Source organism: Spinacia oleracea, chromosome 6 (assembly GCF_020520425.1).
Source record: "Spinacia oleracea cultivar Varoflay chromosome 6, BTI_SOV_V1, whole genome shotgun sequence".
NCBI lineage: Eukaryota > Viridiplantae > Streptophyta > Magnoliopsida > Caryophyllales > Amaranthaceae > Spinacia > Spinacia oleracea.
Window position 1 is genome coordinate 121689495 of NC_079492.1, and position 68827 is coordinate 121758321.

At 34.9% G+C, this 68827-nt stretch overlaps 2 protein-coding genes and 4 long non-coding RNA genes across 8 annotated transcripts; 2 read left to right on the forward strand and 4 right to left on the reverse strand.

Moving 5' to 3' along the window:
• Positions 1-4463: 4463 nt before the first annotated feature.
• LOC110791318 (uncharacterized) lies at positions 4464-6670 on the reverse strand. The gene is made up of 3 exons (XR_008923587.1): positions 6308-6670; positions 4942-5072; positions 4464-4847 (listed from the first exon to the last, which is right to left on the reverse strand). It is a non-coding gene; the product is annotated as an uncharacterized lncRNA (long non-coding RNA).
• A 3459-nt stretch (positions 6671-10129) lies between these two features.
• LOC130463552 (uncharacterized) lies at positions 10130-11323 on the reverse strand. Its single transcript, XM_056832713.1, has one exon. It carries the CDS (start codon positions 11321-11323, stop codon positions 10130-10132), a length of 1194 nt encoding a protein of 397 aa, XP_056688691.1.
• An 8417-nt stretch (positions 11324-19740) lies between these two features.
• LOC130463965 (uncharacterized) lies at positions 19741-22715 on the forward strand. The gene is made up of 3 exons (XR_008924228.1): positions 19741-20372; positions 20690-20753; positions 21485-22715. It is a non-coding gene; the product is annotated as an uncharacterized lncRNA (long non-coding RNA).
• A 2526-nt stretch (positions 22716-25241) lies between these two features.
• On the forward strand, positions 25242-27209 carry LOC130464068 (uncharacterized). The gene is made up of 3 exons (XR_008924362.1): positions 25242-25874; positions 26192-26255; positions 26987-27209. It is a non-coding gene; the product is annotated as an uncharacterized lncRNA (long non-coding RNA).
• A 12084-nt stretch (positions 27210-39293) lies between these two features.
• LOC110791326 (uncharacterized) lies at positions 39294-44649 on the reverse strand. 3 transcript variants are annotated; one of them, XR_002534065.2, is made up of 5 exons: positions 44433-44649; positions 43111-43302; positions 42106-42178; positions 41684-41722; positions 39294-39630 (listed from the first exon to the last, which is right to left on the reverse strand). It is a non-coding gene; the product is annotated as an uncharacterized lncRNA (long non-coding RNA). The 3 variants fall into 3 exon arrangements; XR_002534064.2 differs by having other exon boundaries at positions 43111-43298; positions 44433-44648; XR_002534066.2 differs by having other exon boundaries at positions 43111-43224; positions 44433-44647.
• Positions 44650-56222: 11573 nt separating this feature from the next.
• On the reverse strand, positions 56223-58121 carry LOC110791323 (GDSL esterase/lipase At1g29670-like). Its single transcript, XM_021996076.1, has 5 exons — positions 57887-58121; positions 57190-57314; positions 56874-57104; positions 56550-56784; positions 56223-56461 (listed from the first exon to the last, which is right to left on the reverse strand). Exons 1-5 carry the CDS (start codon positions 58119-58121, stop codon positions 56223-56225), a joined length of 1065 nt encoding a protein of 354 aa, XP_021851768.1.
• Between the last annotated feature and the right edge of the window lie 10706 nt (positions 58122-68827).

Consider the following 68827-nt stretch of genomic DNA (forward strand, 5'->3'; position numbering starts at 1 on the left):
TGGAGTCCGCCATCTTGAACCTATCAAGCACCTTATTGATATAAGTGCTCTGACTAAGTCCAATCATCCTTTTAGATCTATCTCTGTAAATCTTGATGCCCAATATGTACTGTGCTTCTCCTAGATCTTTCATCGAAAAACATTTCCCAAGCCAAATCTTGACAGAGTTCAACATAGGAATGTCATTTCCGATAAGTAATATGTCGTCGACATATAATACTAGGAAAGCAATTTTGCTCCCACTGACCTTCTTGTATACACAAGATTCGTCTGCGTTCTTGATGAAACCAAAGTCACTGACTGCTTCATCAAAACGTATATTCTAGCTCCTGGATGCCTGCTTCAATCCGTAGATTGACCTCTTTAGCTTGCATACCTTTTTAGCATTCTTTGGATCCTCAAAACCTTCAGGCTGTGTCATAAACACAGTTTCTGTTAAAACGCCGTTTAAGAAAGCAGTTTTGACATCCATCTGCCATATTTCGTAATCGTAATATGCAGCGATTGCTAACATTATCCGAATAGACTTTAGCATTGCAACTGGTGAAAAGGTTTCATCGTAATCCACACCGTGGACTTGCCTGTAACCTTTTGCAACCAATCTAGCTTTGAAAACTTCAAGTTTCCCATCCTTGTCCTTTTTCAGTTTGAAAACCCATTTGCTTCCAATGGCTTGGTAGCCATCTGGCAAATCGACCAAATCCCATACTTGGTTTTCAGACATGGAGTCTAATTCAGATTGCATGGCTTCTTGCCATTGCTTGGAGCTAGGGCTCGTCATAGCTTGTTTGTAAGTCGCAGGTTCATCACTTTCAAGTAATAGAACGTCATAGCTCTCGTTCGTCAAAACACCTAAGTACCTTTCCGGTTGAGATCTATATCTTTGCGATCTACGCGGGGTAACATTTCTAGTTTGACCATGATTCTCACCAGATTCTTCTAAAGATCTCTGAGTTTCATCCTGAATGTCATCTTGAGCATTCTCTAGAGTTTGTTGTTCGACTCGAATTTCTTCGAGGTCTACTTTTCTTCCACTTGTCATTTTGGAAATGTGATCTTTCTCCAAAAAGACACCATCTCGAGCAACAAACACCTTGTTCTCAGATGTATTGTAGAAGTAATACCCCTTTGTTTCCTTTGGATAGCCCACAAGGATACATTTGTCAGATTTTGGATGAAGTTTGTCTGAAATTAATCGTTTGACGTATACTTCACATCCCCAAATCTTAAGAAAAGACACATTTGGAGGCTTTCCAAACCATAATTCATATGGAGTCTTTTCGACAGCTTTAGACGGAGCTCTATTTATAGTGAGTGCAGCTGTATTTAGTGCATGTCCCCAAAATTCTAATGGAAGATTGGCCTGACCCATCATTGACCTAACCATGTCTAGCAAGGTTCTGTTCCTCCGTTCTGACACACCGTTCCATTGTGGTGTTCCAGGAGGAGTCAATTCTGATAGAATTCCACATTCTTTCAGATGGTCATCAAATTCATAGCTCAGATATTCACCGCCTCTATCAGACCGCAGTGCCTTAATCTTCTTGCCTAATTGATTCTCTACTTCACTCTGAAATTCCTTGAATTTGTCAAAAGATTCAGACTTATGCTTCATTAGGTAGACATAACCATATCTACTGAAGTCATCAGTGAAAGTGATAAAGTAGCTGAAACCACCTCTAGCATTTGTACTCATTGGTCCACATACATCTGTATGGATTAAACCCAATAGTTCATTTGCTCTTTCTCCAACTTTGGAGAAAGGTTGCTTTGTCATTTTGCCAAGTAAACATGATTCGCATTTACCATAATCCTCTAAGTCAAATGGTTCTAGAATTCCTTCCTTTTGAAGTCTTTCTAAGCGTTTCAAGTTTATATGGCCTAATCGACAATGCCATAGATAGGTGAGATCTGAATCATCCTTTTTGGCCCTTTTGGTATTTATGTTATATACTTGTTTGTCGTGATCTAATAAATAAAGTCCATTGACTAATCTAGCAGATCCATAAAACATCTCTTTAAAATAAAACGAACAACTATTGTCTTTTATTAAAAAGGAAAATCCCTTAGCATCTAAGCAAGAAACTGAAATGATGTTTTTAGTAAGACTTGGAACATGGAAACATTCTTCCAGTTCCAAAACTAGCCCGGAGGGCAACGACAAATAGTATGTTCCTACAGCTAATGCAGCAATCCGTGCTCCATTTCCCACTCGTAGGTCGACTTCACCCTTGCTTAACTTTCTACTTGTTCTTAGTCCCTGTGGATTGGAACATAAGTGTGAGCCACAACCTGTATCTAATACCCAAGAAGTTGAATTAGCAAGTATACAGTCTATAACGAAAATACCTGAAGATGGAACGACTGTTCCGTTCTTGTGATCTTCCTTTAGCTTCAAGCAATCTCTCTTCCAATGCCCCTTCTTCTTGCAGTAGAAGCATTCGGATTCAGAAGTGGGTTGACTGACCTTCCTCTTTACAGATTTGGCGCCAGTTTGCTTAGTTGGGCTGGCCTTGTTGCCACCTTTCTTAGCATTCCTCTTCTTTCCAGATTTCTTGAACTTGCCCCCACGCACCATAAGCACATCCTGCTTATCACTTTTGAGCGTCTTTTCAGCGGTCTTCAGCATACCGTGAAGCTCAGTGAGCGTTTTGTCCAGACTATTCATACTGTAGTTCAGTTTGAACTGATCATACCCGCTATGAAGAGAATGGAGGATGGTGTCTATAGCCATTTCCTGAGGAAATTGCTGATCCAGGCGACTCATATTCTCAATGAGTCCAATCATTTTGAGAACATGTGGACTTACGGGCTCGCCTTTCTTAAGCTTGGTCTCAAGAATTTGCCTATGAGTCTCGAATCTTTCGACTCGAGCCAGATCTTGGAACATGTTCTTCAACTCACTGATGATTGTGAAAGCATCTGAGTTGATGAACGTTTTCTGCAGATCCGCACTCATGGTGGCGAGCATTAGACATTTCACATCCTTGTTTGCATCAATCCAACGATTGAGGGCTGCCTGAGTGACCCCGTCGCCTGCGGCTTCGGGCATCGCCTCTTCTAGGACATACTCCTTTTCTTCCTGCATAAGAACTATTTGCAAGTTCCTTTGCCAGTCAAGGAAGTTTTTCCCGTTCAACTTCTCCTTTTCGAGAATCGATCGAATGTTGAATGAATTGTTGTTTGCCATTTTAAAAACTACAATTGAAAAGAATAAACAAATAAATAACCATTCACAGTTTCTCTTAATAAACTTAAATTCTAGCATACATGCATAATTCAATGTTTATTAAGCATTTTATTCAAGTTATGTGTTCCGGCAGGTGTGAATAAAATGATTCCAAGATCCTAAAATCATTGAAGAACTAAGCACAGTTTGTCGACTTAATCCTAAAACATCTTAGGTAAGCAAAAACCTTTTGCTAATAGTCTAGGAACTATTCTTGGTTGATAGGTACGTCTAAGAACTTATTAGGTAAACCTATCGATTTTGCCACGACATAAAAGGACTCCTTACTTATATCGTTGAGTTTCACCAAAACTAACATGTACTCACAATTATTTGTGTACCTTGCCCCTTTAGGACCAATAAGTAACACCTCGCTGAGCGAAAACTATTACTAGATTGATGTAAAGGATATCCAAGCAAATGTATATTTTGGCATGGCACCTTTTAACTCAATTTTTAAGTTTGGAACTTAAGTCTCTTACTATGTTGGTTAGATTTTAAGTGAACTAAAATCCTTAATCATGCAACATAATCAAGCTTTTGATCTCATGCATTTTAAGACATATTTAAAAGCAATAAATAACTTAAAACATGCATAAGATAAATGTGATCTAGTATGGCCCGACTTCATCTTGAAGCTTTAACTTCAAAGTCCGTCTTGAAAATCTCCGTGGGAGGCACCATTTTCTTCAAATAGGATAAGCTATAATTAAAACTAATTACAACTATTTGATGGTACGCAAACCATATTTGAATTGAAAAACAACTTTGGTACTTTAGACCAATTACATTCAAATTAATGGTACGCAGACCATATTTTCTATCCTATTTGGGCCATACTAGTCACTTCATAACCTGCAAAACAGTACATATACAATATATACCATTCACCCATTCATTATCATGAATGACCCACATAGCTGGTTAGTAAAACACATTATGCATCACGTAAACATTTGCAGCAATTAATCAAGGGCACCAATAATCTACCAATTATTCAGTCCTTATTAATTCTAATCAAGTTGTTTTAACCTTAAGGATTTGTAGACCTAAAATAACCACCAACCCTTATTTTATTTTCCTTATTTTATCTTATTCAGCAACAAGAATGACGTGTCAACCATGTACTTTTTACTAGTTCATTTTCTTCAACAGACATGAGCAATTTATTTCAGAATCAGGATAATCCAAAATGGTAGAGTTTGGTGAAATTATTAAATCAATCACTTTTACCTCATACGGAATAGATAAGAAATCCTTGCTTTCTCCAAAATCTTGCAAGAAATTTCTTGACCAATGATGTCTAGGAGGCACTTCAAAAGAGTACAAAATATGGTGTAATTGACAATAGCTAATCCAGATTAAGCCACCACAATCACACCAAAGTACCAAACCTAGGCTAAAGCTCTGTCTTCTCTGTTTAGCTGCTTGACAATCCACATTCAAGCCTCATTGCTGCCAACATCTCTGGAGAGACAACAGCTAATGAAGGTATACCAGCTCGTTTATCATGATTCTCCTTATTAGAAGCATGGCCAGTTTCCACTCCACCACCCCAACCTCTGTAAAGAATAACTTTGCTTGGCTCCTGGGATACCAAAACTCCGCCTGTTTCTTCCTGCAACAAGTTAATTGAGGAAACCACCTCAGAATTAAGCGAAAAGGATGATTAAACCAAAATAAATCAAACTTCATTGAACATCTGTACATACTTCCAATTTTAAAACCACCTCCTGAACAGAGGTCCCTTTAGCTCTCCCCTTGACATTGACAATAGCTAGAGGATATTTCTTAAAATGGTCCTTGATTGCTTTCGCAACACCAGTGACAACATTGCTCCTGCCTGCAAGATACGTAAATGGAACTTTACATGTATAAACAAAACTACAACTAGAAATAGATTACTGCAGACAAAAATATATTCAAAACGCAAGACATCATAAACTGATAATTACATATGATATTGATATGGTGAACAAATTAAAGGATGATCTGGTTGAGTGGTGTGGATGGATCAATGATCAATGCTGAATGTCAATGGCAGGTTGGTCCAGGAGTTTCATCCATTTCAACTTCAAAACCCTCAGCAGCAAGCCATTTGTCCTTGTACATATACCATTTTGCACAGAACAAGAACAATACAAAGTTAATCAAGCTTATAATTCCCAGAAGCCAGTAGAAGTTGTAAAGGTGTCCTTCGTTAAGGTTGTCTTCTAACCATGGTTTAGAATGTGCAGTTAGAGAGTTCACTAAAGAAACTATTACTGTACTAAAGAAAAACCCTAAGGAAAGTGTGCTTAAAAACAAGCCTGTGCATTCTCTTAAGAGAAAATAAAGTTGTCCTGCATATATCATTGCTTCTCCAGCACCAGTTAATATAAATTGGGGGATTAACCAGAAAACAGATATTGGTAAGATTGCATTTGGATCATATACTAATTCATGTAATTCTGCAACTTTAACCCTTTTGATCTCAATAAGAGCAGCCACCGCCATTGCAACAGTAGCAAGGAATGAACAGATATTGTGAATTCTCATAGACAAACACCGACTCAACCCCTATATAGTTCAATGTAGAACACCAATATCTTGACCAATATAGACAATTTCCAATTCTAGGAACACCAATTTTCAGTCCTCCAAACTCCACTATGCCTATGTTCTGACTCCAGAAAACAATCATTTTCAATCCACCAAACTCTATTCTACATATTCTAACTCCAGAAAATAGAATTATGAATCACACTAACAAAATTTCCATTGTGATATACAAATTCAAACCATCAAAACTCAGAAACCATAGAACAAACTAAACTACCAAGTACATTAAAACACATAACATATATTTAAAGCCTAAATCATCCAACAATGTTAATCATGTACACAATATAGCAACCCCTCAACTCTCATTAATCCATTTAAATTCAAAATTCGAAGTTTTAAGCAACAAATCATAAAATTGCTCCTCACTGTAATCTATAAGAAGCAATAATGAACAAACTAACACAAAGAAAAGCCTAGAAAACTAAACCAAATCACAAAATCAAATTACAAATAGAGAAGAGGAAGAGGACGAACCGAAGACGGTTTTGGAAGGGTTCGTCGACGGCTTCGTGCGGTGCCAATTGTGTCTGCAACTTTCGTTGAAATTTCGTCCTCAATTTGTTGATGGAGGTCGGGTTTCAATTTCTTGAGTATTTTGTAGGTGGAGGTTTTTGCTAATGGAGGCCGGGTTTCAATTGCTGGAGTATTTCGTGGGTTTTCGGTGATGGAGGTTTTTTCGCGATCGAGGGTTTAGGTTGGGGGAGAGTTTTTAATTTTTGGTAAGGACTTCTTTTTTGAGGGAGGGCTTTCTGACTTAGAATCAGTTTAGGAGTAGGAAGTTTTTTGAGGGAAATTTAGGAGTAGGACATTTTTGTAAGGTTATGATACATATGACAATTCATAAATCATGCGGAAAAACCATTTAACCAGGAATACATATTATTTACACATAATCATATAGCATAGTTTAGATGCATACTCTTTGTTGCGTGCCTTCCCTAGCTGCGCCCGAACCGAACAAGAACAAGTCTTTAGGACTCCAAGTGTCGTCCCTCCGTAGATAGTCCACAACACGTCCGGATCCGCCTTAAGATTGACCAACTAGAATCGCCCTTAAGGTACTAATAATTTCGGCACTTTTAGGCAAGGAATGTGTCTGAATTTTTCTCTCAAAAACTCACTTTGAATACTTGAAAACTTGTTATAAATTGTGAACCCAGGCCACATATTTATAGGGGTATGGAAAGAGAATTGGAATCCTATTAGGATACGAATTAATTAAATTAGAATCCTAATGAAACTCTTATTTAATTAATTTATCAACTAGAATTAGAAATTTAATCATTAAACGAATCCTGTACGTTTTAGGTTTCGTATGTGAACACAAACACCCACGCACGCACAGCAGCCCACGAGGGGCGCCATGCGCGCGCGCGCACAGCCTGAGCATCGCAGCCCACGACTGCCGCAGCCTTGGGCGCGCGCTGGGCCTGCCTTGCGGTGGGCCTGGCGCAGCCTTGGGCTGGCGTGTTGTGGCGCGCGTTTCCCTTGCTGGACGTGGGCCTGGCTTCGTGCTGGGCCTTCGTCTAGCAAGCTCGTCCGATGCTAATTCGTACGACGCGCTTCCGATTAATTTTCCGATTCCGGAATTCATTTCCGATACGAACAATATTTAACATTTCCGATTCCGGAATTAATTTCCTTTTCGAACAAATATTTAATATTTCCGTTTCCGGAATTATTTTCCGATTCCGATAATATTTCCGATTCAGACAATATTTCCGTTTCCGGCAATATTTCCGATTCCGGCAATATTTCTATTTCCAATAATATTTCCCGATATGTACCATGTTTCCGTTTCCGGCAACATCTACGACTTGGATAATATTTATATTTCCGATACGATCCATATTTCCGTTTCCGGCAATATCATCGTTTCCGGAGTATTCATTTCTTGCCTGTGACGATCTCAGCTCCCACTGAAACCAAGATCCGTCGATTCCGAATATCCATAGATGGAGTATTTAATGCCATTAAATACTTGATCCGTTTACGTACTATTTGTGTGACCCTACGGGTTCAGTCAAGAGTAAGCTGTGGATTAATATCATTAATTCCACTTGAACTGAAGCGGCCTCTAGCTAGGCATTCAGCTCACTTGATCTCACTGAATTATTAACTTGTTAATTAATACTGAACCGCATTTATTAGACTTATCATTGAATGCATACTTGGACCAAGGGCATTATTTCCTTCAATTTTTTTGAGGGAAATTTAGGGGTAGGACTTTTTTTGGGATAAAGTTTTTTCGAGGTAAATTTTTATTTTAAGTATTTTTAATATTGTTTTTTTAAAGTAGGCGCTCAATAGTCTCTTTGAGGCAGGAATATAATAAAGAAATTAATTTATATCTAACGAGTCGCCTATCAATGGAAGGCGACACATAAGGTCAACTCTATAGTGTCGCCTATAATATAAGAGGCGACACGTAAACTATATGTGTCCCCTGCAATGTACAAGGCGACACGTAAAGTATACGCGTCCCACTTTATGGGGGATGGGACTCGTAAAAGTTTACTTTTAGAGTCGCCTACTAAATACAAGGAGACACCAAAAGCTTATGTATCGCCTAATAAGTTGCAGGCGACACGTAAGCCTTTTATTTGGTTTTTTATTTTGATTTATGGAGCCTTATGAGTCGCCTGCTCTATAACAGGGGACTATAAAAGCTTATGTGTCGCCTGTTTGTTTGAGGCGACTCGAAAAGTCCGACTCCATAAGGTGTTTTTGTAGTAGTGCACCAATGCAGTTTCTCAGAACCAGTTGACATACTACCATAGGGCCTGCTTGATTGAATACTTAGGCATTTCCACCAACTGTTGTGAGGATATGTAGCTTTTCATCAAATCCTTAACCTGACAGATTGCTTTCCAGTACCAGCTATTAGACACTTTTGGTGAGTAATCCCACCAATTTTTATCTCTGATATACACTGAATGCACCCACCTAACCCAAACATTGTCTTTTTTGGTGGAAATCATCCAAACATGCTTCCCCATGGCTGCCACATTCCATAATTTGAGATTTAGAAGACCTAAACCCCCTTCTTTTTTTAGGTTTGCAAACATTCATCCAAGCCACTTTCCCTGGGCTATTAGAGTCTGCTGAACCATGCCATAGATAGTTTCTGCAAATGGCATTCACTCTCTTGTATATCCCTTTAGGCAAGATCATGATTTGGGACCAGTATGACTGCAGAGTCATCAACACAGAATTTACAAGTGTAAGCCTTCCAGCAAAAGAAATGTTCCTTGAACTCCAAGTTTTCACCCTTGCACACATTTTCTCAACAATTTTATCACATTCAGCTACTGATATTTTCTTTGAACAGATGGAAATTCCCAAGTATCTGAAAGGAAAGCATCCTCTGGCAAAACCAGTCATATCTATGATTCTCTGAATGTTTACCTCAGACATGCCAGAACAGTAAACAGATATCTTAGGTGGACTAGCTTTTAAACCAGTAGTGTTAGAAAAGAGCTGGAATCCTTGCATCATGAGATGAACAGACTTGAATTCACCTTTGCAACATAAAATTATATCATCAGCAAAGCATAGGTGATTCAGTTTAGAGACTTTGCATTTTGGGTGGAAATTGAAGTCTGGTTTTTCTGCCACCATCTTAAGAGTTCTGGACAGATACTCAATGCACAACACAAAGAGCAAGGGTGATAAGGGATCACCTTGTCTAAGGCCTCTTTTCCCCTCAAAAAAACCATGAAGAGTGCCATTAATAGACAAAGAGAATTTAGGGGATGTGACACATTGCATGATCAAATGAATAAACTGAGTGGGAAATTGAAGACTCACCAACATCTCTTCAATAAATTCCCACTCAACTGTATCATAGGCTTTTTGAAGGTCCAGTTTGATGAGGCAACCATTACCACCAGTTTTCCTTTCATATCCTTGGGCTAGGTCCTGACAAACCATAATGTTGTGAGCAATGAATCTGCTATGTACAAAAGCTCCTTGATTTTGAGAAATCAGATCAGGAAGCACCTGTCTAATTTTGTTGCAAAGAACTTTTGATATACACTTGTGCACCACATTGCAGCATGAAATTGGCCTAAATTCTTGAACACTCATGGGGCATTTCCCTTTTGGGATAAGAGTAATGCTAGTAGCATTAATCTCCTTCAAGAGTTGACCTGTATTCAGAAAGTCTAAAACAGCATCACTAACATCATTACCAATTATCTCCCAAGCTCCTTTAAAGAATGAACTCCCAAACCCATCAGGGCCAGGGGCTTTATTTGCATCAATATCCCACATGGCCTTCTTCACTTCAGTTCTTTAATAAGAGCTAAGAAGCAAGCATCTCATAGCATCATCAACCAGAGGGCCTTTATTAACCACAGTCTGTTTAACTGTAGTTCTAATGGGATTTTTGGACCCCAACAACCATTTGTAATACTCAAGAAAGGTAGCAGGAACCTTTGCAGGCTCATATATCCATTTACCATACATATCCTTGATAGAAAAGATAGAGTTATGAACCTGTCTGTGTCTGATAGCCCTGTGGAACATAGCAGTGTTGTCATCCCCACCTTTGACCCATTCTAACTTAGCCTTGTGAGAAAGGAAGTTGAGATAGGCTGCATGAGTTACCAAGTATTCCTGGTGAGCAATTTTCTCCATTGAAGCCAGATCCTCACTTGAAGGGTTAAGGTGTAAAGCAGCTTGCAGATCATTGAGATGTTTAGAAGCAGCCAACTCCCTTGCCTCAATTTCACCAAAGCCATCTTTGTTTAACCTTTTCAAAGCATTTTTCACATTTTTGAGCTTCTGAATCAGTTGGAACATTTTAGTCCCCTGGTATGCACAGCCCCAAGCAGTACTCACAATCTCCATATATTGAGGGGCTTGTTGCCACATTGAAAAGAACTTGAAAGGTTTCTTGCCCACTGCTAAGTGAGGGAACACAGCCACCACACCAGGACAATGATCAAAATACCCTTCATTTTTGAAGCAAACCTCAGTATTAGGGTACTGACAGCTCCATAGATGGTTAATCAAAACCCTATCTAACTTAGAGAAAACCCTACAATCACCCTGCTGTTTATTATTCCAGGTGTAGAAATTACCACTGGACTTAGCATCTTCTAAACCACAAGTATTGACACAGTTCTGAAAATCCTGTATTTCATTCAATCTCACATGGCTACCCACCCTTTCATCAGTATTCAGAACACAATTGAAGTCACCCATGAGGATCCAAGGACCAGTAATCCTTGCAGTAAGATCACACAAGTCATTCCATAGTACCAATCTTTCTTTTTGAGTATTATGAGCATATATAAATGAGCTCCAGAATTTAGTACCATTCTTAAGACTAATTTCACAATGAATCAGTTGACTAGAGCAGAAAATAGGGTTTACCTGAAACTCACCAGGTTTCCAAGCAAGCACAATTCTCCCACCATTATGACACATACTATTTGAAGTAAAGCACCAACCACTGAACAATTTCAGGTACAAGGCACCCATATTTTTTGCCTTGACCTTTGTTTCAAGAAGGCAAACCAGGCTGCATTTATTAGCATTCAGAAATCTTTTGACATCCTGCTGCTTAGCACACCTGTTCACCCCCCTGACATTCCAGAAAAGCATTATATCCATCAATATCAGGAGGTCTTCCACCTCCATCCATTGATCTGTTGTCCTCACCTACTACACCATCAGCCATTTTCTCCCCTGTATCTCCTGAATTATGGTCCACCAACACCTGGAAAGAGTTTGTCACCACCACAGGAGGTGTTCTCTCCTTTCTGTATTGCACTGTGCTCTTAGGTTGAACAAAGCTATCTATTGAAGTGTTCACCACCTCAACATTTGTGCCACTGCTTTTCTTTGCAACCCACTTTTTCTTCCCTTTTTTCTTCCTGCAGTCATCACTAACATGGCCTAACAGTTTACAGTGATCACACACTGTGGGTTTCCATTCATAACCAATATTGATTGTCTTTAATCTGCCATGTTCATCATGGAATTTAATGCATTCAGGGAGTTCTTGAGTGAGAGTGACCTCAACTTGATCTCGTGCAAAACGCAATTTCTCCCTTTGAACTGTGGGTTTATCTGCTTGAATAAAATTGCCTATGGAACTCACAATTTTGCTCAAACATTTAGATCCCCAGAATTTTAGGCCAAGATGCTTCAGTTGAACCCAGATTGGTACTACTTTCACCTCATCTTTGAAATCATCAATGTCCTTATGCCAAGGTTTGCAAATCACAGGTTTCTTATCAAAAGTGGGTCGAATGTCATTGATTACTTTGTCCCTATTCTCCATAGTAAAGAATCGAACAATGAAAACCCCATGTTCAATCTCCACCACCTTATCAACTCCAAGATTCTTCCAAATCCTCCTAAAGAAACCTTCAATGACAGAGAGAGGTGGGTTCGCACCTAAAACAACACAAACTATTGCAGAATTCCAGTAATCAACCTCCTCCTGGATATCCTCTAAGTCTATGCTAACAATACTATCAATATCACTAGCAGATTCTTCATGATCATGATCTTGAAAAATGGGTATGGGTGTTACCTGACGATTCAGAGAAGGTTCCTTGCCTGATTTCATCACCGACAACCAGGTTGAGAACGTTTTGTGAGCCTCCGATCGAGTCTTCAAAACAGAGAGTGAAGTTTTGGGTGAATGAATTTCACCCTCCTCTTCAGTGGAATCATTCGCCTCATCTTCAGTTTCCACCTCCATTGCTGCAACTCCAAGAATTTCATCCATAGATTTAGTTTTCTTTGCTTGAGAATCTGATACGGGACCCATCGATTTATTTTGTTTTCTTCGAGCTTTCGATTTTCCTGCCATGGCTACAGCGTAGGAACGACGCACCTACGTTGAGAAGGAAAACTTGGGCGAGAAGGAAAACTTGATATTATTGTTTATATAATATACATAGTAAGCTATTACGGAAACTCCGTAAAAGCAAAATAGAAAAATATTTTTTTTGATTTTCATGTAAAATTTTCAAAAAAATGCATTATACTCTTAACCTACAATAGTTAATAAATAAATAAACAAATTACATTGAAATGTGTTATTATACGACCATACCCAAACAAAAAATTATTTTTTATTTTTTATTTTATGTAAAACAAGTGTTAAAAAGTAGGTCCAACAAAATTACTTATAAACCCGAAAGCCTATTATATACCCAATCTAGAAAATAGGGTATTATAACTGATATGGTTATCAAATCAATACCATATCCAAATATTTGGATAGATCGAGGGTACGGGTATGGTTATGGTTATGGTTACGAATATTATTCAATTCCTAAAGAAAATGATATCTAATAATTGTCTGATAAGTTTTTTCTTATATTTTCCCAACTTAAGTATTTTTGTCGAAACGCTAAACTCTTAAAATTGCACTAATCACTACACAATCCAAACAAATAATAATTTAATTTCTCTGATTTTCCCAACAAACGTTGATAAAAATTGATTTTATTTTATTAAAAATTTCGTTTAAATAAATTATTCAGAATGGAAAAATATATTTAGTCCCATCCGTGCGTTGCACGGGACCTAGCCTAGTTGGATTATTAAAATACTCTTCATACTTATAGGATAGAGCATACATAATGACAACCTACCCAATAGAAAAAGCCCAAAGAAGCATTTTAATCAATCTAGCCCCTTAAATAAATATTAATTAAATTCTCTAGTCGTTCTCTCTCTCCCTCTTCTCCCTCTCTCAAACTCTAGCCTCCATTAGTGAATTTCGAAGGGGCTTCCATCGATTTTATCGGTGGAAAGCCCCGATCTTTTTATCTTGTTGTTCTTTTTCTAATTTTGTTTGATTTTTAGGATTTTATTTAATACTTCCTCCTTGTGCGAGGAATAGTTCTCCCTCGAAAGACAGGATTTTTCTTCTCCTTTTAGGGAGAATTTTCTTAGGTTAGAGGATTCTAAATTTCTGGTGTACGAGGGAGAATATTTGTGCGGTGTAGCAGCAGATGTCAGTTCTACATCAACAATCAAAAAAATCTAATTTAATTCGATATCAAAATTACAACATATCAAAAGACCCCCTCGTTGAAGGTTGTATCAAACAACGATGTGTTAGAGGGTATACAAGATGTTTGATGCGCGATGATCATAGTTTTGCAGAAAACGAGTTTTATTTGATCCGATTTGTTATGTATTTGATAGATTCAGATTTCTTTTGTAGATGTCGTATGACTTTTTATTAATGAATTAATTTTAATTATAAAAAATCCCTTAAATTAATTCTTATCATTTTAATCAATCTGTTTATATGATTCGGCTCTATCTAACTTTTTTTTTTTTCTTATATTCGCACGCATCACATTTATATTATATTTTTTACATGTTATTTCATGTTTAAATGTAATAACACAAATTTGTTTCTTAAATTCGCACGTATATATCCCTTTGTTTCATATAAAAATTGATACAAGAAGATATATAGACTGGGTAAATTATACTTCGTATATAACTAGGTTTTTTTTTTGTCCCGAACAATGTCCCAGGTTACTAAGTTAATAAAATTGGATTTACTTATTTTTTCCGCAATGATAACATAAAACTTATGTGTCATGTATCAGTGATACAGGCTTTATTCACTTTTAGAAACACCTTTATTTATATTTTATTTTTTTAACGGAACAATCACATGTTAAATTGGGCATTGTTTAATTATTTGTTTTTATTGGAAAAATGTCAATTCCCAATTCATGTAGGGCCAGGGGATGATTATTGTGGAACAATGAACGGTGAATGAGGATTTTCTCATTCATGTACGAGGAGAGATTGTTTGATTTTTTAACTTTTTTTTTGTTGTTGTTGCCAATGAGCCATGAATCATAAATTATTTTATAAGGAAATTCCTGAACTCATTATTATAAATGATTTTTAGGTATTTCTATAAATACAAATTATTATTTACAAGTGGTGTACAATAAATATTGTACACCGGAGTAAAAGCTAACTCAAAATGCTAAAAAGTTACCCTTATGTATGTAAAAGTTATGTCTCATAATATAGTGCCCGTTTGACCTTTTTCACGGGAATTAAGAAACTTGAAAAATAACATGATGAACTATTAATGTTATTGTACTTTAGTAGAAAAGTACACAATTTATTTTATTTTTAAACAAAAAGACAAAAAATAATAAATTATGGGACCACATTTTCATGATAGAAACATTAATGATAGGACAAAGTATTTTTTAGGTACAACCATTAAATATTAGACCATATTTTGGGACACCCAAAATGGAAAACAGGCACATCATTTTGGGACACCCAAAATGAAAAATAGTCACTATATTTTGGGACGGAGTGAGTACTTTTTAGTGATAAAAGTTTTCATTTTATTTCTTTAAAATCAATAACAATGTATAAATTAATCATTTAACACTTTAAAAAAAGTTTATCTATCAACTTTTTTATAATAATATAAAAGTTAACTAAAACTATGTTAAAGTTACAAAAAACTGGTTAAAAGTTATCTTGGTGTACAAAAAATTTTATTGTACACCTTATACGCACAAGATCTTTTGTTCTATAAAATAGTCTAAAAAATCCTTAACACCTGCAAAGTATATTAACTTTAATTCTAAAATAGAATAAAAAGCATAAATCAAATACTTAATCCAACCCGGAAAAAAAAATCAAATATAAAAAGGAACATCACAGCCAAATGAAATCTATACTACTCCCTCCGTTTCTTTTTGTTATTTATGTTTTCCTTTTTAGATGTTTCAAAATGTTCATTACATTTTTTTTTATATTATTACATAAATGCTTTAATACTCTATCAAAATTTGTGTCAAATAATTATTTTAACCAATCAAATTCATTGGGTCATTTAATCTTTCCCACTTTCCCACTTTATTATCCCCCATACATTTTTAGATCGTCATCCAATTAAGATTTTTGTTAAAAATGCACCATTCAATTTCATAAAGGAAATGAAGAGATGAGGGTACGTAATCATGTCAATTTTAGTCATAATTGAATCTCAAATGATTGGCCAACTCAAAATAAGAAAACAAAAAATGAAATCACCACATCAAAATTAAAGGCATGCATGGCATGGCACCACAACCATTACTAATAAATGGACGCAACTCTATTCTCCTTACGTTCTTCTAATATCTTTCTATTATCGCAAACGAAAAACAAATTGAAAATACAACCTTCTATTAGCTAGACCATCAATTTATTATATGTGGTATATAGATACTATATTTTCATCCACATATTTCTCGAGCGATAGGAGTACAAAGTCTTTTTTTTTATTTTTTTTATTTTTTTACAGCTGAGAGAAGAGTATATGAGCTCATGCATTATTAATTAAGGGACAAAGAGTTTATTACTACGTATAACTTTATAAGTATGGAGTACATACTTGATTTTTCAAAGGAAATGTTAGAGATAACTTTAAGGGCTTTAGTGAGATATTAAAAGTGTAACACCATACAAAACATAATCTTATAATTTATTTTTAATTAAACTTAATTACTTGAGAGTATCGGTGTAAACTAGTAATTCGAAAATGTTATACTGCTAGTTTGTTATCGTTTTTTGTTTTCAATTTTCTGTTTTTTCAGGAAACTAATTAAAAACAAAATCATGAAAACCACAAAAGGTAGTTTCTAATTTTTTTTTGTCAGTTTTCAAAATCAACATGCTTGCTTACTATAAGTATAAATATTCTTAGTTCTTGATTCAATCAAAGCAAAAATAAAAAAAACTAGTAGTGATACCGAACAAACCCTTAGTTGTACTCCGTACTAGCTATAACACAAAATTTGTCAAATAATGTATTAAACTATGGATTCTAAAACAATAATCCAAATACAACATGTTGGCGATACTTTCAACCGGTGTATCATCCACAAGGGCAACCGGCAACAAGTTCAACAAGTTCACAACCTTGCAACTAGGGTGGCACGCATTGACTTTTGTTGGCATCTTTTTTCTAATTTTCCTTAAATTGGGCATGTGTCAAATAAAGAACAATAATGTAGAATTTGAACATTACTCCCTCCGTCTCATATTTCAGTTTGACTAAAAAGTTCCCACAAAAATTGGGCTAATAGAGCAAATAATTTGAGACGGGTATAGGTCGTAAATAAAAGTACGATTTTCAATATTACCAATTACTCAATGTCATCATTCTTGACCACTTTCTTTTGATGGGTTGATCGAAAATGAGGACTCTATTAGTCAGCAAGTACGTCTCTAATGAGAAAACAAGTTAAATATCGGTCTTTCAATTTCTTAACTAGGTACTTTGATTGTGATTTTGTGCAATGTACGTAGTATAAAGTTAGGTATGGAATTCCTATACTACGTATTTCATATTTGAATCGCATAGATGATGTTGATCATACGTGGCGCGGCTAGACGGGCTACTTGTTAAATATGATCAATAGGGTTGATTGGTGGCCCCGGGGAATAAGACGGTGAAGGAAAGAAGCAGAACATAGAAGAATGAATGTCACGTGAGAACGTGAGATGTTAATGTCCCAACTGTTAAATTTCACAGAAGAATAGGTCTGAAATTCGGTTCACTTATAAGCCTAACGATTGTTCGTTGATTTCTCACGAAAATCAATTGGTAATAGTGATAGAAACTCTTCAAGTTATAAGTTGATATTTCCTCTCATTTTTCTCCAATGTAAAACTAATATGTGGATAATATTGAATTTTATATAAGTTCTCCAACACCAACTTATTTTAATTTATTTTAAACAAAATACGTTTAGATTACGTTAATATTAGGCCGAGGGGGCATGTGAATATTTTAGGGAAATATTTGTCAAACACATAACGAGCTTGAGATCCATATATAATTGAGTTTGAAGTTACAATAATTTTGACCTCCAAACAATTCATCTGTCCATATTTTATTAACAAATGAATTAAGCCACTAAGAGTACAATATATGAGAGAAATTACACGAAGAAATTTATACCTACTCTATACCTAGTATTTAAAAAGGAAAACCACAATTTATTAGATGACATGTGTCAACACATATGATTAGATGACACGTGCCATTTATTCTTTCCTCCAATTTGAATTGTTTTTATTTTATTTTTTCTTTGTTGTTTGATATATTATATAACTCTAATCGATTCTTTCACTCCATCTTCCTCATGCAACATCAATTCACCAATCTATTCATTCAACATTTTCCACTCCATCTTTTCGATTAACACTCAATATTAATACACTATTTAATTTATGTATTAATTTAACTTTTAAAATTTACCTCTATTTAATCATATATTCTATCTAAAATCACAAGCTCAATAAAATTTGAACTTGAAAAAGATAAACTAAATACAGAGTAACCACTACACAATCGCCCGTTCTTTGAACGGGCTCAAAAGCTAGTTAATTACAATAAACTAAACATCGATAATCTAACTCTTCCCTCTTATTAATTACTACCTCCTTTTCAGAAAAGTCTTTACAGTTACTATTTGCACGGACTCCAATGCAATACTTAAATTCTAACATATCCAATTTCATATGTGAAAAAATTATAAAAAGTTGATATTCTGAAAATACATAACGAGGCCAATCTAACAAGATCTTACATATAACGATTTGATGTATATAATAGTGATAATTTACGGTCCAAGTTTTCATATTTTCGGCACATATTCCAAAGCGTAAAGAACTTTCAGAAACGAAGGAAGTAGTATAAATTAATGGATTATTTGTTTATCTTCGCTAATACTCCGTATACTCTTAACACAATTATTAAGTGGATGGAATTGGTGGAGAACTCGAAATCTGTCAGCTACGATTATGTTTGGGACTTGGGAGTAAATGTAGCGTTGACATGCATAACTACACTAACTAACTTAAAACATATGCCTCAAGTCTTATATGTGACAAGCCACACCATCAACTTGATGGTGTGACGTGTTCACACTTATAAATAAGTCAAGCGCCTTTAAAACTCATCGCGTTAGTTAACGCAATATAAAAGTAACACCAGCATAAAAAATGAGTAACGTCAGTCTATACAAGAAACCTCTAACATGAAACTGCACTAAAATAAGAAAAGTAACGGCAAATTCAATATATAAGTAAGACCATCATAGAAAGTCAATTACACTAGTCTATATAAGGAACCTTTAACATGAAATTGAATAAACTGCAATAATAAAAGTAACACCAACATAGAAAATCAAGTAACACAAGTCTATACCAGGAACCTCCAACATGAAATTGAAGAACTTGCAATAAAACAACAAAAGTAACAACGAATGCAATGTATAAGTGACATCATGTAATACCCCGAATTTTTAAAACTCGATTAATTATGCTTAATTGTTTTTATTTAGCTAAAATCGTTTTAAATCCTAATTTCGAACTTTATTTTAACTAACGAAATTTTATTTCACTTGGATTTTTAATACCGATTACTCGATTCAACTTTCATATTTAAACAATTTTTATATTTACGAGCTTAAACGATCTTTTTAAATCTTAATTATTTTCGGATTTTTCATAATTTAGTAACGTTCTTATTTTATTCGAAAACGAAATTTATTTTTCGTTAACGACACTTTTATAAAAGATTATTTTGAGACTTAGTTTTAATTAAACATTTCCATTCTAATTAATTTTCTAAAAACAGAAATTGATTTTCTGAATTTTGCCTAACTTTGGGAAATGACTAAAATACCCTTAGAAGAGCCAAAATCTCATTTCACCTCTTCTCTTTGCTCTCCACGTACCAGCAAGAAGGAAACCCATCCTTCCTTCTCCCTTTTCCCTCATTTCGGTCCCAATTCATAGCAAAGACAAATTTTGCTTCCTTCTTTTCTTCAGTTACAAATTCTAACATTCCAGATTTTAATTTTAAAACATCAAAACCAAAAATAAGTGAGCAAAAGAAATTGAAAACCACCCCCCCTTGTTCTCTTCTCTGTCGAACCACCACCACCTATTGCCACCATCATTCTCAGCCACCCGCACCCGCACCAAACCTGTCACCGCCTCCGTCTCCGCCCAGAACCGACCGGAAAACACCTCTCAAATCTCCCATGTTTCCCCCTGTTTTGTGCAACCACCATAACCCCCTTTCCCTACTATTCCGCCGCCCGGAACCACCCCACCACCGGCGCCTCTCCGGCGCGGTACCACGCTGCTGCATCGACCATAACTCCGATCACATCCCCCCTTGCCTCCCTCACCTCCCTCACCTCCCGCGCCACTTTCTCCTCCTCACTCTCCCCTCCCTGCTTCCTCTCTCCGTCGTGCCCAGCCATCCAAGCCGCCGTGTCTACGGCTTCTTCTGTTGTGCCTCTGCGCCGCACCGCCGTTAACAAGCCACCACACAGCCATCGCTTTTCCCTCTCCTCTTTTTCCTCTGTTTTCGAGCCTTCCTCCCCTGCTTCTGTTCTTCGTGGCTTCGTGCCCAGTTTCACGAGAAACAAGTTCCAGTATTGGAACTTTGTTCCTTTTTACTTCTCAAGCTGCTAAGCCCAAAACTCTTAGGCCCAAATACCCTTAAGTAAGTTTTGCCATGCAATTTAAGCCCTAAATAAATTACTACTTACTTTAGCATTGTTATAATTTAAATAAATGATTTAGAAACCACTTTGATTTAAAATTTGATAAATATTTCATGTGTTGATTTATGAAAAATATTATTAATTTTTAAGTATTTTATTGATTTATGAAAATATTTCATGTATTGATTTAATGGAATTTAATAATACTTTATTTAAGTTATTTTATGAATTTATAAACTAAAAATATTTATAAAAATAATTAGTTTTAAAGTAGTTATCGTTTTAATACTAATTCAATGATTAAATACTTTGAAAGAAATCAGACTCGGAGCTCAGGACGAACGAACCAAGGAAAAAGGCCTAGCAATCATGGAATTGAGGTAACGGCTATTGCTAGTACCCGCAATTCCCTTATAAATGTATTATGAAAATATGACGTTATGATTGAATTTATGAATTAAATGTTTTGATGTGTTTTATGGATTGTGGGATAAAATATGATTTGATTGAATTGTTCTTATAATATGATTTGATTGAGTTTTCTCATAAAATGATGTTTATGCAACGCTATGAAAGAATGATATTTTATTGATCCCAGGATCAAAATGATGATTTATGATATTAAAAGAGTTATGTTATTTTCAACGGAAATGCAAGCCAAGGCTTGGTAAAATTACATACAACATGATAAATGAAAGTGAAAGACATAGTTTGTCTGGCGGTATATAAACTACCATCTTCCTATCTACCGGTCATGCATGCACCACGGACACCTGTCCACCCATGGATTACGAGCCCAGGCTCCCATGGTTTATGAGCCCAGGCTCAGGGCCTAGGCCCCATGTTACGATGAGCCCAGGCTCTTATGGGCCCAGGCCCAGTGGAGAATTCCTTCACGGTTCGTACTTGCCGACAACTAGCATGTTAATTAAAAGTTTATGAATGACGTTTTTCATTAAAAGTTTATGAATGAATTAAATATGATGTTTTATTAAATGTTTTACCCATTCTATTCCCCCTGTGTTATTAAATAAAATGAGTTGAAATGAATTTACGTTGCTAGGGTAGTCGTTACTGAGTCTTCGGCTCACCGTTTTGTTTTCCGTTTTAGGTACTGCGGGGAACGATGGACACGAGTAGTGGCGAGGAACTTCACTATTATATTATTCACCTAGTTTATGCTTAATGTTTTAATAGTTTAATTAAAGACTTTTAGTAATTTATGTACTTATATTTTGGGAATATAAAGGATTATTATATTAGATTTGAGGTTTTTATGGCTTATGTATGATGTTGCCTTGTAACTTCCAAAAGAGAATTACGGCAGGTAATGTCCCGACCAAATTAGGTTAATTCTGCTGCTAATTATGCCTTAATAAGTGATTTAGAGGTCGGGGCGTTACAGTTTGGTATTCAGAGCAAAGGTTCTGGACCATAAGTGCTAAACCTTACGGGTTTTGCGCATAGTAGAATTCAATAGGCTTGAAGCAAAGAGTTTAGTTAAAAAGAATATGTTAAAATCATGTTAAGTTAAAATGAAATGAGTGTGAGCGTAGGAACGCACGGGATAAAAGGGATTCATTTCTCCTGTTATGTATGTTTTCTTGATTGAATATGTTATGCGAAATATTGATTATCAAGGTACTAATGATGCCACGAACGAAGGTCACATCAAGCGCAACATTTACGATGACGTCGCCCACAATGATGTTTCCCATGACGATTTCTATGACGACCAATCTATAAGAGACCACAAGGAGATGATGGAACGATTAGGAACGGAAAGTACGATGTCAACTGAATTAGTCAAAGATTCTCGAAAAACGAAAGTCACTAATGCGAACGAAAATGCGTCACTATTTAAGAAGTTTTCACCTCCGAATCCACCAATCTATGATCGCAAGCCGATTCGATGAAATTTGAAGACTAGATCAATTATATGGATCAACTACTCGAGACTTTCGACATGCTCTAACGAATGGAAGCGAAGATCGTGCAAAAAAAAAAGAATACTTGTTATTGATATCAAGGAAAAGATCATTTTGTTAAAGATTGTCCTAAACTACCTCCAACGAATACCGGAACATCAACCTCGACCAATCATGAACGAAACAACAACAATGCTAAATCCATCACGCCCGTCGACATATGCAAGAGCTTACGTGATAAAAGACAAAGATGACGCCAACGCTAATATTATTTTGATTTATCTCTCTCTCGCTTTAGAATCGAACTTCCCTTGATTTTATGTTTATCGTCACATGTCATGTTATGAGTTTTCTACCCTAGATAGACTAGGCAAAGTTTAAGTATTATATTTTAAAAGAAGTTAAGTTAAGCACGGTGCGAACTCAAAGATTTTGTGGATATGAATCGTTTTGAGGAACTTTTATGGTTATAAAAATTTTAAGGATAGTATAAATGTTAAGAGTACCAAGCGAGCATAAGGTTGTATTTCATGAGTGGTTGATCACTAATTAAATTAAGATTATTCGAAGTTTAAAGTGTTAAAGTAATGAATAAAAGTTATTCTTTGGTTACCTTTCCGATGAATGTTTTGGTACGAAAGTCTAATATCTGAAAAATGATTGATATGCCTTTATTAAGGAAGCTAAGAAGTTATACATGAATGTTATGAACCCCATGAGTTATGGTAAAAACCCCGTTTGAGTTGAAGCATGAATAAGATCTTGAGGATTTTACCAAAAGAAGTTATCAAGAATTAGTTATCAAAAGATTGAATAATAGAGTATCGAAAGAGCATGAGTTTGTATTGCCTAAGTGGCGAATCAACAATTAAATTGAGGTTTAAAGTATTGAAGTTTTGATTGAAATCGATTCTTAGATTACCTTTCCGCATAACTTATAAGGATTGTTTTTATGTATTTATCTGAAAGAATGCTTGATAATCTCCATAAAGAAAGCTAAGCGAAAGAATTTAAAGTTTTGCGAAATGTTATGTGGAAAACATGATTTATGGTGAAAATATGGAATTGAGTTTGCATATAAAGCTTTGAGGAACTTACCAAAATAAGTTATCGAAAATTTGTCTGTCTATGAGGTTGATGATATCAATGAATGTTATGAAGTTCGAAAAGAATTATGAATGATTGAGGAATGCAATGGAGTTAAGGAAAGAAATCGACGAAATGACATGTCTGTAAAACCAGGTAGTCTGAGCTAAGTTTCTGGAACCTAGATTGTTTCTGATAAGGGCACGTGTGATGGCTTAGAATTATCTGCCAAAACCCAAGGTGTCGACTTAAAATACTAAGGATAAATAACGAAGTCGTATGTCTAATGATGTAGTTCCTGTCACGTGATTGGACTCAAACCCCCGCAACGAACGTGGTCAACGAAGTTGTTTGACGCATAAGAAAAGATCGGAGATCGAAATCAAAACGAATCGAATAATGAAATTCAACGACAAGATTCCTGCAACAAAGAAGCCAATAGAAAATGAAAGCGAAATATCTCTAATTATTCTCCCACGAACGATACGATGTATGAATGCCTATGTTTTCTATAAATAAGTATGTTATGGTCAACCATGCTCGTGTGTTAGATCAAATGATTATGAATGTTGTGCTTATGTTGAATATGAAAATTTTCAGTTTATGAATTATGTCTTTATGATATGATTATGTTATGCTGACATGATTGTACTGGTGATCTAATTGTTATACATGGACGCCGTCTCCGATGGAAGTTCTCCTGAGCTTAGAGTACGAGATTATTATTATAATAAATAACTTTTACAACTATTTGAGCATTGCAATTGATAGATAAATATTTATTTTCATTATATATACATATATTTTCAGAATTATAATTTTGCATTAAAAACTACTATTTTTAGTAGAAAATATTTTCAAACAGGATCTCACAAAGTTAAATGGGAGCCTAGTCTATGCTAACAAGTTTGCCCATTTTATGTTCTTTGCTCCTCGATCCTATTAAATGAAATCAAGTGGAGATACGAAAGACGATGGCGAAATGTAATTGACCTTAATGACGATTAAGGATCAATATATAATTTTGCCCCTTTTGCATTCTTTACTCTTCGATTCTAGGTCTCGAGTTGAAGCGGAGTCCTAAAAGATGATGGCGGAATGAAAGCTAGACATTGTCGGAATCGGAATGAAATTGTGAGATCTTGGTTTTAAAGTAAATATCATACTTTTAATCGAATGTTTTTGATTTTCAACAATCATTTTATACGTCTAATTTTCAAGTTTCGAGGACGAAACTTTTTCTAAGGGGGTAAGAATGTAATACCCCGAATTTTTAAAACTCGATTAATTATGCTTAATTGTTTTTATTTAGCTAAAATCGTTTTAAATCCTAATTTCGAACTTTATTTTAACTAACGAAATTTTATTTCACTTGGATTTTTAATACCGATTACTCGATTCAACTTTCATATTTAAACAATTTTTATATTTACGAGCTTAAACGATCTTTTTAAATCTTAATTATTTTCGGATTTTTCATAATTTAATAACGTTCTTATTTTATTCGAAAACGAAATTTATTTTTCGTTAACGACACTTTTATAAAAGATTATTTTGAGACTTAGTTTTAATTAAACATTTCCATTCTAATTAATTTTCTAAAAACAGAAATTGATTTTCTGAATTTTGCCTAACTTTGGGAAATGACTAAAATACCCTTAGAAGAGCCAAAATCTCATTTCACCTCTTCTCTTTGCTCTCCACGTACCAGCAAGAAGGAAACCCATCCTTCCTTCTCCCTTTTCCCTCATTTCGGTCCCAATTCATAGCAAAGACAAATTTTGCTTCCTTCTTTTCTTCAGTTACAAATTCTAACATTCCAGATTTTAATTTTAAAACATCAAAACCAAAAATAAGTGAGCAAAAGAAATTGAAAACCACCCCCCCTTGTTCTCTTCTCTGTCGAACCACCACCACCTATTGCCACCATCATTCTCAGCCACCCGCACCCGCACCAAACCTGTCACCGCCTCCGTCTCCGCCCAGAACCGACCGGAAAACACCTCTCAAATCTCCCATGTTTCCCCCTGTTTTGTGCAACCACCATAACCCCCTTTCCCTACTATTCCGCCGCCCGGAACCACCCCACCACCGGCGCCTCTCCGGCGCGGTACCACGCTGCTGCGTCGACCATAACTCCGATCACATCCCCCCTTGCCTCCCTCACCTCCCTCACCTCCCGCGCCACTTTCTCCTCCTCACTCTCCCCTCCCTGCTTCCTCTCTCCGTCGTGCCCAGCCATCCAAGCCGCCGTGTCTACGGCTTCTTCTGTTGTGCCTCTGCGCCGCACCGCCGTTAACAAGCCACCACACAGCCATCGCTTTTCCCTCTCCTCTTTTTCCTCTGTTTTCGAGCCTTCCTCCCCTGCTTCTGTTCTTCGTGGCTTCGTGCCCAGTTTCACGAGAAACAAGTTCCAGTATTGGAACTTTGTTCCTTTTTACTTCTCAAGCTGCTAAGCCCAAAACTCTTAGGCCCAAATACCCTTAAGTAAGTTTTGCCATGCAATTTAAGCCCTAAATAAATTACTACTTACTTTAGAATTGTTATAATTTAAATAAATGATTTAGAAACCACTTTGATTTAAAATTTGATAAATATTTCATGTGTTGATTTATGAAAAATATTATTAATTTTTAAGTATTTTATTGATTTATGAAAATATTTCATGTATTGATTTAATGGAATTTAATAATACTTTATTTAAGTTATTTTATGAATTTATAAACTAAAAATATTTATAAAAATAATTAGTTTTAAAGTAGTTATCGTTTTAATACTAATTCAATGATTAAATACTTTGAAAGAAATCAGACTCGGAGCTCAGGACGAACGAACCAAGGAAAAAGGCCTAGCAATCATGGAATTGAGGTAACGGCTATTGCTAGTACCCGCAATTCCCTTATAAATGTATTATGAAAATATGACGTTATGATTGAATTTATGAATTAAATGTTTTGATGTATTTTATGGATTGTGGGATAAAATATGATTTGATTGAATTGTTCTTATAATATGATTTGATTGAGTTTTCTCATAAAATGATGTTTATGCAACGCTATGAAAGAATGATATTTTATTGATCCCAGGATCAAAATGATGATTTATGATATTAAAAGAGTTATGTTATTTTCAACGGAAATGCAAGCCAAGGCTTGGTAAAATTACATACAACATGATAAATGAAAGTGAAAGACATAGTTTGTCTGGCGGTATATAAACTACCATCTTCCTATCTACCGGTCATGCATGCACCACGGACACCTGTCCACCCATGGATTACGAGCCCAGGCTCCCATGGTTTATGAGCCCAGGCTCAGGGCCTAGGCCCCATGTTACGATGAGCCCAGGCTCTTATGGGCCCAGGCCCAGTGGAGAATTCCTTCACGGTTCGTACTTGCCGACAACTAGCATGTTAATTAAAAGTTTATGAATGACGTTTTTCATTAAAAGTTTATGAATGAATTAAATATGATGTTTTATTAAATGTTTTACCCATTCTATTCCCCCTGTGTTATTAAATAAAATGAGTTGAAATGAATTTACGTTGCTAGGGTAGTCGTTACTGAGTCTTCGGCTCACCGTTTTGTTTTCCGTTTTAGGTACTGCGGGGAACGATGGACACGAGTAGTGGCGAGGAACTTCACTATTATATTATTCACCTAGTTTATGCTTAATGTTTTAATAGTTTAATTAAAGACTTTTAGTAATTTATGTACTTATATTTTGGGAATATAAAGGATTATTATATTAGATTTGAGGTTTTTATGGCTTATGTATGATGTTGCCTTGTAACTTCCAAAAGAGAATTACGGCAGGTAATGTCCCGACCAAATTAGGTTAATTCTGCTGCTAATTATGCCTTAATAAGTGATTTAGAGGTCGGGGCGTTACACATCATCATAGAAAGTCAAGTAGCACCAGTCCATACAAGGAACCTCTAACATAAAATTGAATAAGCTGCAATAAAACAAGAAAAGTACCAGCAAATAAAATGTATAACTAACACCAGCACAGAAAGTTAAGTAACAACAGTTTATACAAAGAACATCTAACATGAAACTGAAATAAAACAAGAAAAGTAACATCGAATACAATGTATAAGTAACACCATCATAGAAAGTCAAGTAACACCAGTCTATGCAAGGAACCTCTAACATGAAGTTTAAGAAACTGCAATAAAACAAAAAAAAATGTAACGAATACAACGTATAAGTAACGCCAAAATATAAAGTCAAGTAACGTCACTCTATACAAGGAACCTCTTACATGAAATTAAAGAAACTACAGTAAGACGAAAAAAAAAGTAACAGCGAATACGATATATAAGTAACATCAATATAGAAAGTCAGGTAAAACCAGTCAATAATATTCTCTATAATAATTATGCGCGTCACAACGTCAACTTGATGGTGTGACTAGTCAGGAAACACGTTGAAACATATATTGATTCAGTGAATTTCTTCTTCTTATAGAGTACGGAGTATCTACTAAAAAAAGCGGACGGCTACCGGCTAATAATCTTGTCTCCAATTTATTTTTGAAAAACTGTTGTAAGACTTGTAACTTAAAATAAGTAAAGGAAAAAGGAAATAGAAAAAGATAATAAAATTAGGAAGCCCATAATACAGTTTTACGGGTGGCTCAATGGCGAGGCGAAAGAGAGAATAATACTTCGTATCCGTTAAACGGCGCAAGCAGCCCATTTCACTGTTGTAACTATTTACAACTTTTTTTTTTTTTTTAAATGTTTTTTTTTTCTGTGAGGAAAAGGTTTTTCTATATTTTTTATTAAAGGAAAAGCCGAGCTAATATATTTATTATCGAGGGAAAAAGTGCTTCGGGAGTACATAAAAGAAAAATTCGTAGGACACTGATTTTTCCACATTTATTTTACGTTAAACAATACTAGCTTATTACTTGTAGCAAATTACTGAGTACGAGTAGTTCATACTATGTATTACTCCGCTCTTGTATTATAGATTTCCGTGATGTAAAGTATAAAATAAAGTTTTACGAAGTACGTAGTATGAAAGAGGTAGTCATATATTTGATGAACATTAGGACAAGAGAAAGAAAAGGAAGAGCGATCCAAGGCATGAGAGTGTGCACAACCTAATAAAGTTGTCTCTTTGTCGATTACAACCTCAAATTTTCAAATTTCTAAATTACAAGCTTAAACTCCACTTTAAATTACAACTCCGGATTATTTTCTTGGGAAATCAATCGAAATATCAGTTCAATGTATTAATACACAATTATAATTTGCTTTCCCCGGTTTGACTTTTTTTGTCTCACAAAAAAATTATAATTAATCAGGACTGATTAATTTTTTGTTTTTTTTTTGGGAATTATTTAATTTCTATTTAGAGTTTTTTTAGAATTTATATTTATTGGATTATTATATTAATGACATCATATTCTAATGGTTGTTCGCCGGAAAATGAATCGTAGTTAAAATTTAATTAAAGTGAAGATATTAAGGTTGTAATTTACAAATCTAAAAGTTTGAGGGTGTAAGTGGCGAATAGACGACTTCATAGGATTGTATTAATAATTTTTTCGGTTTTTTCATGAAATACCCCTGAGGTTTCACGAAATGCACCAAATACACCTGCGCGTTTCAAAATACATAATATACCCCTATTTAAACTTATTTGCACCAAATGCCCCTAGACTTAACGGAAGTCTAACTCCGTTAACATTAACTCTTGATTAATCTAGCTAATCCTAAATTAACCCTAATTAACTACTGATTAGCCTAATTAATCCTAATTAACACCTAATGAACCCTAATTAACTCAAAATCCCCTCTCTCCTCTCAATCTCACATCTCCTTTTTCTGGGTATCAAAATGGTGAACCCATCTTCATCAAACTTCATTTGCTAACTCAAATCCCAAAATATTTGAACCCAGATTTTCGAATAAATTGAAATTGTGATTTGAAGTTTGATGAAACCGTGCACCAGTATCAATTTCGTGCGGCCGCACATGAACATGGTGCTGCCCCTATTTCTGGGCTGATTTTTTTTGCGAATTTGAGGGGTTGGATTCGAAGGACGAAGAACAAAGTTGCACAGCAACATGGAACAAACAACCCCTATTTTTCTGGGCTGATTCATTTTTGCGATGGGGCTGTTCGACGGGGGGAGGGAACAAAATAGGGCAGCGAGCAGCACATAGGAGGGGGAATATGAGCTCCGATTAGGGAGGGGGATATAGCGCAGAGAAGATAGATTAGAGAGAAATTAGAAATTGGAATCGGTAGCTAGAATTTCAGTTTAGAGTTGGGGATTTTTCTTGCTTCTTCGTTCTTCTCATTTTTGATTCTTGAGTATTCTGATTTTGTTCAAAAATAGCAGCAACATCGTATGTAAAGGGACAACAGCAATTGTTAAGGTAGATTAGAGCAATTTGGAGTTCAAATTTGAGTTGGATTTTAGTTTTCTGGGATTGGAATTCAGAAACTTTCAGTTTCTTTTTCTCTCTCCCTTAGTTCTGTTCTTTATTTTCAGAATATCAGTTCTTCAATTTTGGGCTTCAAATTCAATTATTAATAGTATAATTAACTCTCTCTTTTATTATTTAATTCTCTCTTTAATTGGTTGTTTATAGTTTTTTATTAGTTTATGCTTGATTTTGTGATTTGAATTGTAATTAGGTTATTTGTTAGCTAGAGTTAATTAGAGGAAATTAGAGGTTAATACTAACGGAGTTAACAGCCGTTAGTCATTAAGGACATTTAAGGGCATTTGGTGCATTTTTTTAAAAAAAAGGAATATATTATGTATTTTGAAACGCGCAGGTGTATTTGGTGCGTTTCGTGAAACCTCAAGGGCATTTCATGAAAAAACCGTAATTTTTTTAAAAAAACTCTAAAACAAGTGATCATATTCATAGCTACGATGCGCGTTCATGCACGTGACTCGTCATAGTATTTACGCCGTTACGTTTAAACGGCTTCCCAACTTTTCAATTTTCCTTTTTCCTTTCTTCTTTATGAAAATGTAGTCTCATCTCATGTAGTAATGTATTTTGTCTACTTATAGCCGTATTTTTTATTTTGTTTTATGAAACTTACTACTTATATCTGTGATTCTGTGAAATTATATGTAGATCCTTTCTTAACATGATTTTATTGTTTAACATAGAGGAGTACAACTCCATGAAATGAGTATGACCACTGACAAGTCTCATGAGAAATTAACAACTTACTTAAAGATGTTGAGGTGGACCTTTTCAAACTCGAATTTTATTTCCGTCAACTAAAGTTTTAGGGTGGCTAATCAAGTACTGTAGTTGATCTTAATTATAGAGGCAAATGTCAGACTATGTCGTTGTGATTTTCATTCTTTAAGCCCTCCCTTTACCTTGTTGTGGTTTTCATCCTGAAGAGTCTAACTTGATTTTTCTTTTCTTATAAAAAAGAAAATATTAAAAAAAAAGGAGTGCAACTCACAATGGAATATGAAGTTATGGTTCTTTTGGTACTGGATTCGAGTACTCAAAGCTATACTAATATTCATATTATTAGCAAATACAAAGTCTAATCGGCATTATAGATGAGAAATCACAATAACTAATAATTATGCTATTAATTGATTAGCTAACAAAATTAATGATTAAATGTGCGTATTGAAAATTGTTAAAAATCAAATTAATCTCCATCAATTTGGGACGTAGAAATTACGAAAATTCAGTAGGAAGTTTCGCTTGTAAAAGTAGAATTATGGATCCAGAACCGTGAATTAAAATCACTTTTCTAACAAGTGATACAAGACTAACAACAGCCTTTCTTTATGTTCATAGGTATGGTAACAACTTTGGACCTACTTACTACTTTAATTTTCAACTTTAGTATCATTCAGTCACCGATTATACAGTAATACATAATTAATCAAGATTCCCTAGACTTAATTAACTTCAATTCCTTCAAAATAAATATTTAGATATTACTATGTACTGAACTATAATAATTGATCACTTTAATTTACATTACAATACTCAATTATGGAGTGGTTTTGATCAGACGATGTCTCAAGTTATTGCATAGATATCATAAATTAATTATGTATTTTGACAAAACAAAATCATTAGTGAATCCTAATTTCTATTTTGAACATTTTTTATATTCTATCACCATTGAGTATATATTTCTTTCAAAGATAATTAATAATATGATAAGTCATTAGTGTTTAGACTATATGACACCATGAGTGCGATTCTTGTATAAACTATAACTTTTTTACTTTTTGAAATGTACGTCATATGTGGAGGACGTGAAATGACCAAAAAACGTTGAAATAAATTCAGGAAAAATAAGAGCAACCAAAGTACAATTTATAAGTAATAGTTCAAATAAGATAAGTTTATGAAGAATAGAAGTTATCAAATTACAATTTATAAATTAAAATAATTTAAGATAATATAAGTTAAGGTAAGATAGTTTATTTTTAAAAAAAGTGAAAATCAGGTGAACATAATATATCCTTATTAACTTTATTTATTGATTTGCAATGTAGTCGATGTAGCAAAGTATATAGTAGTTTGAAAATGAAAATGTCAAAGTGGTTTAGAAATAATTATAGTGAAAACGATGGAGAATCATATATTGAGTTGAAGACAAAAGTACAGATAATAGATTATGGTTAGATTAGCAGCCTCAAAAGTCAATTCAAGTATGACCTTCTAACAATCATTAATCTCACTCATTATAAACCTACAATTTTGGTTTGGACCAATTTCATCAATTTTCTTCCATCTTTTGTCTTCTAATTCTATTTTGAAATAACTTTTTTGATTACTTGTTACAATTGATTGGCCAAGCTTTTTGCGGCTGCAAAATATTTCGATTTCTTTTCCTTTATCTGTCAATTGTTATAACGTCTTCGATTATATCCTCCCTTTGATCCGTGAATCCGTGATTTTAGGTCCATTTTGTTAGAATTTCATCCTTTGGTCAAGTACGACTGTACGAATCCATGTTATATAAACTTCGTTGGCACAAATTCTTATTTACATGGGGTGTACGATAAATATTGTACACCTAAGTTAAAGTTAACATAAAATGCTTAAAAGTTGTCTTTATATATGTAAAAGTTATCTATTTTTTAGTGACAAAATTTTTCAATTTAATAAAAAATATTTCTTCAAAATTACTACTAATGTATAAAATTAATCATTTAACCCTTTTAAATGTTTATCTATCAACTTTTTTTTTTAATAATATAAAAATTAGAGAAATCTGAGTAAAAGTTATATTGGTGTAACAATAAATGTATTGTACATCTTATGCATGCAAAACCTTTTGCTTAATTTGACCTACTACAACAATAGGCTTTGTTGTTAGAAATACGGAGTAGAATTGAATCTAGATTAGGGTAAAAAGGGCTTTATTCTAAAATTGATTAGTAGTTGGTGAATTGAATTAACACTCACCAATTTTATAATATGAAGTATGTTAATCACCCTTACGGCCTTACCCTTATTCTTTAATAAGGACATTTAATTTCCAACTTACACTACAAGAATTGTATTTTTAATGACAACCTAATTACGACGGGTCAAAAATTCCGTCATAAAAACCTTTTACGAGGGGACTAACAATCAAACAAAGACGAGAACAACCGTCGCAAATGTCTTTTACGACGGGTTAACAACGGGATTTTACATTACCCTCTTATGACGGGTTCGCGACAGGAAATCCCGTCATTAATCAACGATTATTGGCCTTTAGCGACGGAATTTCCCATCATTATTGGTACAACTAGTACTGAAGCCCGTGCGATGCACGGGTTTGTAAATTTTCGTACATTTTTGTGTTATTATACCATCGTATATAAATAGCCAAATAGGTATTTTATGAATTATACCTATAATAGAAAGTTAAAATAGGTCCCTTTTCAAATTGGAGTATAAATATATTCTTAATATTTAAAATGTTTATACATAAGTTATTCTTGTGATCTCAACAAAATCATTACATATACTTTGTATAAGTATAGAAATCGTATATTATGCATTTGTTATCGCGGTTTTAATATGTATTATTTGGAATCTAGTTTAAGTATGACTTTATTTACTTAATTACTAATATAATATTTAGTACTCTTTCTACGGTTGTAGGAGATTGGTGTGATAATATTAAATTGTATTGGTTGGATAGGTTAAGTTCACCATAATTTTTAATTTTAAAAAAAATGTTATTTAGTTTAAGTACGACTTTATTTACTGAATTACTACTACTTAATATAATATTTTAGAATACGGTTTTATTATTTGGTTATTTAGTTAAATAGGACTTACCAGCTTTGAAACCTCTTATGCATATGTTATGCGTTTAAGTAGGATATATTAATGGTATATTACGCGTATGTTGTTCTTCAACTCAAAGTTGTAATATGGTCACCCTCTCCATATATATTAATTAGCTTGAATTTGCCTATGTATTTTAAAGGCTCATACTTAATTAACCTGCTCGTATAACTTCTTAACCATAATTTTAGCCTCCCTAATTCCTCATTGTCCATGTCTGTCGGTGGTTCCGGTGATGAACCGCAATCAAAATCTACTATTAAGCAAACTTATAAAAGTTAAGGACCATTAAATTTGAAACGTAACCAAATTACAAACAACCCAATTATAATTCAATTTGCAATACCTTAATGCATTTGGAGATTGTCTGTGGCACATATTACGAAAGAGGTTTGTTGTGCTTAACTTTTAAGCTAAAACTAAAATCAAATGTTGCAAATGTGTTAGTTCTGTTTATCCATGAAATTCTTGCTTTCAAAACATAGATTGTTGAAATTGAAAGATTACACGTGGTAGATAAGGTTTAGCATAACGAAACCTTGATTATATGGAGATATATCTGCACAAAATTTATTCATTCACGAGCAACAAACAAACGATTAGGGAAAAAATCATGAAATCATACCTCGATTATTCCCTACACGATACACGTAAATTATTAAGTATGAAAAAATGAACAAAATATTCTAATACTTCGTACAACTTATTACTAATAATTAGAGAAGTCAAAACAACAAAACATATCTAATACTATAAGAACAAATAATTAATACAGCACAAAGAAAAGAAACAGCATTAGACGTATTTAAGGGGAGGGGGATTGGAATGTGGTTTTTTTTTTTAAAAAAAATTATAGATTTCATGGCATTATCTTTTTTTTTTTAAAGCACAAAAAAAAAAAAGTAGCAGTAAACGTATTTAAGGGGGAGGGGGTGATTGGGATGTGTTTTTTTTTTTTTTACAGATTTCATGGCCTTATCTTTTTTTTTTCTTTTTTTTTTTAATCTTCATGGCATTATCTTTAAAATATTTTATCTTTTACCAAGAAATTTAATTTTGATTTTTTATTTTAAAGATTAATGTCAATTATAACTACCGGATATTTTCTTTACAGGAATTTTAATATTTATCTTTTTTTTTACTTTTTTTTATTACCTTAAAATTGCATTATAATTTATTTTGTGATATGAAAATCCTACTTAGACGCTCTCATTGCTCTCCAAAAAACTCGCTTTTATTTATATATAAAAGTATGAAGCTCGTGCGATGCACGGCAAAAAACAATTGTTACTTTATAGGGGAGTATAAGTTTATAAAAAGTACAAATTCTTATTTATAATGGGTGTACAATAAATATTGTACACCGGAGTAAAAGTTATCTATTTTGTAATGATAAATTTTTTCATTTGAATAAAAATTATTTTGTCAAATCACTAATTATGAGTAAATTAATCATTTAATCCTTTAAAATGTTTATCTATCAACTTTTTAATTTTATAATATAAAAGTTACAGAAAAATAGATTAAAGTTACAAAAAACTGCATAAAAATTATCTTGGTGTACAATAAATTGTGCGCGCAAGACTTTTTGTATAAAAAGCTCTTATACTCCGTCTATGATATCACTCATTGGCCTAATTGTAATACCAAAGATAAATAAAAAATTTACTCTAATATTCTTTGAATTTCATCTACGAATGCTCGATTAGTGATCTAGTAACAGCGTAACAGTACATAAAGCAAACATTATACTTCATAGTACATCCAAAATTAGATCTAAAGTGGAGTTTTATTTTTAGATAAGAGTTACTATCTAAACGCACCTTATTAAATGTCAAAAATGTGTTTTAAAAAAAAATCCCACCTTCACTTATGGTATTTTCATTTTTCAAAACTCTTATGAAATAAAATCTTATCTTTTCTATTGTCAAATTTGGTAGAAGAGTCTTGGCAGGGCCTGTTATAATATCCAAATTTATGTAAAGAAAATAAGGAATAAAAAAAACTTTTAATATCATTAATATTAATTTTATGAAGGGTAAATTAAGAAAAAAAAAATATTAATTTACAATGTAAAATAAATTGCAAATATTAACTTGTATACTACATTGAAACGTATTTAATTAATTAAAATGAACAAATTCACCTGGAAAGAATGAAGTATATTAATTGCAATCAAAGTCTTGTCTCATTAAACTACAAATGAACACAATATTATACAATTCACATTTTATTAGACCAGATAAAAAATGACAGATACAAACAAATTATACTAAATACTCTATTATATACTTCCTCCGTTTCTGAAAGTTCTTTACACTTAGGAATATGTGTCCAAAATATGAAAACTTTGACCGTAAATTCTCACTATTATATACATCAAAACGTTACATGTAAGATCTTGTTAGATTGGTCTCGGTATGTATTTTTATAATATCAACTTTTTTTAATTTTTCCATATACGAAATTGGATATATTAGGAGTTAAATATTGCATTGGAGTCCGTGCAAATAGTAACTGTAAAGAACTTTCTGAAACGGAGGTAGTATGATTTTTCCAATAGCAAAATAAAACATAATAATCATATGGTAAACGGATATAGATGCATGCAGGATGGTTCATACTATAAATCTCTAACTTGAAGTATTGAATAGGATCACCAATTGAAAATTCAACAAAACTAAGACAAAGATGAATACTCCTAGTCTGAAACAATCAAATTAAGCCTGGGACTCCACATTGGAAGAAATCAACCCTCTTAAAAAATGCAAGCAGGAATTACCTTCAGGGCCGGGGGCAGATATGGAAGACTTCATATTCCAGAACCTTGAGAGTTACAGGCAACGAAGCTCCTTTGGGTAACCGAACTACCTCTCCTGCCATTCAAATATGAATTAAAATATACTGTAACTTTCAAGATCACTCACTATATGCAGTTTTAAAAGAAATCTCTTTTGAATGGGAATGTTCTAGCTTCATGTATTCGGGTTGTTATGCCGACTTCATCCATACACATCCCCGTCCAAGGAAAAGAAAGCGATAGGATAACAATCTCATAGATTAAGGTTATGCCCCAAATATTTTATCAGCACCAAAGGTATGTTCATGCTTTACGGTAAGACAACATATATATTTACCCGGCTTCGCAGCAGCAACATCCTCGATAGTAAACCTCATGGTGTAACTCCATGCTGGACTCGTGCCCCCGTCTTGATGCACTGGAGTCTTTTGCTAGCTTGTTTTTGGGTTCTATCTCATAAGTGAACAACCACATACGGATCCATCTTGCCTATTAGATTGGCATTCTTAAAAATAAAAAATTTGGATAAAATATATTAAATGATAAGATAAATATTGATTATAATGTGATAAACTTTAAGTACTTGAGCTTAGGTGAATTGATAACTATACACGGCAGTTTATCTTCAACATAATCATGAATACTTAATTCCTGAAGAAGCGGGAAATTGGCAATGAATCTTTCAAAGCCGTCATCGCTTGGGTACGTATATGGAGGAGGAAAGCAGGGGAGGGTTGAACGTACTTTCTATACCGTATAATCATATATATAATCATATATGTTGAACGTAAGTTTTCCTAATGAATAGGACAATATATTTGGATATGGACTCTACCAAATTCACCTTGGTTTTATCTTTTTTATTTGGATTAAATTACTTCGACTTATCATTTTCTTAATCTTTTTAATCTTTATAATTTAATTTAGATTAAATTCACCTTGATTTTATCTTTAAATTACTTCGACTTATCATTTTCTTAATCTTTTTAATCTTTATAATTTAATTTGGTGACGTGGAAATCCTACGTGGCGCTCCGAATAATCTCCAAAAAACTCCCCTTTATATATATATATTAGATTAGATTTCTTATAGTGTAATTAATTTACACGTGACTTGTGTTATCTTAACACTCCACACTATTAATTCAACGCAAGCTTCTTTAAAATTTTATACATGTCATCAGTAGATCATTAATGAATTACGTACGTACATCACCAATGCAACATAACTTTAACAAAATATATTTTAGTTTTTTACTTTTTACTTTTTAATGAATGAATCTAACCAAAAGTTTAAAATTTTACCTTAATATCTCGACTCTTATGAATCTAACAACTGTGTACGGAGTAACAAAAACAATGTTATTAAGCTTTAACAATATATATTGAAAAACTTTTTTTTTTCCTGTTTGAAAGTATATATAATTAAAGATACTAATAGCTAAAGTTGTGCATCGACAATATTTAAAAACGGATGTAATATTAAGCTAATACAGCGTATACTTCATATTGGACCAGAAGGATCTGATAACGTGGGAATTGTATATGAGGAGACATGCAAAATAAAACAGAAAGACTACCTAGTAATTGGTAGTAGATTTGAAGACCATATATCTTAATTTGGAGCAGTTTACAGGTCATTTCTCCAAAATTGATCGTTAATTACGTAGTGATAATTGCTTAACTTGGAGATCATGATTATTGTGTTATCCCTTTCATTACTTGGTTAACTCGTTAAGTTTTTTTTTCCATTTATGGTCTGATCTTATCTATTATTAATAACTTTACCATGCTGGAGTTGCATATACTTCGTATTAATTAGCAAATAATGATTTATGAGTCACCAGAAACACAAATTCTTATTTACAAGGGGTGTATAATATTTATTGTACACCGAAGTAAAAGTTAACTAAAAATGCTTAAAAGTTAAGCTTATATAGGTAAAAGTTATCTACTTTTTAGTGATTAATTTTTTCATTTTAGTAAAATTTATTTCTTTAAAATCAATAATAATGTATAAAATTAATCATTTAATCCTTTAAAATATTTATCTATCAACTTTATTTTACTAATATAAAAATTAATCAAAACTAGGTTAAAGTTATACGTAAAAGTTATATTGGTGTACAATAAATTTATTGTACACCTTGTGCACGCAATACCTTTCACACCAGAAAACTTAACTAATCTTGCAAATAGTTTGTTAGTTAGACTAGTCTAGTCATTCACACTTGATCTTACCACAATACTCATGCATATATATTTAGGAAGTACGTTACCGAATCAGGGACCGTTAGGAGAAAACGTACTCTCCCTTGCCGTGCAAATAGTTTTAGAATAAGTGGTTATTTTTGGCGAGTACTCCGTAGTTTTTAATTAGAAATGAACCACGACCTACAATCTAAATAATTAGACTTGGTACTAATTAACTATAGTTAGAACTTATAGGCCGGATATATATGTATGTGTCAGGCACTTTATGTATTGGAATATTGGATTGGTTTAAAACTAATCCTAGGCCTATGATGTGATCTAGTAATTCTCCATGATTTGAAGATTTTCATAAGGCATTACTAAACTGAGAGACATATTCGATTTTAACATCCTATAAATATCACCTCTTTCGTTCTTGCTAACTTACCTCATTTTCAAGATTTACTATGGTGCCCCAAATTGGAATATGGGCCACTTGAGGTTTAGAAACCCTCCCTCCCTCCTCATGGAACATCTTTATCAATTCACGTGCATATTTTACACTCAACTCTTAATAAAATGAATTTTGGCTATGGGGCAATAACAAAGGGACAACCATAAATCCATGATAATCTCAAAAGAGTTGAAAATGGAAGGTTGTAAATTAACAAGTACACTATTAACATGGAACTAACTAACACAGGGTCAATAGATGATGGTGACCAGAAACCAAGATCAATGATCCTTCTTTTAAATAGACAAACTACAAGGTTAAAGAAACAACAGCGTAGTCGCGAAAACCACATTGATTCAGATCTACCAGTAACTTCAATTCCAGCAGATTGGAAGTTTGTCCAATATCAACTTCCCCATTACTTCTTACTTCTTTCTGTTGCAAGTTGAGGTAGCTAATTATTTATGCACCTTCCCATAGATACCTGTACAAAAATGGCAAACAAAAGCGTATCAATATAACCCTTCAAGTTTTGGTAAAATGTAATGTTGATGGATTCTAGCACAGAAAGATACAATCTTTAGACTAAAATTCAGGTGAGAGCAAAAAATGCTTATTAACGCAGACAGCAAGCCCTGGTGCAAATGGAGAGGTTGATGTTGCCACTTGATCATTCTAGTCTCAGCCCAACTTGGTCGTTTAGTTAGCCCACCTAACAGATGATGAGATTCTCGATCGATTTGATTGAATTTGGACCATTCTAAAATGATCCACATACTTCTCTCAAGTACATCCCCGACTGTTGCCAGATTCAACATGTAACCTTTAAACAGGGACGAGGAACCAAAACGACTGCCCTTGCACTACAAGTCCACCCTACAAAAGATGTAAACATAACTGCAGTTTCCACTTTTCAGCAAATACTAGATGTTTCAGAGGTTTACAGTTTTACTCAATTAAAAACCGCCAGCCACTGAAGCTTTGATAATAACCCATTAACCCCTGATGAAATTTTATACATACTGAAAGTCTGGGACTCTATTATTAAACGGAATAAAATTTACATAGAAGCACACTTTTCATCCCTGACACTGTCTCTCTCCTTTCACCACTCAGAAAATAAAAAAGGCAGTGCTTCGACTCCACCTCAAACTAATACAAAGAGCTTCTAAGTCTTAACAGTGCAGTGGATAGATTAGAATTGACTCTCCTCTTCCTTTCAGATACCTAGGTATTCCAGTGAGTCCAAAGAAACTCAATGCTGCAGACTATGAGAAGATGATTGGGAAAATGACTGCCAGAATCAGAATTTGGTTGCCGTAGACACTTAGTTTTGAAGGCAGGTTGCACTGTTGCAGTTAGTGAACTCTGTCCTTATGAGCATTGATGTGTATTGGTCCCAAATTTTTATATTGCCCAAGGGGGTGATCTTATATTTCTAGGAAGAAGGACAACTTATTGGCAAGGAGAAGGATTGGACAGTTTATCAGGCCCCTAAATAGTGCTATCGGAAATGTGTTAAGCTACTGAATTTTTGTTTGGCTTTGTAAGATGATAAGCGGTTAACTGACCCCGGTTATAAGATTGCTAACCTACAAAACTTTGCTAGGCCCTGGTAACTACGTTATAACGGTGCAGATTTGGATGGAACGGGTTAACATTGCCTAAGCACATATTCCTTGCTTGGATGACCTTTCATGAGAAGCTCCAGTCCAGACTATGCAAAGGCTGCATGTTATACATATATGTGACTCCGAGAGATGTATAATATCTGACAAAGAGACCGAGACTCACAAGCACTTATTTTTCAGTTCTGACTTAGTACACAATGTATTCAGTCATACTACTGGTTTCTATATTCTGATGATATGGATTAGTAAATGACAAAAAAGATCTGAATATTGGAAGTATGTGACCTTAGCTGCTGTGGGCCTGTGGGAGTAACGCTTTGCAAGATTTGGAGTGTTAGAAGTAAGGCTTGGTGAGAACAAAAGGTTCATCGGTCAGATAAACAGTTTACCTTACCTGGGTAGAATATCATTTCAATAATACAAGAAGGGGCAAACGTTTGTAATGTAAGAGTTAAAATGATACCAAAGCATCAGCCACAGAATCTGAACTCATAGAGGGTCTACTTGTCAGTTCAAAGCTCAACAAGGTTCTTGTTGATGCCGGAAATTAGGTGATGCAAAGGTGCAGTATGAAAGGCCATATAATATGAAACAGAGTTGACAGTACCCACAACAGGTCCAGTAGAAGCAACATAAGAAAAAGACTTGCAACCTCTTGAATCTTCCCAGAAAACAAAAATAAGACCCGGAGGAGGGGAAGGGGGTGGTTGGGGGGAGAAAACATTGTCCATAAGGATATATGTCTTTCTCTCAAGTACGAATTAATAATAGTCTAATAAATGCGGTTCAGATTAATAATAGAGTTCATTATATCCAATGACAACATCCGTTCAAGAAGGTGTTTGGATAAAATAATCCTACATGATAACAAACACACCAAGACCAATAAAAAAAATGGATGCATACCCTTTCATTGTAGATTGAGAATGATCATTGCCAAAAGAACTGCAGAGAGATACAAAATGAATATTGTTATGACTTATGAGAGAAATTTAACTTTTTGTAATACATGATACTTCATATTAAAAAAAAATGTGTACATTTTTTGTACAAATTTCAACAATATTACACATTACTTTCTCTGTATTAGTCAGTATTCAGTATTTGACGAGTGACCCAATTTCTAACTCAATTTTTTTTTTAAACCAAAGTCCAATGTCACAGTTTATTTTCCTCATTTGTCCATTTATAAGCTAACTAAGCGCCTATGGAAAACACTAACGCACAAGATATTTAACCAAGCTTATAGAATTATACCAATAACTTCATCACCAAAGCCAAAATACACTGACTATTAAATAAATCAAGCGTGTGATAGTTCGCGTTACCTCTTCCATAATTCAGACAGTTGCCGTGACCCATTGTAGAAAATAAACCACATTAAGACAACGATTAGCGTATCTATTCAAGTTAAGGAGCTCAATATTTAAGGGTAAAATGTACATGGTTATCAGTACATGAAACCAAGAAAAAGAAATCAGCTGATGTCAAACTTACACTTGTAATAAAATCTAAGCTCTACATTGGGAATGGCCGACAAGAATTTAACTTTAATCACTTTTATCGACGTATTTAGTCATCATAAGCTAAGCAAATGCACAACACAATTTTCTTCCTAAAACGCCTCTCAATTTCTAACCATGTCCATATATTTTATAATCATATGATGCAAATTATGTACATGATCATTACTAAATTAACTATAATTACCTAAAATCTTTCTTGAAAGACATTGAAATGCCTGAATGCTATCAACATGAAGGCTTACTTCGGATAGCAAAAATAACCTCATGAATATCCAATACACGGATTAATCAACCTTTATGAATAGACTAATATCACATAAAACAGAAAAGGCCAAATGTAACCAAGCAAGATGAATCCAAACTCCTATGTGTTCAGACTTTAATCTTCAATCAAATTAAGTACATTAGGACAATAGTACATGTGTTCACTTCTAGCTTCTGAGGTTCTCCATAGCTAGATACCCTAACAGTGAAAGAAAATACCCATCCCGAAATAAAAGTACACATAGTCGCAGTGATTTGCGAATAATGACACCTAGACTAGACTAGAGCTACATTAAGGCACGGGGTGCTATTGACAAGAAGGCTACTTCAGAGCGACGTAGAAGGTGAATTTCTCACCAGAATTTGCAGTTCTTAGCAACACATGGAGGTTAAACATAATACTAAAATTCCACTACAGTTAATCCAACGTACTACACATTGATTACAAATAATAACGAAGCAATAGCACGAAACGAACAATAAAATGCATGACAAATACAAGTAAAACCATTTACGCTCAATAAAACAAAGCATCAAGGATACTGAAAAGGTAACGCTCCCACCAATCTAACATGTAAAGTCCAAAAGTGACATTGTAAAGATATATCTTGCGTTGTAACCAGTTCATGATTGCTCGAAAACCACGACCTGCAAAACCTAGAGCAGTTTCCCTTCTCAGAATCTCAGGTACTTGTTTTTGCAGCACAACAATATGCAGCTGGTTACAACAACTAGCTTCATCATAAATAATGGGAAATTTCCATTAGTACACTTTTATTAATGGCTTCCGCAAACGACATACTTAATATTAATTGATTTGCCAATAGTACAACTTAAAATAATGATTTTTCAACTACCACGATATATTACATTAAACAGCTTAACTATGGTTAATCATTAGGACTAGAAATAACAGGTTGTACTACAGGTTGTGTCGATTATTTGAATTATAGTCTTGTAGGGGAACTTAACTAGTTGGGCACCAAAAATGTTACACAAATTGATTAATACTACGTTATGTGAGAAAACATACATATTCGTAAGCTCAAGCAAACATACAAAAGCCAGGTAATGCTAGGTGAGCACACACGTTATGAACTCAGAGTCACGGATTTGAGTGTTCATGGAGACTCTGTGGGTGTTAGGAGGGTGGTGGTGGTGGTTGGGGCACATTCACCTAGGTCGATTTGGGCCTCTGGGGTGGTAGGTTTCCTTACCAAAAACGAACAACAAATAATGGATTCAAGTATCCTGATTGATGTTATTACTTGTTACAATGGCAGCAGAGTAGTTGGAAGTCAATTGTGGGGATTATTGTTCTACAATTTCTCCAATCCTCCTGGTTTTCTATTTTTCTTGAAAGAATTTAAAAAACCATATCTGTAAAACTAACCAAAAAAAATGGTAAAAGAATAGATCTTATCATTCTACAAACTGAAAAAACCGAACAACATATGCTCCCGCTAATCTAGTCTTTTCCCCCTAATCCCCTATTACTTATGACATTAGTTAACCGAAGTTGCGATATAGCCCGTCCTGGGCGCCCAAGAAAAGATGAACGGTGATCGTCAGAAAATTCAAATCATATTAAAGAGGATTATACGAATTTCAAGTAGAATTTCTCATGAACAACACGAAAACAAACCAGCAGAATATTTAACAATTTGAACCCATCATCAGAAAAATCGAAGCATATCAAAATAGTATAATATGAATTTCACAACACCAAAAATATATAAAAAAAAAAGTTAACAAAAATCCTAACAGAATACATTTAACAATTTAGAAAATTACATCTTTGAATCAATAAAAATCACAATTAAAATCAACAGAAAAATCGATACAAAATACTTGTAGATAATTACCGAGAGTAGCAGCAGCAGAGAAGAAGAAGTGGTTGGAAGAAGCGGCGCCGACTACAACTACAAGATTAGGCTCTTGAGAGGAGGAGAGTGCCTGAGCCAGGAGGAGGAGGAGGAAGTTACAGAGAATTTGAGGAGAGAGAGATTGAGAAAATTCTTCGAAAAAACTTATTCCTTTTTAATTTCTTAACAAAAATAGAGAATAAGCAGCCACCTTCCCCATTTCCAAGAGCCGTTCCGAATTAATCTCGTTGATTGGGAAAATTTCCAATTAAATGACATTTTCGTAAATAATTGATGTTTTTATTACGAAAATGCCATTAAATTTGGGTTAAAGTACACTGACATGTCATCAAATATGGGTCACATGTACGGTCATTATTGTATTTTCATAATACATCAACAACTATATAATATACAGTCAACAACTCGCAATATACAATAACCTTTTACTAATAAACAATCCACAACTATAAATATACAGTCAATCGCTTACTAATAAACATTACTGCATTTTAGTAATTCATCCGCAGTCATAAAATATACAGTTAACGATAAGTGGTATACAATCAAGTGATCAACACCGAGTAATATACAGTCAATAACTACAAATACCTAACATTATACAACCTACAGTTTTCAAGAAAAATATTTACGAAAATGCCATTTGATTGGAATTTTTTTTTCAATCACTGAGATTAACTCGGAATTTCTCCATTTCCAATTCATTTGTTTTTTTTTAAGTTCAAACACTTTTTTTTTCACTACTAAAATATGCTCGTGTAAAAGCACGGGATATATAAATGTTGCAAATAAAAAAAAAACGTATATAGTCAAATTTATTTAAATAAAAGCACGGTTATTGATTAAAACAACAAATAAATTTTTAACAAAAACACGGGATATATAGAATGTTGCAAACAAAGAAAATGTATATACAAAGTACTCAAAAAAAAAAAAAAAAGATAATAATTACAAATAAAACCTCATAAAACTATATACTCCTATTTAAATAATTCAACATTTTTGTCGTTTTGTTTCCTTAAATAGTAGAATTTTTCTTCCCATTTGACTCGCAAAACCGATGCAACTACGATATATCATCAATTTTAGCTTGAAACGTGTAGTATGAAAGTGAAGGAGTTCATCATACGCTCTTTCAAGTGGTCCTCCAAAATGATGTCTCTAAATTTCTAATTATGAATAAATGTTTCGGCTAGTATATGTTGTAATCCAAATACAATGTATTTGCAGAAATTTATGATTGTACTTACATGATTTTCAAGTTCTTTAATATCTGAAACTTTAAGATCGATGATCATCTCAGCATGTTTTCCAAACAGTGTAACATGTTTTGCACTTGTATGATCAATAATTCTTACGTTTACTCTTAATCTGTTATTATGAATATAACACAAATATTACAATGTTTGTAGTTTCTTACAAAGTTTATGTGGAAAAAAGTATAATTACCTTGGCTTACTAAAGGAGGGGTCACATTGTGAGCATAGATCGACTCTCTTTTAGTGTCCATCACATGATTCATACCAAAGAGGCTATGAAGAATCAATATCTAGTATCTTTGTTAGTACTCGAAAGTATTTCACCTGAGAGATAAGAAATATAATTATTAAAGTTCTAAACAGTAACCAATTTATTTTCTTAAAAGGATATACGTAGTAAAAGCATACATTGTTGCTTCCGTAAGAAACGAAAAACAAATTAATAATTCACTTTTAGGAGTCACTTTACTACCATGATCCCATCTTACAATAACTTAAACAAACATATGATTTGTTTATCATTTTCTCAATTAAGGAACAATCTTGTAAGCCTTCATCTTATCAATCCAAGAAACGAAAGAGTTGTTGGTGTTCCTAAACCCCAAAAAGCCATGCTCCTTGCTATTATATATAGTATCCAAATACCATTCCACAGCAAAAGCTTTATCCAAAAACCACCAAGTGACCACCTCCTCCAACTTTGTAGGCACCAAACTATTCTCCCTTATAATCTAGCTCCTCCCACACGTACCCATTCCTTCCCTTCCATCCTCTTTTGAATACTAAACCTCCCTCCATCCTCATCAAAATCCGCGACCTCCACCTGGAACTTCTCACACAACACCCCCCATGGAAGTGAAATCCCTTCATGCTTGCAAATTGCAGCATAAACACACAGACTACCCACAATATTCATCAGACTATAGGGGGAAAACCCGAATATAGACCCAGGTCGATGAACAAACCAAATTATGTATGAACCTGTTAATGTTACTCTATTTCTTCTTGTGCTAATGACTAATTCCTACCCATCTCGCATTCTCTCTCTTAACAAACCTAAACTGGAACCAAATCCTATAAATAAAAAACCCTATATAAAATTGAACCAAATTTTACCCTAATCGCTATTGTTTATTAGCAACGTTAAAGAGGCCAGTGGAACATAATAAAAAGGTTAGGACTTCATAAACCTGTTTAAAGCCTTCTCTCCGTCAAACAGAGAACACAACTGTCAAAATAACGACCATAAATTAGCGCTACATTTACAACCCGTAACCCTTCTAATCCAAACCGTTTACAAACTGTAACCCATTTAATCCCGCTATTGATCTTATATTAATCTGATCATTTTAATCTGATCCTCCTACAAACCGTAAAAATTAGTTATCTCACTTTTCCCTTAATTAAAGTTCAATACTCCGCTCTTCTAATTAAAGTACGTATTATAATTAATTTATACATTTATTTGTTTTAAAGAACACCAAGTATATAACGCTCTTCTACTACGTAGTAGTTAATTTTTGTAATGAAAAAAAATTGAACTCGGTTTTAGTTTGACAAAAAGAAAATTAGATAGAAAGCTAATTGAGTACATAAATGAATAATGTTAAACATGACTTATTAGTAGGAGGATCAGACTCATCAGCAACAACAATGGAATGGGCTATATATATCACTCTTACTTAACCATCCAGAAATTTTAAGGACGACCAAATCCTTTTCCATACAAAATTTGGCCTATACAAAACCGAAAACGAAATTTAAGAGCAGAAACATACCTCTAGTTTCAAAGAGCAGAAACAACCGCACGAATTGAAGCGACGAACAACAGTAAAAAAATCTAGTTATCATCATAAACCATCCAAAAATTTTAAGGACGACCCAATCCTTTTCCATACAAAATTTGGCCAATACAAAACCGAAAACAAAATTTAAGAGCAAACATACCTCTAGTTTCAAAGAGCAGAAACAACCGCACGAATTGAAGCGACGAACAACAGTAAAAAGTCCTAATCATTATCATAAACCATTGGAAAAGTACTAATATCAATATCACAAAAATAAATTTTAAATTCTTGAAAATGAAATTGAAGTTATACATACCTTAGTTGTGAGGGACGAGAAACAGGGTACAACAATGAAGGGAAGCGGCAGCGTAACTGGGTGAGGTTTATTTGCGGTGGTATAATTGTTGTTCATGTTCCATAAAAATAGGAGGATTAGTTTATTTTGATGGGAGGGAGTAGTTTATTTTACCGGAGGTTACTGATACGTGGGTTTTGCTTTGTGTGGTTTTTATTTTTAATAACTAAAATCCATTTAAATTTTGTACTGATTGGTTTTGGAGGGAGTCAATGAGATTGCTAGATTTGGGTTACGTTTTGGAGGTCTTACATCATCCAGGAACTTTTTTTATTATTATATAGGATTCACATGCGCTAATTAAGAAAAAATATGTTTACGCGCGTGCAATTTTGTTAGATTCATCTTAATATTAGATTAGATCCTGTGCACGTACGGGTTATGAACAGTTTTTTACAAAATATTTAACTGAATATCTCCAAACTACTGCATAATTATAAAGTATTGAATACACTTACTTAATTTATTCATCGAATGTGACCAACATATCCAGTGAATATGTTTTCCATATTAATATACGTATTTGACTAAAATATTACCAAAAAATATTTAGCAAAAATATTATTACGTAGTATCTATTATTGCCATAATTTGTAAACTAATATTTTTTTTCCATACGTAAATAGTTTTTAAAAAATGATAGAGAATGAAAATAATATAAAATAGATATTTTTTTAGGAAAATGGTTTTTGGCGGGAAAATTTTGCACTAGGAAGTGACACTTGTTATTCCTGGTGTCTGTTTTAGTATAAAGTAATTAATAGATAGATTTTTTTTCTAAATATCATTTTTTATAATTTTCATTTGTCGATATATATTATCCGAATCCTGTCTACATTATTGGTTGACTTGCAGTTTGTGACTCTCTCTACGCCAAATAAATAAATAATAAGTAATAGATATTAGTAATGTGAAATCAATTAATTTATTTTTTAAATGAAAATAGTGCAATACTTGTGAAACTTTCTTAAAAGGTAATGTTACAATATTTTGGTTTAAGATGAGTCCTCCGTATTTTTCTAAATATGGATATATTTGTTTTCCATTTAAACGAATTTAACACGTTAGTAAATTCACACTGTTGGATTAAAGCTGGAAAAGTGCACCGAAAATCTTCCGAGTTTTCAAAACCCAATCGGGTTTGGGTGCAAGTGAAAAATCGGATTTGATATGGTTTTAGTGAAATTGCACCGAAAACCGTCATAATGTATGAATAATTATGGTTGCATTCACGCCCGACCGGTTTTGAAAATATCTCTTCGATTTTGTCCGGTTTTTTATTATCTCTTTGGATTCCTTTTGTAACAACCTTTTTGTTGATATTTTAAGTGACTTAACTATTCCAAATTTCCAATTATGTTAAGTTAAGTTGTTTGATGATCCTCTTGATTAAGGAGGTTATTAAACTCTTAATAATCATACTTAAGTCTATTGATCATGGCCATTGGATTCCTTTGAATCTTGACTTCCTTCCGTTGTTTTGATTCCTCCACTAAATAATATGTAACCTCTCTTTTACTGATTTTGATGAGTGGTTCATTGTGTTTATACTCCATGTTTATGGAGATAATTAATCTCTCATTATTATGAGTCATTTTATTGCTCTCGATGGTCATTGATCTCTTTAGATCTTTGGACTTCCTTTGGTAGTTGGTTTTCCTAAAACCTTATAGCTTCCTTCACTTCTTGACTGGAGTATTATATATATGCTCTTTCATTTTGGAAAAACGAACATGAATAGGATTCACATTGTTATCTCCTTTTCCCCGGCCTCTTTTTTTGTTCTTATTTTTGGGCATAAGTTAATGTGGTGCCTTTTTGTGATGAGAGTTATGTAAACCTTAGGGAACGATTCGGTGAATACAATTGTGCACCCCAGTTGCACCGAATCTCGTTTTCATGGCAGTGGTACGGTTAGCACGGCGCAATGATTTCCTAAACACGTTCTTATTGTTATTCTAATATTTTGCCTTGAAACCCCAATATTTACGAAACACACCTTCATAATTTTGCTGAAAATTCACAACTTCATGATTTTGCAGAAGTGGGCAAAATTCACAAGCTCTTTCTTACTAGGTATGATTGTATGAATCAAAGGATCTCGGTCAAGATGGCAATTACTAATATCCCGCGAATCTCTATTATATAAGCCAGCTCCTGAGGTCATTTTAGTAACATGACTTTTCGTGTCCCCCGATAAAAAGACTAAAGTACCCTCACATATCTCTACTGCTCTTTCGTTGTTTATGCACTTGCTGAGTTGCTGAGCCTCTCTTCCCCTCCCACCTTTCTCTCTCCTCACCCATTTCTAGGGTTACCCCTCACCTTTCTCGCCGTCTCCTGCGATTTTTACCCCTCAACTTCTCACTTTTGTCTCTCCTCTAGCTATCGTTTCTAGAATTTTAGGGTTAGAGTTTCTGGGTTTCACCTCCTCGTCGTCGTCCATCGCCCCATCATCAATCGCTTCCCACCGTCGACCTTCCATTGCCTCCAATCAATATCTGCCGGAAATGGTGAGCAGCCGAGATCTTCTTTTCACTTTGAATAACTTTCTTAATTAGATATTTCAATTAATTGGTGTTGTTTGTTGATTGTTGTTTGTTGATTTTCCATTCAGGTTGAAAAATTGAGAAATAGAAAATGGGAAGGGGAAATATCTCCATTTACCCCATTTTATGGGTTTGATGATGCTTCTGCAGAAGTCGCCATTTTGATTGTTGATTCTTCTTACTCCCTCTCTTCTTCGAGTTCTATTTTTGTCTCTCCTTCTATTCAGGTAACCGTTCGTTAATTTCAATATTAACCATTTCAATAGCTGTAATTGCACCGATTTCGTTAATTTTTCGGCTACATTATCTGAATTAAATTGAGCAATTTGGTTTCATTTTCCAGTATAAGACAAGCACGTAGAAGGAGAGCAATTAACGAAATCAAATTGTATGTCAATCCACTTACCCCATTTTGAAATTGTGAATATTAAAATTGAGCATTTTGGTTTAACATGGTGAAATAAATTGCTGAATTTTCACTGTAGTTATAATTGAGCAATTTGAGAAATAATTCAAAATTGAGAAATTTGAGAAATAATTCAAAATTGGGCAATTTGAGAAATAATTCAAATTGAGCAATTTGATAACATGTTATCCTAATATTAAAACACATGTTATATACTACTAAGTTGCTCATATAAGTTTGCTAAATTGTGAATTCTGTGAACGAATGATAGTTTGATCCTTTATTTGTGCTGATTTGAGGTTAAGAAAAATTAATTAGTTTAGGATATTGTATATTTTTGAGGTGATTTTGTTGAATTAAATGGTTCAGTATTTTTTATGTGCTAAATTGATTGGTCTGAGCTTCTGATGAAGCAGATAGCTCCCTTTGACTTTGTAAACTATTATTCTGTTTGTTTTGTGGGGGGGTTTTGATGCTCAATTACGCACTCTTCAATCCCAATTTATCAACTATCATCACAATCTAAAGTACTTATCTTTCTCTGTGTGTGTCTCCCTCTCTCTCACACACACAATTATGATATCTAATGTATATATCTTTTTTAAATCTGGGTTTCAGTTACGACAAAGAAGCTGTAGAAATCAGCGCAAAGCTGCTTGAGAAACTACACTGCCTGGAACTCCAGAATTATAATCCAGAATTCTACACTGCCTGGAACTATTGGAAACTTGCTGTTGAGTATTTTCTGAGTCAACCCGGTTCCGATCCTGTCTCTATTTTGAATGAGGAACTCCGCGTTGTAAGTGTTCCATTTTACTTTTATAGAAATCAGTGTTGTTTTTCTTCTGTTTTTCCGAGCAGCAGCTGCTATGATCTACTGCTGTCTTAGCATTACTGTTGCTAGGTTGTTCTGTTTTTGCTGCAGTGTTTTGTTTTTGTTAGGGTGAGGTCTGTGCACCCTTCTTTGTTGGTTGTTGTTTCTTTCCTTGATTGGTAGCCCAAAGCTTTTGATTACAATGAAGTCCGTGCTAAGTCCAAATCCAGTTCCGTTTTATTGTGACAACAAATATTGCAAGGTTTCAGAATCCTGCCAAATTAAGGAAATTTATACTGTTGGATGAGATGTACACCCCTGTCTTCTCCAAACTGCCTAAAAATACCCCTGAGATACACTCTCAAGTGTGCATCACTCATTAGATGGGTCGGCGCTATTTTGTTCTTATGTGAATTTCGTTCTTCATTTCAAGATATCTAAGCTTTTTCCGTGCTTGAATGATGCAAAATCAATGTGTAAACTCAGAGAAGACTCATTACTCAGGCACCGTAAATGATGTTATGAAAATAAAAGGAGTTTCAGGCATCCAGAACCTACATGTATGGAGCTTGACGAACACCGATGTTGGGAAAGGGATCTGACACTTCAGGTAGGAGGGTGTCAAGAATTTGTAGTTGTTATTTGTAAAATAAGAAGTGTAGCTTAAACTCTTACAGCGTGGTTGGTAATTGTTGTCATTAATTTCAAATTTTATGTCCTCAAATAATCAAATTGACATTTCATTTTCAATTGAGAAATTGAGAATGGTGTAAGATGTTTTGGAGTTTGGAAAGGTAGACCAATTTTTCAATTGGCTATACTTGCCTGATTAGGAGTATATGTTTGGCTTTTGGTTGTTAGTTGTGTTTTAAGAAGGATTAATGGGTGGAAAGAAAGGTAAGTTCTGGGTTTTTTCTTCTTCATTGATGGGATTAGTTCCAATGTCAACTTTTGTTCAATTTATTTCACATTGTCAATTGGAGAAGGCAAGAGACTGATAAAGATTTATTTGGACGTCAAAAAAGTTAGAAAACTAGCTTGGTTTTAAGAGATTGCGAATTTGCGATAGCAGTACAACGCATTACAGTTATTCTATTAACAATGTAAATTAGGTGATTTTTAGGAGATTCTTATCTAAGATATGTGACAAAGGAAAGGGTCTGGCGCAATGTCATAAAAATGTTATTTCTTTAAGTTCACATATGGTTCTTCAAACATTACTCATATATTATGTATTTTTCCCTTTTAAAATTATTTTAAGATAAAACAAAAGAATTATGAAACTTTTGTGTTATTTGTTAATATTGATGATTTGATCTTGATTTTAAAGTATGTTTGCTTAAGGGGATCAAATTTGTTTTTTTATTCGCACGCATCGCATGCATATAAGACTAGTGGTTTAAGACTCTAAGGAGTGGTTATTTTAGGTGGTCGTATTTAATTTGTAACTAGTTTTTGGCCCGTTCCAAGAATGGGCTAAGCAAATGTTGTAGGTATTGCGCGCTAGTAACAATTATGGATTATCTTTATGTTGTAATGTTATTTTGTGTGTAATTTTATTTGGTACTCCCTCTGTAAATTTTAGGAGTTATATGTTGACCGGCACAATTATTAAGAAAGGAGAGTTGAATGTAATATAAATAATAAAGCAAATGGGAAGTAATAAACAAATAGGAAAAGGATGAAAAAAGTATATATTTTAATCAAGGTAGAGAGGGAGTTTATTGTAATAGTAAACCCATAGGAAAGTAAGATATACTCCGTATTAAATAATTTGAGAGTAAGTAGAAAAATTATCAAAAATAAAAATATAACTCCTAAATAAATACGGCCGCAAGTGGTATATTTAGTATATCGCTATTCAACGTCCTCAATCGCTAAAAACGCCCTCGTGTTTGTGGTGAAAGGAAGATTTTACCCTTTTAACGAAAATTACCCCATTCCCCCTTCACCCTTCCCATTTGTTTAAAAAAAAATTCAATCGAAATTAATATATAACAGATAAATTTTTTAAACTATAATTTTTAAACAAAAAATCTAACAATTTTATTTTTTTCAAAATTATTTTAATTATGAAATCCAGTAATTATTCATATTTTTGGCAACACTTTTTTAAATATCCAAAATTAAAAACGAAATAATAAATTAAAATTTTATTTTTATTACATTCGTTTTTACCTGTCGGGGGAAAAAAAATTCAAATTAATCCCAGTTATTATATTTGTAGGAGAGAAGTTTATAAGTTTTACCTGATCCGAATTGAAACTTAGGCAGTGTTTACCGTTTCACCACTAAATAACTTGTATAGATCAACAAACCCAACTTTTTTGCCTTCCTGCTCAAATGCATACTCCCGCATAAAAGTATGTATCAGGGCTTATCAGTTACTTTGATTATTCTAAAATACAACAACATTTTCTTACCGTAGCGCAGGCTCCCGACCTCTTTGACTCTTTCTAATGGAGATTGACAATGCTTTATGCCTTCCAAAAATTAAATTACAATACGCAGTAAAAACTAAACATCCGTAGCAAAAAAAGATTTACAGTTAAAGAATCACAAGTGATAGTGAAAATTTAGCAAACACTCCGTATTTGCTCTTCTAGCCTTCTATGTACGAACTACCAAAATCGTGGCTAGCTCACTCATCAACAGTGCACTCTTTTTTCTTTTAACTTTATTATTTTACAATGTTCAATTGTTCAGTATAGATTGTAAGAGCATCTCATTCTTACTTGATGTTGATACAAACCAAATATATTGGATTATGTTAAGATCTTACCAAAAAGCATCACATTATTGTAAGCGTCCTACATTGATAAAAAGAAGAGAAAGTTAACTGCTTATGATTTTAAGGTGGAATTCCCTTCCATCTTGTAAATTATTTCTCCCTCTTAATGATGGGTGCAACCCATGATCGAGTATCTGTGAGTTGCGATGATTTAAAAGATCTTTATAAGAACCAATTGAGGTTGGCATGAATTGTTAAGGGTCTCTTGCTCCTTAACCAAGGTCTCGGGTTCGATATTTGGGAATGGAAAAAATCTCAACTGGGAGGGATGCTGCACATTGAGGTACCCATGCAAACTCCCGCGGGAGATTAGTCCACTCGCCGAAGGCGGTGGAAACTCCTCATAGTAGAACAAAAAAGAAAAAAGGATCTTTATAAGACATACCAATAGTCCAATACTACTCTAACGCCATGATTCACCTATACTAAAATGAGATAATAGTCAATTTTAAAATCGTTTAAATATTGCGAAGTACCTCTTTCGTTCTTGCTAACGTTAGTACTCCTTATATAATAAATATACCCGAAGGTGAAGCAACGGTTTCATTCTTCTGGTCTTGGGTAAATTTAAGGTAATTTATTACCCCTTTATGAATATACGTGGTTATTTTAACTTTCAAAAAAAAAAAAAAATGTCAGATCAGAAATGGTGCAGGTTTAACTGAGTCGGATCTTGGACAGGTCGGATAAGGATTGGTACAGGTCTAACTGGGTCGGATCATGGACAGTGTGGGTTAAAACTTTAAAGGGGTTCACTCAGCTGCGCGCCATAAAATTCCATATCTCAGCTGCGCGCCTCCCATTAATTAATCAAAAAACCCCGGGAATTTCAAAATCTCTTTCTACTTGCACTGCGGCAGTCTAAAAATAATGAAAATTTCAGGTGATTTTAAAACTTGAAAATTTCAACAATTGAAAAAACAAAATGGAATCTTGCTCTCTTATATATTTCATTCTCTTCAATGCATTCTCCACTCACTCAAATCTCTCTCAACCATTGTTAAACACTTAAATCAGCTTTTCGAAGTCTGTCTTTGTTTTTTCCATTAAAGAAGTTAAAATGGCAGTAGAGGGGTTAAACCAAGATAACAAAGAGAATATCCCACCTTTCACTTCTTCAAAGAAAGTCAGTAACGTAAATCCAGTTGTTAGATTTCACAACAAGAGTATCAAATGCCGCAAGATTTCTACCAGAAAGCCTCTTCAAGACATTACCCATTTGTTCAATTCATCAGAAATTCAATCAACTTTGATTCTTTCTAGATCTGTTCTTCTTATTTCTCCCCTGTCTAATACCGTTTTCGGCCACGAATCGAATACCAGAAAGAAGAAACTTGCTCGAGTTAATGCTCATTTGAAGGATAGGCCTGTTTCAAAGTCTCTTCGGATGAATTTTAGATGATATTTTCTTATTTATTTTCACTTTTTTTTGTTGGTTATTTTGATAGGTTATGTCACATTTGATTGAGATTATACACTACTACACTAGTATATGAATTCTAAGTTTCTAACAGTATACAGATTCACATTTGCCAGCTCATAGATGCAGAATTTAATTTGCAGAATAAAGTAATTAAATTGATTTTACCAATTGCAATATAGTTCAATTTACTCTTGATTCACTTATTTATATTGATGCAAGACTGAAAAATGTATGCAGATGTCATTTTGGTAATGAAGGCTTCATTGTTATTGTTGTTATTGTATTGAGATTTGAGAGAAGTATATGCACAAGAAGTTGGTTCTAAAAGGAAATCTAAGTGTTGTATTTCCTTTTTGTCAATCAAAACATACAACTCAAACCATCTCTATGAATGATTCGTTGTTGATGAATTGAGCTGAGCTAGGGTACTTATGTCCATAGGATAAGCATCAGTGGAGTTTAGTGATTTGTAGGCTCTTCCTGCTAAAACCCTGTTAGCAGCCTCAGTGGGATGTGCTTGGTCCCAATATGCACGATCCCCTCTATCAATACATGGAATATTCAGTGGATTGCAGAACATATTTTGAAATACTCCACAACAAGGTACATTTGTTATCTTCAAACCTGCAACCAATTATATATAAGCAATTATCAGTATTTGGACTAGAAAAATCAGACCATACCAGAAACTAGAAAGATGAGTGGGAATTACCAAGGCCTTGAAGATTATCCGGGGAAACAATGTTAAAAGTGTTAATCCAAATAAATTTGGCATCGGTATGATTAGTGTTGAAAGTATCGGCTAGTGATCTTAACTTGGTGTTATACATATCCATGATATCATTAATAAAACTAGAACATATCCCTTGTATGTTTGAAAGGGGAAGACATCCAAGTGGTCCAAGTCCAAATAATATGACCTTCCTAGCTCCTAGATCATAAAGAGTCTACAACAACCACCCAAATCAAACAGATTAATTAGTCAGAACAATATATGATCGAATATATATATATTAGGAAGAGGTGGAGGGATTACGTTTAACTGGGCGGATAATTGAGTAATGAGGGTTTCAGCATAAGCTTGGGGAGTGGACAATTGAGGTACTTTGGAGAAATAGTTAAACATCCAGTCGTTGCTCCCAACATTCACAGAGTAGAGGCATTTGTTTAGATGAGTTGCAGAGTTGTTTTGGCCTAGACTTGTTGAGATTCTTGACACTATTTCTTTGTGGTTGTTCAGCTGCTCATCCATACTAATCCTATCTCCCTATACATTATACACATAACATAACATAACATACCATATTTTTAATAAACAAATATATAAGGTATTATGAGTCTTAATTAATTACCACTTGAAAACCAGTTTCAGCGAGAATTCCAGCTGAACCAGATGCATAATTTACGCCTCCAACTATTTCTTCCTCTTTTATAATTGGAAAGGCTTTGATATACCCATTTAAACCTAGATGATCACCTGTGTCAATAAATGCCAAAAACAATTATCAGTTTCATGACAGCTTAATATATATAAGGAGAAATGTTCAGCATTTTTTATGAGCTGCCAAAGGCCCATAACAAACTATGGGCCCCTCTTCTTACTGCTACTTGGGTTATCTCCCTTCAAAACAACCCTAGGGCCAACCCTGACAACTTGAAAGAATAGCGGGGCTGTCAAAAACGGACCCAATCCAACCGATTTCTGACAAAAACTGAAGTGACCCGTTTTATTTTTTCACAAATTCAATCCGCATAAGCATAATGACCCCGTACAACTACATTATCCGATTATACCCGACCCGTAACCGATCGATGACCCAATTTGACACCCCTAAAGAATAGTAGTTGTGGAGTAGTGCAGAATATTACCAAGAGTAAAAGATCCACCGTACTTTCACGTTTGTCAACCTATAACTCTGACTATATCTACCATTTTCTATTAATAAAAATCATAATAATTTGATACATTGAAAATCCATGTCGAGAAAAATCACCCAGTTATTGTTAAAAACAAAGTGAACTAACAAGTATTTAAGTGCATAAAATTACCAATGATATCAACGGTGGTCCGGCCGTTAGTGAATCTCCCTGTAGGCCCATCGGGAAAGTCAATGCCATAAGGTAAAAAATTGGCCTTGGCTAATGTTACGAGGTTATTGTTATTACCACTATCTGACAATGAATCTCCAAATATGAAGAAACAAGGTACTTGGGGTTCCCCATTAATCATATTTAGTTGCAAACTTGCAACAAATATTGCAATTATCACTACTAATAGTCCCATTGAATAATAATCCGTGTAATGTTTTGAGGTTTAAGAAAAAGCTTTTTGTAAGACAAAAGATGTATGCGTAAGAGAGTATATATATAAACCGAAATCTAACATACTCCATAGCTTATTAATGTGGTCTATAGCAAGTAATTGCTTTTAAGTTTCATCATTTTACTGAGTTTTATTTTGCATCTATTAGTTTTGACTGTGCATAAGCATTAAATCAAATGTTGGGTTTAATTCAAAGGAGTAATGGCAATCTGTAACATTCTTGTGTTCTTATAGCAAGTAATTGATTTCAAGTTGTTCTATTGGTGTTATTTAAACAGTTTGAATATCTAACCATTTTTCTTGCATTTGTTAAATATAGAGTATTGACTCTTTGTCTTTGTCTATTCATCGTTAATTATGACTATGTGCTACTACTAAATACGAAGTAGATAAATAGGATAAATGGATAATGCATTTACTTCTGGAAGTCTACTTGCCCAGCCCACCTAAAATGGCACAACTTGTCACGGTCCACCCAGCAGGCCAGCATAACCAACCCGATACACTAACCCACCCACCCTAGCTCACTTAATTCACTTGGACCGAAAGGGCAAGTAATAGGAATTTCAATTTTACAGTACACCAGGTTGTCTCTACTCTCTAGTAGGAAGACCGTTGTGCAAAAATTGCCATATAAAAACTTTTAACTTCGGGAAAATATCTAGTTTTTAAATCCAATGGTATTCCCATTTAGCATGAGAAATAGCGTTATGAGCTAACCAAGTGGCAGACTTAACGGTAAAGTTTCCATTGCTAGAAAACCCCCAACATGGTTGATCTAAAACTTCAGTGACAGGTAAGGGAATACCTTTGATAACTTGAACTACCGAATCTAGAACATGTTCATTCCAACTGCGAGCAGGAGGAATACATTGATCTACTGTAGTATCTAAGTCTTGGATAGCGGAATCATCCAAGTTTAAAAACGAGATTAAATTAGTGGAGTAACACCGGCCAATTATCTAGCAAAAAATGACATTAGATCCTGAACCAATTTTCCATCTTATACCTTGAAGAAGGAGGGGACGAATTTGAAGAATCTTTTTCCATATCCAGGAATCTTTTGCTTGAGGTTTGCATTCAAAAAAAGAATGTTTCTTCAAATATTTAACTTGAATAAGTTGAACCCACAAGTTTTTATTGTCAGAAATTATTTTCCATCCTAATTTTGCCAGAAAAGAGGAATTAACTGCATCTGTTTTATGGAGATCAAGACTACCTTGATTTGGTCGACAAATTTATCCCAAGAGATCATAGATATAAGCAGATTGTTTCCAAGAAAAGTTACGATTAATTTGATCTAATGAATTGGAGATATTCTTTGGTAGACGAGCTGTCGTCATTGCATATGAAGGTAACGCCTCTAAATTACTTTGTATTAGAACTGTTTTTCCAGCTTTGGAGACCATATTTGAACACCAATTGTTCAGCTTTAGTCAGTAAATGTTGAAAATTCTGGGAAGTGAAGGTCTTGGATGTGAAAAAAAACTCCTAAATAGCGTCTAAGAAAGGATTTTGGAGTCATGTTAAAATAACTTGCCAATTGATTTTTTCTAGCCTTAGTAACAACTTTTGAAAAGACAAGCGAGGACTTATTGAAGTTTATCATTTATCCTAACATATTGGAAAAATCATTTAAAATATCCCTAAGCTTAGCACAAGCCATTGTTTTAGCATTACAAAATAATAAACTGTCATCTGCGAAGAGCAGACATGGAATAATAGGTGCACCGAGTGATACCAATGCCAATATTTTTCTGTCGAGCATGCAGTAAGAGTTGTCGAGATAATACTTTCATACTAATAAGAAAATACACCGGGGAAAGAGGATCCCCTTGACGTAATTCTCTTGTGGGGGTAATAAGATTTGCGGCGTTATTGTTTACTGCAAGGGAATACGAGACTGTAGTAACACAATATTTAATCCAATTAATCCAAGTTTCATTGAACCCAAACGTTTGTAAAGTAGTCCAAAGAAAATCTCATTCTACTCTATCATAAGCCTTTTCCATGTCTAGCTTTAGAGCTAGCCATCCGGTCTTATTTTTGGACTTATTAAACATGTTAAGAATTTCTTGTACAATAAGTATGTTATCTTGGATTGCTCGTTCTGGTGCGCATTTTGGTAGGGATTTCTTTAAAAAAGGTTTAATTATATTGACTAAGATCTTGTCTATACCTTTGTAAATGGTTGTGCATAAACTAATTGGTCTATATTCATGTGCTCTATTTGGTGAAGGAAATATGTCCTTCACCCAAGGTGCATTAAGTCTAATACCAAGGTTCAGATTAATTGCGAACAATTAATTCAGTGAGATCAAGTGATCGGAACAGCTAGCTGGAGCAATGCTTCCGATCAGTGAGTTCTAATGAATATTAAACTCACAGCTTACTCTTGACTGGACCTACAAGGTCACACCAATGACACGTAACAGATCATCAGATTAAATGAATCGGAAATTCAATTAATAGTTTTTCGGGAATTAGTTGGAAACGTATTATACGATACGACCTTGCATCGGAATCGTATATCGTATCGCGAATATTCGTAAGCTAGGCGAAACGAATAAATCGTATCGTACGACGGCGATTCGTGGTATACGAAAGGATAAATAATATTCGGAACGATATTAAGTCGCGACTACGAAGAGCGGCCCACGAGCCGAGTGCACGAGGCACTCAAGGCCCATGGGCGCGCTGGGCATGCAAGCAAGGCCGCAACAACACGGCAGCGCTGGCCCATGGCCGAGCGAGATGCGCGTGTGTGCTCGCGGGCCGAAGCAGCGACACACCAACAGCAAGCGCGGCCCACGACCCAGCGCGCTGTGCTCGTGTGCTCTTGCGCGGGCTTATTGGTCGGCCTTGCCCTTGTGGCTTGGTCGGTTAGTAAGGTTATGTTAATAACCTTCTAACCCTTTTCCCAACACATACAATTCAGCAATACTCAAACCCTAGAGTCACAGAGAACCCTAATTCTCTCTGTGCCTCCAAAGTGAGTTTTTTCCAAAAGCAAAGTATCTTGATGGATTGTCTAAGCTACGATAATCAAGACGGATCTGATCGTGTCGGTGAACCAAGTAGAGGAATGACAAGTGGAGTTCTAAGTTCGTGTTCGTTGACAATTTGTGGAAAACACGCTTCAAACGTAAGTATGTTTAATCTGTGCTTTATACATGCTTCCTGGCTTTGGGATTGTTTCCGCATATGTTATTATGTTTAACTGTATTCCCCTACAGTGGTATCAGAGCCTTATGTATTCAAAGCATATTTTAGCATGATTTATTTGTTTTTGCATTTGTCGAAAATTTGGGATTTTTTGTTGAATTTTCGGAATTATTATGAATTATTGGATGAATTGCGTAATAAGCTGTTCCGAAATCAAAAAGATTCGTTTTTTCGATTTTTAAAACCCTAATCTGATGGGAAACGATTTTCTAAGAGCAACTCATGAGAACAGAATTGCAAAAACAGGCCTCGAAGTGTCGTTTTTTGGGCGGTTTTGTTAATTTTTTAATAAAAATTAAAAGTGTCGGACAGTAATTAAATTAAAAGGTCGACCTAAACGACTCGGAATTACTTGAAATTTTGACACAATGTTTCTGGGTATATTTTTGATTAAAGGTAAAATTTTAAGATTTTTCCGATAATTATAAACCCTAATTTTACCTTTCCCCAATTCGTAAAATTTAGAACCCTAATTGATTTTTAAATAATTTTGGTTTAATAATTCGGTTAATTGGGAAAGGAAATATAATTTCATGGGTCAGTGGCTAATTTTAAAAATTATTGGATTAAAATTTTGAATGATTTCATTAATTTTAATCGCACTTAAACCTAATTATTAAAATCTGAAATTTAAAAGAACGATTTAAAGTTTTGGGTTTTATTATTTAAAAGTTCAAATTTTTCAAGTTGATTCGTTCGTTCTTAAAAATTTGAATAATGTTAGCCTTTGATTTAATATTTTACGAAATTGGATTGTCGTTAAAGTTTATTAAATCGTTAAAAATCGTTGTTTTTCGAAAATAAAAATCGTAACTTTTTGAAAAATAATATTAATGCAAGTTCGTGAAATTAAATTTATTTTAATTGAGTTGGTCCATAGGCACGAACCAAAGGCACGAACACGATGTGTGGTGGACGTATGGCTCGACGAGCCATGCGGGCTGCTGTACGAGAGCCGAGCCGAGCTGCGTGCCTCGTGCGCGCTGGGCGAGGAAAGGGCAAGCAATGCTTGCGGGTGCTGCGATGAAGCAAGGCGCAAGGCCTGCGACGTCCAGCGCAGCGATGGCACGACGACGAGCGCGCAGGGCAGCGACGAGATGCGGGCACGCGCGCGCGCCAGGCTGCGGGGTGTGCGAGCTTGCTCGTGCGCCTCGTAGGCCACACGCAAGGGCAATGGGCTGGTCGCAAGCCTAGCCCAACCATGCACTTGGAATTTTTCGTTGAAAAATGTTTATTTCGTTGGGGTTCGCATATTTGCATTAATTTGGGCTAACGGGATATTTATTTTAATATTTTATTTCCTTGGGCTGGACTGCAAGTTTTAATTTAATATTTCATAATTAATTATCCGGAATAATTATTGGTTTGAGTGGGAGCCACACACTAAATGAAATAATTATTTTTAATTATTTTCGTAGGTCGCATTATTTTAATTAAATTTAATTTTAATTAGAATAAAGTCTAAGGATTAATGATTTGAAATTGATTAATCTTTTAGGACGTGTTTATGTGAACGTGAATTTTAATTAATTCACGTAAATACTTGCATATTTATATGTGCCATTCGGTTTAGCATACGAATGGGTGAATGCATAGAATGTATATTTTATGTAATGCCGGTACTCCAAGTGACTAGTATGGCCATTTAGGATAGTTAAATACGGTCTGTGTACCGTTCTATCTTTGAATGTAAAGTTTTAAATGTGGTCTGCGTACCATGGAAATTTTGATGTAATTTATTTTTTTCAAGTATTTCTAAGTTTAGAACTTTAAGTTAGCATTTGAACGAAGATTCAAGACGATGCCAAGCTAACAAGGAGGTGATGAAGATTGGATGCTTCAAGACAAGATGTTTTGGGCCATACTAGATCACCATTTATATATGTATATTATGCGTGAATGTATGAATGTATGTATGCTTTGCATGAATAGGTTGTTTCGTATGACTCGATTAGATTAAGTTCATTAAATAATCGAACCAACATAGAAACAACTAGGTCCAAAGTAATATTGAGTTTAAAAAAATTGCCTTCCAAATCAAGCACTTACAAAAATCTAAGGATCTAAGGTAGTAGGTTTACGCCAAAGCGAGGTGCTATTTTAGTTGACTTACACGTTGATTGTGGTTTTAACTCAAACAACAATGGCATTATGTTGTGGCAATGGGAAAAAATATGGTATTAATTTATTAACCAAGAGTAATTTGGAGATTACTAGCAATAGGTTTTGCTTACCTAAAATCTTAAACTACTTAAGACATGCCAAAGCTGCTTAAGGATTTAGGACTTTTGGGGTCTTGGAATCGTTTCATTCTTTTTGGACCATGTTTTTGCTTTTTGCATGAATGAAATGTTTAATAGCTTTAATGATTGCATGCTTGCTTTTGTTTCAAAGTTATTAAAGTTTATGAATGGTTATTTATTGCAAATTCTTTTCGATTGTAGTAATCAAATGGCCGCAAACAATAACACTTTCAACATGCGTTCAATTCTCAAAAAAGAGAAGTTGAATGGCAACAATTTCCTCGACTGGCAAAGGAACTTGCAAATAGTTCTTATGCATGAGGAAAAGGAATTCTAGAATCATTCGACTTAGAGAAGATTGATCAATGCGAATCTTGTTTACTTGGCAAAATGACAAAGCAACCTTTCTCAAAGGTGGGAGAAAGAGCAAGCGAACTACTAGGGCTAATACATACGGACGTATGTGGGCCAATGAGTACGAAAGCTAGAGGTGAGTTCAACTATTTCATAACGTTTACGGACGACTTCAGTAGATATGGCTATGTGAGGGGGGTCGAAAAAGCACGAGGCTAATGCGTGACCTCGTCCCTCGTGGGTGTGACGATTCTTTTTATTCAATCAAGTGTAATTGGATTTCCTGTGAGTATACACCCAATTGACTAGTAATATAGGAGTCGTCATTCAGTTTTTAACGACAATGAGAAAAACTGACAAAACCCGATTATCGTGACATAAAGGGAGTGCAATTATGTTTGACCACGACGGCCGTAGGTTCCCTTGTGATCCCTGGTGTGGGATCTCTCAACATACACCCGCAAGGTAGAGATTGAGGGTTCGGGGGACTGTAACTACCGAGAGGAGTACTTCGCTCGTCGATAACTCCAGAGGCAGGATATCCTTACTAGCTCAGCATAAATAATTGAAGGGACATGCGTTAACTATTAAGCTAATCTGAATTGATTTTAGCAATATGCAACATATAATACTAATTCGATCGTGATTATCTGATTTAAATAGCATTAAGGGACCTAGCATGATAATCCAATTTCCCAAAAATATTATATTTGTTAGGCGTGATAGAACAATCAGATTTAGTTAGTTTAACAGTTCATAAAAAGGGCGAGGAAAGCAATTAAATCATCGAAAAGGGACACATTACGACGCACCCTTGAGAGGTGCGTCACGGTTCTCAGAAAACTAACCACTTTGACTTTGCTGTTTCTCCTTTTTATTTAACGAGTCTCAATTATGGGACAGGATACGTTCTGTTCGATTTATGGATCGATTGCGACAGAACGCGTGAACAGTTTCGCAGCGTGAGGCTTAGGCTAAGGGTTGGAGTCAATACTCATAATATAATTATGTGTTGTGTGTGTGTTTTTCACGTCGAATTTAGGGGTCTATTTATAGGGAAGAGTTCGTGGAAAGATAGAATTGCAGAGTTCTAATCCACAAAGAATTAGGAAAAAACACGTCCCAGGTATTTTCAGCGCCCAGGGCTGGGCGTCAAAGATTTCGGCGCCCAGCTCTGGGCGTTGAAAATAGGATCCAGGCAATTTCAGCGCCCAGGGCTGGGCGTTGAAATTGCTGTTTGGGCCGTTTCTTTGTCAGATCCGGATTCCTAGAATCCGGAGTGTTTGAGACTTAATCGAGTCTTTTAGTGCGTATCAATTTCATGACGGAATGCGTCTGGGCCCGTTACGAACTCTAGGCTCGTTAGGATTTTAATTAATACGTAACTCTTATTTCCGAATCATATTAGGAATAGGATTCTTGCAGTTTTCTATCTCATTTAGGATTTATGTTGGAGTGCAACACCTAATTCTGACAGGTTTCTATCTTTTATGACTTGTCACTTTTAGAAGCTACCCTTTACGGCAGTTACTATTTTTAGCAGGTTTCCATAAATAGCAGGTTTCGGGTGAAATGAAAAGGGGAATTGAGATTCGTTTATTTTATAGGAGATGCGTTGTCAAGTGGAGATTTATGCTTTCATCATCCAACCTTTCCCTTTCGGGAATGGGGACAAAAGTAGGTGTCTACAGTTAGCCCCCACTTTGACTGAGTCTTGGAGTAAGACGATGGTCAAAGTATTAGACGGAGTGCGTCACACAAGCCATGGTGTATGTGACCTGTTTTGCGAGGGTCTCACGAGCCCCCGAGTGATAACATTTGACTTAAGGGTCATCACTTGAAATGTCGACATATCCCTCACGTGTCATTGGGATTTGTCAACTGATAGTATAGAAACTTCCTCACTTTGTCATTGGAAGGATCTAAAGGTGCGTAGAAACTCCCTCACTTTGTCATTGGGAGTAGCTACAGAGTTTTTCGAAATCAAAGCTATAAAGTGTAATTGGGCCTGGCCAAGCCCAACCACGAGGTAAAAATGTTTTTAAAAATTCTCATTTTCAGGGCTAGCTAAATGAGAAAACCCCCCCCCCCTTGTTTTTATGGGACGTAAAACGAAGGAAAATCCAGCACCCTTGTTTTTATAGGACGTAAAACGAAGGAAAATCCAGCACCCTTGTTTTTATAGGACGTAAAACGAAGGAAAATCCAGCACCCTTGTTTTTATAGGACGTAAAACGAAGGAAAATCCAGCACCCTTGTTTTTATAGGACGTAAAACGAAGGAAAATCCAGCAAAAGTTATCGCTGCTGCGACTAAGGACCTGCGCGGTTTAATGGCGCAGACCCCGCCGGCTAAAGTGGTGAGCCTGTCCGCTAAGGGTGGACACCCCGTCCGATAGAAGTGGACGAATCTGTTTTTTTTTAAATTTGAAAATAAGGACCTACGCGGTTTGTGACGTAGACCCCGCCGGCTAAAGATGGCGAACCTGTCCGCTAAGGGTGGACACCCCGTCCGATAGAAGTGGACGAATCTGTTTTTGAAATTTGAAAATAAGGACCTACGCGGTTTGTGACGTAGACCCCGCCGGCTAAAGATGGCGAGCCTGTTTCATTTTGTTTTTTGAAGATTCTATTTTTCGAAAACTGAGGACCTGCGCGGCTAGTGACGCAGACCCCGCCCGCTGAAGGTGGGCGAGCCCTGTCCGCTAAGGGTGGACATCCCTGAATTCGTTTTTTTGATTAGGGAACTCGCGCGGTTCGTGGCGCGATCTTGCCCGATTGAGGTGGACAAGTCCCTATTTCATTTTTTCTTGTGATTTCTCTTGAGAAGTTCTTTTCTTATTCATTCTCGCAGGAGCGAATTCTTTCGAGGGATGCTCGGATTTAGTTGCAACCTGAATGTGGGTTGACAACGGGCTTAGACGGACCATTGTCTCGTGGTCATCATCTTTCATGGTCTTGAGCTAGTCTTTACGGCTCAATTTTGCCACTACTTGGGTCCTTGATTAGGGGACTACGTATAGGTATCAACGGCGAACTTTGTCTTGAGGTCGTAAACCGGTTTTATTTTTTGAGACATCCAGACACGTAGTCTGGGAATATTGTTTTAACTTTGCATAATATATATTTTCTTTCGAGCTCCCAACCACTCATGCTTGACGGTCATTTCTTGTCAAAGAGGTTCCTTGGGGATACGCATTCTGTAATGTCCTTGATCGTGTTTGGGATTGTGCTCGTAAGTGCGAGCGACCCTTGTAGTGGTGTGCTACTCTTGACAAAGTCGTGAGGTGCAACTTTCAGTAAGGAAATTGGCAATTTTCGAGTCGAATGGATGCGGCAGGGCCCAATAGAAGTTAGGGCCTTTTTTTTTGAGCCTGGGTTCATTTTCGGCGCCCAAGCCTGGGCGTTAAAGATTTCGGCGCCCAGCGCTGGGCGCTGAAAATAATTCCTGGCGAGCTTTCTTGATGACACAGTTGGCCTCTTGTTCGTTCGTTCGTTTTCTTTTTCTTTTGAACGCGTTCGTAAATGTTCGATACTTAGAATGATGATATGTATGTGCGAACGAGCGTTCATAGAATGGCCGTTGTGTGCGGTCCATTAATCAGTTTGCTTGAATCATTTTTTTTGAGCAATGACTGATTTTGAATAGTTTGCTTAGAAGCTTGATAGGGGTCAGGCCCATTCATGAAGTGGGCTCAAACATCGTTCCCTTTCGATTGTTCAAACATTTGCTTCAAGATTTTTTATTTTGCTATGGTCGTTTCGTAGCTTTGGAGCCCCCAAGTATGCATGTTGGGATGCTTCCTTTTGGCGTACGATTTTTGTAGGTTCTTTCGAGAAAGATGCCCTGGGGTTCCGCTCGTGTAGGTGCGAGCTATCCCTTCCATGGTAGGTAATATTTTGCTACTTTTAATCCTTAATGTAGAAGTCGTGTGGCTTGCATTTTGAATTTGGGCGATAAGTAGTTTTTTGCCCCTTTTACACGTGCTCTTGGTCGTGCCTACATTAGTGCAATATGCCTTACTCTCCTTTTTTAGACTTGTACTGTGGGATGGTTTAAATTTTATGGTGCGACGTAGGCTTGTGTGGCCTAACGGTGTGTTTTAGAACATTCCTCCAGGTGTTGGGATATCATTGTTATTTTTTGCATTGGAGTACTTCATCATGCCTTGTTCAGGTGCTTGAATAAGTGTGACACCTTCTGCATGGTTTTGCACGGCTTATTACTTCGTTCGATGCGAGGACTCATAGGTGTTTCTTTCTTATTTTTATATCTGGGCAAAACTTAACTAGCAGAAAGATTCAGCGCCCAGGCTGGGGCGTTAAAGATATCGGCGCCCAGCTCTGGGCGTTGAAAATGATTTCTGGGCAGAATTTTGACAGTTCTTTTTCTTCCCTGATTTTTTCTTTCGCTTTTGCTTTTGGAACGACTTAGACTGTGTAACGGGCGCTTGTAGGGCGAGCGTTATGTGCAGTAGTTTGATCGGAGTTTTGGTGACTCGCGATTTTTAGTTACTCTTGTTAGTGGGGTGACTTTATATATTCTAAGTAGCGCTCAGAATTTGGGAGGGGTTGTAGCCATTCTAAGGTTCGTTTTTCACAATTAAAGCTTAGGATTGTGCCCCTATGACATATGTATAGTATTAGCGTCGAGAATTTGCGAGGAAATCGTCATTTCGAGCATTTTTAGAGTGTTTTTCTCAAGCCCCCAATTGTAGCTACGGGATTGGCTTGGTGTTATAATGCTTTGCATACGTCTTTATGCATTCATGGTGACATGGATCATGAATAGTTTGAACCAGACTCGTTTAGTGCGAGGTACGTTCGAGTAGTGATCTGCTACTTC

What these genes read in the sequence shown, in the direction of transcription:
- LOC130463552 (XM_056832713.1), bottom strand. Translation starts at nt 11,323, where the DNA reads ATGGGTGCCTTGTACCTGAAATTGTTCAGTGGTTGGTGCTTTACTTCA.
- LOC110791323 (XM_021996076.1), bottom strand. Translation starts at nt 58,121, where the DNA reads ATGGGACTATTAGTAGTGATAATTGCAATATTTGTTGCAAGTTTGCAA. An exon ending in GACCACCGTTGATATCATTG is followed by an intron (nt 57,315 to 57,886) that starts GTAATTTTATGC and finishes TTATTGACACAG; the next exon opens with GTGATCATCTAGGTTTAAAT. An exon ending in CTGAAACTGGTTTTCAAGTG is followed by an intron (nt 57,105 to 57,189) that starts GTAATTAATTAA and finishes TATAATGTATAG; the next exon opens with GGAGATAGGATTAGTATGGA.